This window comes from Papaver somniferum, chromosome 8 (genome assembly GCF_003573695.1).
Source record: "Papaver somniferum cultivar HN1 chromosome 8, ASM357369v1, whole genome shotgun sequence".
NCBI classification, from domain to species: Eukaryota; Viridiplantae; Streptophyta; class Magnoliopsida; order Ranunculales; family Papaveraceae; genus Papaver; species Papaver somniferum.
Window position 1 is genome coordinate 139,775,066 of NC_039365.1, and position 72,089 is coordinate 139,847,154.

The 72,089-nt window shown below is 38.1% G+C and overlaps 3 protein-coding genes across 5 annotated transcripts; 2 read left to right on the forward strand and 1 right to left on the reverse strand.

Annotated features, from left to right (window-relative positions):
- Positions 1-13,556: 13,556 nt before the first annotated feature.
- LOC113303217 lies at positions 13,557-24,521 on the forward strand. 2 transcript variants are annotated; one of them, XM_026552237.1, is made up of 11 exons: positions 13,557-13,768; positions 13,958-14,074; positions 14,711-15,151; positions 16,123-16,485; positions 17,165-17,605; positions 18,577-18,939; positions 19,619-20,059; positions 21,031-21,393; positions 22,073-22,513; positions 23,483-23,845; positions 24,103-24,521. In XM_026552237.1, exons 1-11 carry the CDS (start codon positions 13,718-13,720, stop codon positions 24,289-24,291), a joined length of 3,573 nt encoding a protein of 1,190 aa, XP_026408022.1. In that variant the 5' UTR covers positions 13,557-13,717; the 3' UTR covers positions 24,292-24,521. The 2 variants fall into 2 exon arrangements, with proteins under 2 accessions (XP_026408022.1, XP_026408023.1); XM_026552238.1 differs by lacking the exons at positions 13,557-13,768; positions 13,958-14,074; positions 14,711-15,151 and adding an exon at positions 15,505-16,011.
- A 767-nt stretch (positions 24,522-25,288) lies between these two features.
- LOC113303218 (pentatricopeptide repeat-containing protein At5g13770, chloroplastic-like) lies at positions 25,289-27,479 on the forward strand. The gene has a single exon (XM_026552239.1). It carries the CDS (start codon positions 25,296-25,298, stop codon positions 27,177-27,179), a length of 1,884 nt encoding a protein of 627 aa, XP_026408024.1. The 5' UTR covers positions 25,289-25,295; the 3' UTR covers positions 27,180-27,479.
- A 320-nt stretch (positions 27,480-27,799) lies between these two features.
- On the reverse strand, positions 27,800-28,922 carry LOC113302659. 2 transcript variants are annotated; one of them, XM_026551608.1, is made up of 2 exons: positions 28,610-28,922; positions 27,800-28,445 (listed from the first exon to the last, which is right to left on the reverse strand). In XM_026551608.1, exons 1-2 carry the CDS (start codon positions 28,814-28,816, stop codon positions 28,197-28,199), a joined length of 456 nt encoding a protein of 151 aa, XP_026407393.1. In that variant the 5' UTR covers positions 28,817-28,922; the 3' UTR covers positions 27,800-28,196. The 2 variants fall into 2 exon arrangements, with proteins under 2 accessions (XP_026407393.1, XP_026407392.1); XM_026551607.1 differs by having other exon boundaries at positions 27,800-28,460.
- Positions 28,923-72,089: the final 43,167 nt, after the last annotated feature.

The window sequence follows — 72,089 nt, forward strand, 5'->3', positions numbered from 1 at the left end:
GATTCATCAGATGAATATCTTGACAAATCGGTCTCGATGATCACAAGACAGTTTAGGGATCTTCTGTTGAAGAGAAGTAAACGGTTCTCCAGAGATAAGCCTAAAGCATCAGTCAAACCTCATAATCGTATTCCTCCTAAAAACAGGGACACAGATGAAACTGATGACGAGGTTATGCCTCAGTGCTTTAAGTGTAAAGGTTTTGGTCATTTTGAAAATGAGTGTCCAAATCAGAAGAAATACACTGGGAACAAAGGTCTTGCTGCAACTCTTGATGAAATGTATGATAGCTATGAATTTAATGAAGACGATAAATCAAGTGTTGCACTTCTTGGTGAAAATATTGATTTCGATAATTGTAGCAATACATACATCAATCTTGATACTCTTTCAGAAGAAAACTCAACCAATCTGGAAGAAAAAATTGACCCGTCTTTTGGAAACTCTATATGTAATGTTTCAGGTTCCACTATGTGTCTAGCTGCTTGCACATCTCACATGCATGAATTTCATCCAAGATTGACGTGCTCATATTGTTCTCTAAAGGGTCATGAACTATCAAAGTGTTACAAGTACAAACACAAATTGAGGCATGTCAACAAACTTCAACGAAGAGAAAATCGATTAGCAAATAAGCTTAAACTTGCTCAGAAGACCACTAAAGTATGTAAGATTTTATCTTCGTCTAAGAAGTTAGTTTCCAAGGAAAAAATAAGACCATTAGAAAAGAAAGTATGGTCAAATCGTTTTGATAGACATAGGTCTGTGGATTCCTCTCAAGAGGAACATGATGGAAAAATTGTTGTTCACTGCAACTCAACTTTATTGTGTTGATTTGTGTATCTTGTCTCATGTGCCTGATCAAAAGAGACAAGATTATGTACCTCTCAGGCTTTAGGAAAAGTTAGTTTTTTTTCTTTTCTTAGTTTTGGTTCTTTTTCCCTGTCTATCAATAAAGGAGGGTTATTCTCGACAATTCTACTCTCTTTAGGGTTCAGAATTGTGCGTGCACGAACCTGTTAAAGGTTAACCCTGCATTCTCTTTTCCTTCCTTGAAACATCTTTTATCTTAAGACCGCTTGTTGAGATTGTGATTTCCTCTCACAAACCCATACGTTTATGGATACTCCAAGTATCATGTCCTCTGATGGAAAAGATGTTAATATGATTGTCAATCCATCAATCACGAAGGAAAAAAGAGAAATCTCCGTTAGCTCCGACATTGAAAAGAAAAATAAGGAATGTGAGGAAACCTAGAGTTGTTCCTTCAAATTCTCAAAAGTTTTCTGATGTTCTTAAAGTGTTGAAGGAGACGCAAAAGGAGATTCAATAAATAAATATTTTGTGTTTAAGACTCATGAGATTCAGAAGGCCCTGGTTCGACATCAGTCAAGAAGGTTTATTGATATTAACTCCTATCTTCATGAACCTTATGTCCCAATGGCTGTTGACGACAAGGAGTTCGGGGACGATAAAGAATTCTTCAAAGGTCTTAACATCTAGTAAATCTTCTATTTTCTTGTTTTTGTTTAGAAGAATAACTAGAGTTTGGAATAGTCATTATTGTGATTACACATAGCTATGTCCAACGTTTTCATCTTCATGTTTTTAGGTTTATTTGTTTAAATTCTAAAATTGTTTGGAAGATGATTTTTGCAATATTAATCTTTATGGTTTTATATATTGCAATTTGTTATGGGATATGTGTGTTTGCGTCCGTGAACTATGATTGTCCCATACCTTTTCAAAAGTTAATTCTTTCATATGTCGATACGCATGTATTGATAAAAGAATGAATGAACTTTTGACAATACAAAAGTTAAGCCTATTATGTCACTTATTGATGGAAGATAGGTTAAAATCTTTTGTTTACGAGGATTATGTCTATTGTATGTCATTGTGCGAATAAGGATGGAAAATAGAAAGAATCATTGTGTATTCCGCAGTATTGATCTTCCCTGATCCATATTTTATGTATATACTGCGAGGCTCCGTAAGTTCTCTTATGTCGAGTATGGCCAATTAAATTCATCACTTTTTGTGGTTAATTTGATTGTATATTTTCAATTAAATTAATTATGTGTTCTCTTGTGGTTAATTTAATTGAGTATTTTTGGATTCAAATTCATATTCATATGTGATTCGTTTTGTACAAAGAAATCCTTCTATTCTTTTGAAATTAAGGTCGCTCTTGTTGTTCTTTCGGGAATGACATATTATGGGGGAGAGTTCTTAATTGAACTTCTGCTTCATTGCCAAATCTTTGTGGGGAGTGCGGCTGTGGAATATTATAGAGGTTATCTTGTATATTTATAAACTCCTTGATGAAAGCATTTAGATTCGGCTATATGATTGCATCTAAATAAGTTGATATGTGCTTTCTTTTGGTCATGAAATGTCTCTTTTGGAAATTTCATTAGGATCCCGTTTTCGTACCTTTGCCAATTTTATTGACAAAAAGGGGGAGAATTAATATGTAGTTCACACTACAAATACATATGGTTTTCAGATCATTATGTAAGGGGGAGTGGTTTCCATGTGAGATGGAGTATTGACTAAGGGGGAGTGATACATATCACCATAGTATTGTTGTCGAAGTTGTGATACAATTGAACTTTGATGATGTATAATGATACTATTACATTGTATAACAATGATTGATAATTCTTGTTTTCTCATTGTTATAGCTACGAATTTTCAACAACGATGATGCTGAACTTACAACCTTTGGGATCATTGGAGTACTTGGAAGTGACGAAGATTTCGAGTAATGTTGAAGATTAGGCATGCGGAATAGGAGCTACAAAAGTTTATTTATTTATTTTTGTATTGTATATGCATTGATAGTTTTGTCACTAAAATTGACAAAGGGGGAGATTGTTAGAGAAATGCTCGGTCGAACTCGCATGCGTTGCTATCTCAAGCATGTTTTTCAATGTTAGTGATCAAAACTATAAGTCTTGATTTCTAGTCTACTATAGCTAAGTCTCGGACTAGGATGGAAAGTGTAGTTGAGATCAAGAACTCCATGGAAATCATCATACAAGACGAAGAACTACTCAAGGAACTGGTGGAACTTCATCGACTAAAAGGTATGTGGAGACTTGAACTTATCTATCACTCAAAAGTCTATCTAATCTATCTCATATCTTGAGACAAAAGTCGTTTTGATATATAGATTTTGATTATACACATCTGCTATTTCGAGCCGAGTTTATCTCGCTTATCTATTTCTCGAAATACATGTTGGTAAGCTTTCGCTTTGGCCAAGTTCATCTTTACCTAGTGACGAAACTCATGTTATGTTTCAATCACTTTGAAAATGGCTTTGACGAAAAATGGTTTGTGAATAACAACTATATAACGTCCTCTACGAATGTTTCAATGATTGAAATGAGAGTTTAGATTATATAACCAATGTTAGATATAAACATTGTGTGGCAACACATATATGTATAAGTCCTTATTCCTTGAACCAAAGTATGCGTACTTTGTTGATCAGGAAAACCGGAACAAGGGTGTGAACCCAGTCCGCGAACAGGCGGAGGTTCTCATCCCGAGAAAATCTGCTGGAGTTTGTGAACTCCTTCCGGGAACTTAAGTCCGCGAACTAAGTCCGCGTACTTGAGTTGGTTATATCTAAAGAAGATTATTTGTGAACTTATATTTATATAAACTAAGGATTGCAATTTGCAAACCGTGGCTATAAAATTCATGAATTAATTCGAGTGAATCAAATCGTTTTTGCTTCAATTGTGTCTTGTACACTTCTATAATATTTATGCAATTGAACAACTCTCTAACTAGTTCATTTGAGTCATTTGAACTAGTTATGGTGAAGAAGAATATGGTTGATATGAATTTGCTCATATGGATAACCATTTGGTTAATTATTGTTGAACCAACAAATGTACATGTTTGGGTACGGTTCCACAAACCTAAAATCGTGCATTTCATTTGTGTGTAACAAGATAAGTTTTCGATCCAACGGTTGAAAGATATTAGCTTGAATCTAATCAGATTTTCATCTAACGGTGAATGTTGAATGCTTTGTTACTAAGCTAAGATTGATTGCAAACCCTGATTTGAAAGACTATATAAGGAAAAACTCTAGCAACTGGGAAACCTAATCCCCACACCTCTTATGTGATACTAGTTGTATAAGCTAGAGTTGGTTCTCCTTTAACCTTAGGTTTCTTCTCGAGACCCTGTAACTTAACGACTTGAAGACTTCATTGGGATTGTGAAGTCATACCGATACTACTTTCTTATAGTTGTGTGATCTGATCTTGTTGATGCTATAGCGTTGAGTACAATCGTAACGATTGGCTTGAGATTAATATCTCTAATAGGAAAAATATAAAAGTAGTCACAAACATCTTCGTCCCGTCGTTTGTGATTCCACATTATCTTCTTTCGCCGCGTCGATTAAGATTATTGTGAGGTGATTCATAATACTAGGTTGTTCTTCGGGAATTCGTCTCATCGTTTGTGATTCCACAATATCTTCTTTTGCCGCTCCGATTAAGATTATTGTGAGGTGATTGATAATACTAGGCTTTTCTTCGGGAATATAAGTATGGGTTATCAATTGGTTCATATTCACCTTGATTTATCAAAAGATGGAATAAAAACTTGTAGGTATTTATGTGGGAGACATATTTATCTATTACCACAGAATTTTCTATGTGATACAGATTTTTTTATTAAAGTCTTCGACTTTGGGTCGTAGCAACTCTTAGTTGTGGGTGAGATCAGCTAAGGGAATCAAGTGCGTAGTATCCTGCTGGGATCAAAGACGTAAGGAGCGCAACTGTACCTTGGATCAGTGAGAGATTGATTGGGGTTCAACTACAGTCCAGACCGAAGATAGTTTATAGTAGGCTAGTGTCTGTAGCGGATTAATACGGTATGTGTTCAATCTGGACTAGGTCCCGGGGTTTTTCTGCATTTGCGGTTTCCTCGTTAACAAAATTCTGGTGTTTGTGTTATTTCTTTTCTGCATTATATTTTGTTATATAATTGAAATATCACAGGTTGTGCGTTAAGATCAATCAATTAGAATATCCAACCTTTGGTTGTTGATTTACATTGATTGACACTTAAACATTGGTCTTTGGTACCGTTCAAGTTATTTCACATAATAATCAGGCTCACGGATTTCTATCTGTTCGATTTGTTGATTACATTGTGAAATAGAGATATTACAACTCTTTGATATACTTTATTAATATTGAATCTAGTTGATTCTCTTGAAAGTATATTGGAGTTAGTCCATACAGATTTCTAATCGAAATATTGGGTGTGTTTATTGTACCCCCGCTTTTTCAGTTTCCAACACAATACCATGGATGTTCACTGGCATATATGACCCACCACAACCTCAATCTATGAGGAATTTTTGGCAAGACTTCAACTCGATCATTCCTCAACATGATATCACGTGGCTACTCATGGGAGACTTTAATGAAGTTCTTAATCAACTGGAGAAAAAAGGTGGCAGACCAGTTAGCAGCAGCAAGCCAACCATTTCAAAGAAGTAATCAACATAAATGGACTAATCGACTTTGGCTTTCAGGGTGATCCTTATACATGGACAAATAAAAAAATGGGTGACAAAACGTAATGAATCGGTTAAACCGGAGCCTCATCAACCAAGCTTGGTTAGACTTGCATCCCAACATGATGTTCAAACACCTCCGAAGGATTGCATCTGATCATGCACCACTACTGCTCCAAGAAAAATTCATCTGACACCCAAAATCAAACAGAGTCAAAATGGAACATCTCTGGTTCATGCACTCTCATATGAAGGAGATAATCATGGAGGCGTGGAACCAAGGCCACCTACCATCGCCACCGGCCAACCTCGTCAACAAAATGCTCAACACAACAAATGCCTTACAACACTGGACCAAAAACACCTTTGGCCATTTACCAACACCCATCAAAGAGATGAAATATGCAATACATCAAGCCCAATCGATGTGCGCAATTTCAACATTCCCAACACTTAACTTTTGTCTACAAACTGAACATGACTACATGCATACTCACCTAATGATAACCAACTGCAATGAAGTTTATTGGAAGCAACGTTCAAGGATTTAATGGCTTCAGGAAGGGGATTTAAACATAACTTTTTTCCACACCAAGGCAACGATACAACGGCGCATTAACCATATCTTGCAACTTAAAGATGAGCGGGGTATTTGGCACACGAAACCAGGGGCCATCCTGAGAGACATACACAGATTTTACACAACTCAATATACAACCCCGACAACAATCATTGATCAATCTTTGTTTAACTTCATCTCCAACAGACTCACTCCAAACCAACGCCAGAAATTATCTCAACCGGTTTCGGAGGATGAAATTATGGTGGCAGTGCAATCTATTGGTGCCAACAGAGCCTCACGCCCAGATGGCTTCACAAATAAGTTCTACATTACCTATTGGCCTTTACTCAAAAAACAAATTATCAAATGGTGCATCACTTCTTTGTCCATTCTCATATTGAATATCCCATTAACCACACCAACATCACCCTGATCTCCAAAATCCCAAACCCAACAAAACAAAACCACTTTAGACCAATTGGCCTTTGTAACGTGGTGTACATAATAATTGCTTAGGTCCTTGTAAACAGAATCTGACCTCTATTACAATTCATGATAAGCCCATTTCAAAGTGCTTTTGTCCCCAACCATGCCACCCACGATGTAATAACCAAAGTTTTTCTTCTCAGGTTAAGTTTAACCCATTAGTCGAATTCTGCACTTTGAGTGCCTATAATGATATTCATGTATTTTATATATATGTTTATGCCTAGATAGAATGGTTTGTCTTTAACCAAACTTTGGGTGCCCAGATAAAGCTGCATGCACCAATACACCTCATATGTACACATGTTGAGTAGGGAAGGCATCAAGGGCGTTTCGGTAATTTCTCCTTGTGGTAAAATAAATATTGTTTATGGAAAAGAAGAGAGGGGACGTTTTTTTTCATTTTTGAGGGTCCTCTTTCTCTTCTTCCCCTCTCATTTTGCTTTTGTCACTAAAATTTCTCTATGAAACAAAATAATGAACTCTAGAAATTGTTCTTAAATGTTAAGAATCGAAGAGTATTATAGCTATAGAATCATCATGCTATTGTTGTTGTAGAGATCTTGAAGATGGAGATGCAATTAAGGTGGGGATTTTATAATGAAAATGTTGTTTAGCAAACTTCATGGATTTTCATCATGATCCATGTACTTTGGCTATATGAGAAAATGGGTTTTAATTATCACCTTGAATTATTGATTTATGGGTTGAATTAGGTGAAACCTTAAAGCTAGGGTTCATGTTAAAAACTTGGGGTTTTTATCTAATTCAATGTTAAATCGTTAATTCTTAATTACTATTCAAGCATAGGGGCTAGTGTCTTTAATCTCTCTAAATTCATGTTTTAATTTATACTAACGCTCTACTACTTCTCCAAATTAGATATTTGTGGATTTTGGTGTACATTGGTTTTTCATGCAGTTTAATTAGTGTATGGTTAATAATTTTAGTTGCATGTATTTACTTATGTTGATTATGTTATACATGTTTTATTCTCATATGAAATGAGAATTGGTTAATTGGTGGGTTCACCAATGGAAGTTAGTGAAGATGAGAATTGGTTTTGCTAATTCTTGAATTGTTAGTGTATCTATTCAAGTGCATAAATCATGTATTTAGCTTATGAAATGCATGCTATGAATTGTATATTTGTTGGGTTTGTGTGAGAATGGAAGGCATGTTCAAGAAGTGTGTAAAATGGTTTGATTTCAAACCAAGAAAGTCACTAGATTTTACATTTCTAATGTGTCCTATAATTGTTTGTTGAAATGTCTCAAAGAATTACTATTAGTAGCATGATTGTAGTTCCATGATGGATACCATGACATGGGTTAGCCTCGAGTTGAACTAGATAGGTATAGGTAATTATACAACGACTTTAGGAAGCTATTTCTCGTCGATTTTGGATGAATGCCTAGGAAGATATACATACTTTAGTGTATGCAATGAAAAGCAACAAAATGATAAGTTTCCTACAATTGCGCAGACAACCTTTTCGGAGGCCAATTTAAGTACATTTTTATTGGGATTTTGTCAATGCTTTCTTCACGAGAAACGTTTGTCTCGGTCTCCTCTATAATCTGTTAAAACAGAATGATGTTTGGACTTATATTTTAGAAGTTACAGCTTGAAACATACATGTAGTCGCAGCTGATTTTTCTTGAAGGCAACACCTGACACAGTCTTGTCTTGTGATTTTGAACCATTTACACTTTGGATTTGGCATGAGTTCCTTGTAGGAAGTTGTAGAGGGTTTTGAGAGATTTCGGGAAAGGTGTATCATGCTTGATTCAGTTCATTGAGTTAGGAGTTATCGCATTGCAAAAACAGCATCTTGGTGCTGAAATTTCTGGAAAATGGCTCTGTTGGGATTGTTCTCATGGTGTGTTCCCGTATTTTTGAACAACTTAGAGCATGAATTAGCTCAGGACTTAATTGAGAACTTTTCGGTGAAGAAAGTAATTAAGAGACTTTGTATTGCATTAAGGTAGATGTTTTTAACATGTAAAAGACTTTTGATATATGTTGTGCAAGTAGGGAAGATTTCCCAAAGAATTCTTATTTTGCAAGCATTTTATTTAGTATAAGAACCATGATAGAGTTTGGTTTACTTTGTGTACATGGCCTATCCATTCTGAATTTGGTATATATGTGTGTATAGTTGTCGTCTTTGGTGGCACAGCCAGGTGAAATGTTAATAATGTGGGTTTTTTAATCTGATTATTGATAATAAAATGTGTCATGAAATTATTTTTGAGTCATGAGATTGTCACTTATAGTATGCATTCATAAATTGTTGCCAAAATATAATAGTATGGATGTTGCCTTTACTGGACATATCATAACATGATTACGGATGAGGAATAGGAATATGTAATCATTTAGTGGATGGATTGCCATAATAAAGGGCAGGCAGTACCCTTGTACAACCTATCATTTTCGTAAGATTTCTTTATAAATTTGTCTGTCGTCTTCAATTCAATTCTTGAAATTGTGGTTGCAGTAATGGTAGGGAACCATGGCTTGCTAGGCTAAATGAAGAGGTTACTCCACTTATATTAGGCTATTAAATTACTTTGGTTTACATATTTAGTAGTGGGTGCGAATGTAGAATTTATTCTTGATATTCGTCCATTCATGACCTTATTTTTACGTAAATGAAATTATAAGAAAGTGTCAATCTAATGGTGCTTGTGGTAGGGATATTTTTTGATAGTTAAAGAATGGAAGTGTTGTCCAGACAACGTTAACATAGTTTTCTGTTCGGGGATACTTGCAAATTACAGGTACGGAGTTTAAGCTGCAGGTACAGGTAAGGACATGGATGTTTGGCGTCTTATCATTTATTGATGTTCTTTAACGTGATTATTCGTAAAGCAATGTGTGCAGCTGATACTATCCAATACTAGAGATAGTTTCTGTTATTCTAAGCGATTCATACAAATCTGCTTAAGAGATGATTGCTATCCAATCGGGACAGTTCAGATCATCTATTAAGAGATAATTGCTACCCTAATGAGTAGACATTCCATTCATAGCCCGAGGTCGTGCTACAACATTTAGACAGATGCTTCTGTTGTGAACTTTTTCATATTATCTTAATAAATATATGACGAACTACGGTCGTGCTTGATCCCTTCGAGCAACAGAGAGGGTACGTAGGCAGCCGCTATGCGGTTCAGCACAACTCTACAAGGTTGTTCATATCATATGAAAGTATATATCATGGGCAACTGACCAATGATGGCTGGTAACCAGAATTAACTTACTTTGGCAACTGGACGTCTATTTGGGCAATTGGCCCGTGTTAATTTGGCAACTGGTCGTATGTTATATTTGGACAATTGGCCCGTGTTAATTTGGCAACTGGCCGTCTGTTATTTTTGGGAAATTGGCCCGTGTTAATTTGGCAACTGGCCGTCTGTTGTTTTTGGGAAATTGGACCGTGTTAATATTGGCAACTGGCCGTATAAGTTATTGGGTTGGCAACTGGCCAAATTTTACTACTTTAGGCAATTGACCGACTCTTATATTTAATTCTTTTTGGAAATTGGATCCCTCGTGGAATTTTTTGGGTATTATGGTATGGGACATATGCTCATATAATTCCAACCCTGAGACCAATAATATTTTTGTTTAGCAGGACCTTAAGTTTTTTTTTTGTTCTTGGGATAGTTCAATGAACATTTTGCATGTTAAATACGAATTGGTTCCAGAAATTTGAAAGTTCGGTTTCTTGAGTGGCGTATCAGGGAGTCGAAGCTTGTCAAGCGGGCCAAAAACCGGCTCCTTGGAAGTCCAGATTCTCTGGTCCGTCACACACGACAACATTGCAATTGCAACTGAAAATTTCCACCACATCAGAGCCACCCCCAACGAAAAACCAATAGCCCTAAAATTGGACACACTAAAAGCTTATGATAGCATATATTGGGGTTTTATCAACTTGACCCTAGAGAAGATGGGTTTTCCAACAGGCTTCAAAAATATCATAATGAATTACATCACCTCAGTTTCCTATTCCATAAAATTCAATGGCTCTGCTCAGGGTAACATCAAACCATCAAGGGGCTACGTCAAGGTGACCCACTACTCCCTTATATTTTCATCTTATGTACTGAGGTGTTATCCACCAACTTAGGAACATTGGAACAAAACGGAAAGATACGAGGTACTCAGAATTGCAAAAGAAAGAATCACCGCCAATTCTGCATCTCATGTATGCAGATGATCTGCTGATCACCATGTCAGCAAATCCTGCGTCTTGTACGACGTTACAAAACGTTCTCCAAAAATACTCGATATCTGCTGGCCAATCCATTAAAAAAAAAGTCATTTATTATATGTCACCCCAAACTGGATCCGGGGACAGCTCAACAACTACAATAATACTTCAACATCAATACTACGACGGAGCCACCAACATATCTTCTTGGAATCCAATTTCGTAGAGGGCGAAAGTCATCACATTTTTTTGTTGAGCTACTTAATAGGATGGAAAGAAAAGCAAGAGACTGGATTGTTGAATGTGTTAACCAGACAGGTAGACTGGTACTGATAAAGACATCACTAACTCCAACTGCCAACCATGTTATGCAAGCACAACAACTGCCAAGTGAAGTGCTTATTAAAATGGACAGAATTCCAAGGAACCTTTTTTGGAGGCACGCAAGCCAAACAAAGAAACTACATCCAATTGGATTGGAGAAAACAACACAACAGATATCAATGAGAGGACTTGGTATTAGGAAAAGCAAAGAATACAACTTTGCACTACTGCTCAAGCGGGTTTGGCACCTTCAGCAATCTCAATCTTCGGTCTGGACCACCATATGCACACCAAAATACTTTGACACAAAAATTAGCTCAACCTCAATCCAAAAATGCTCATCAGCCAGTCATTTTTGGAAGTGTTTAGCTAACATATCTATTTTTTTTGCAGGAGTTCTGTTTTTTTACAGATTGGAGATGACAAAAATACTACAATCAACCAAAATTAGATCCCAAATTCAGCACCCAACCAACACCAATTCATAAACCCAAATCTACCCTCAACCACCACAGTGGCTCATTTCATTGACCAACAATCAAACACATGGCACTACGACCTAATCTTCTTCACCTATTCTACCCACACAACTCATGACATCATCAACATCCACCTACCAAGAGATCCACTGGCAGATACCAATATCTGGCCATTCTCAAAAACTGGCAACTACACATCCAAATCAGGGTACACCCAGCTAATCTCCTAAACAACCATAACCCAAACAAACAAAACCAATCAACAGATAGCCGTGGATTTCAAAGCAATTTGGAAGATACAATGTCCACAAAAAATCAGACTTTTCTTGTGGAAAGTCGTACACCGTGGTCTACCAACATTTGAGAAACTACATCGACTCAACTTCACCACAACCAAAACGTGCCCAAAATGCAACACTCAAGAAGAATCAGAAAACCACCTACTGTTCCCGTCCAACAATTGGAAAGAAATATGCAAACCCATCATAACACATCTATCGAGAAGCCCGAGCTTCAAAAGTCCTCCAACTCAACATGGACAACAATAACAACATCGATCACAAAGCAACCACATGTGCCCTACAAATATACAATATATCTTAAACAATAAACACTCATACCACATCAGGGTTTTACTTAGTTTCACAATATGACACATATGGATGGCAAGAAATACAACTGTGTACAAGAGGCAACAACAAACATCAAACCAGACCTACCAACTCATATTGGTAATGTTCGAGGAATATCAATGGGCACAGAAATACATGGCACCAATAATGGAGAACGACCCAACAATGGAAAGACGACAACAACAAAGAACTACGACATCAATCATCTACATAGGATGGACTGCACTAGAAAGTAGTTGGATTAAAATCAATACAAACGACGCTTTAAAAGACAATCCGGGATCGGCAGGAGCGGGAATCATATGCAGAAATACGGATGGAAACGTACTCAAGGCTATGGAAGCATCACTAGGTATAACCACATCAATTCAAGCGGAAACATGGGAATTACTCATCGCAACAAGGATAGCTATTCAACATCAATGGCCAAGGGTTTGGTTTGAATTAGACTCAATGACTTTGATAACGCTACCACAAACACAAGAATCAAAACCGTGGTACCTTCTGAATATGCTCATGCGAGACATGCTTACACATACTAAGAGAGAGGCGAACCAGGCGACGAACGAACTGGCAAATAAGGAAGTCAAAGATCAAATACAAAGTAACACACCGGCGACAACAACTAGTTGGGAACTCACCTGCCCATCCTTTTTACTTAATAGTGTATTCAATGACAAGATTGAGACAACTTATCCAAGAATTGTAACTACTATATCTTAATAATTTGGTTAACCAATTCAAATAAAAAAAATAGTTTGATGATAATTCTACCGTGCAACCAGTTTTTTTTTTTTTTTTCTGGAAAGAATATTATATTGCTGTTAATGGGGTATCATTTTGCTTGAGGGTGTACCAATTCATTATTACCAAAGTATGTTTTGTCTTATTAAGATGTACCCCCATTAGCATCATTGTACTTACAATAGCATGTTTGTTTTTACCACATAACTGAAGAACACCAGGATGTTGTAGTCTTTTTAGGTCTTTCTGCAAGCAATGACAAAACTATTAAAGCTGCTAGCCATCCCCCACTTTCGTACACCACCATTTTATATCCCTATGTGTCATTCTCATCCATCGTAGATATAATCCTCACCGTACCTCATCTGGGATAAACAGGGAATCCGCTTTAAAAGTGAGCCAATAAATCATTGACATATAGGGTGTAAATTTTTTTGGATATAAATGTGGGGGATTTCTAGCAGTTTCGCAAAACTATACTATTATGAGCATCAGTGTTGACCTTGCACAGTTACACCTATATTACCTAGTGCTTCTTCCATATGAGTGACACGAAATAAACGAGACTATGATCACATGATTACACGATCCTACTTCTTCGGTTCTGCCTGATTATAAACCAATGAAGTCGCTCTTTTTCCCCTCGTCATAGTACCGAGCTACCAGAGTACTAGTCTACCACACTCTCATATCTCTCTCTTGAAAATGGCGAAAACAGTTCTTATACTCTGTGGAGATTACATGGAAGACTACGAGGTAATTCATGAAAGGAAAAAAAAACACGCACTAGGAGATTGTTTCTTTTCAATCTTAGTTACCGTGGCTTACTTTGTTCAATTAAATCTCAAGTGAATCAATCTCTATATATTTCGTATATTCAATCTCATAATTTGGGTTTTGATTATTTGGGTATTTTGATTAATTTCTGATTGTTGATTTTTAAAGGTGATGGTTCCATTTCAAGCATTGTTGGCTTACGGGATTTCAGTGGACGCTGTATGTCCTGGAAAGAAAGCTGGTGATACTTGTCGAACTGCCGTTCATCAGCTTTCTGGTCATCAGGTCCAATTACAAACCCCCCTCTCTCTCTTTATGACAGTTTGCTTTTCAATTTTGAAGAAACTGGGTTTGGGAAATTCTTTGACATCAGCGGGAGTACATAAATAAGATGAATTTTACTAGCATATGGTGTTAATGTGAAATTGTTTGAGTAGGAGATGATGATTAGGTTTTGGATTACACATGGTTTGACTTTGGCGTTGACGTAATGCAAGTTTAGATCCACATTAGGCCTGTGATCTATATGAGGATATTCTCCCAGTTTAGCAGTCCATGAACAGACTAGGGGAGTTATGATGTAAGAATTCCTGTGCGAATGAGCCGAAAACATGTATCTTGCAGTAGTAACTCATGTAGTTTGTAACATATTTGCTGGAACATTTTCTCTTCGTGATAGATCAGGAATAATGCTCAGAGGTATTGGGTTGATGATTTTACATTGCAACCTGTGTAAGACAAATTTAAGCAAATACAGGAAATTCCCCATTTTGATAACATAATTGTCACGGTACGTTGATTCTTTGATATATCTGATATCACTAGTTGAAATTAAGATGGACTGCGTACTATCATGCTTTGACTCTTTATTATTTTTTGGTTCTTTTCTGTAATGAGTCTGATGCATTTCGGTGGTTGCAGACTTACTCAGAGTCACGGGGCCACAATTTCACCCTCAATGCTACGTTTAGTGAAATCGACGCAAGCAAATACGATGGATTGGTTATCCCTGGAGGGCGATCCCCGGAATATCTCGCTATGGATGAATCTGTTCTAGCCTTAGTAAAAAAATTCTCTGATTCAGGAAAGCCAATTGCCTCTGTTTGCCATGGACAACTGATCTTGGCAGCTGCAGGTATTGGTAAAGGAAAGAGGTGCACAGCATTTCCCGCTGTGAAGCCCACGCTACTTTCTGTAGGTTGTCATTGGGTTGAACCACAGACAATGTCAGCATGTGTTGCGGATGGTAATCTTATAACTGCAGCAACATATATAGGGCATCCCGAGTTTATCCAGCTTTTCCTTAAGGCTCTAGGAGGAGCTGTATCTGGTTCAGATAAGCGGATTTTGTTTCTTTGTGGGGTATGTGGTGTTTTTCCTTTTACATATACACCTGACTGAGTTATTCATTTCTCTAGTAAAAAGATATTCAAGCCAGCAGTTTTTTTGGTGCTGAATTGAAGCATCTGGTTTTATGCATGAATATTCTATCCTTGCCATATTGATTAGCTTTGTATGAGTAAATAATTCCTCATTTCATGTCTACTTATGAATTTTCTTGTTAGCTTACTTGATCTATTGGTCGAGTCATGATGCACAGATGTTACGTCATCAGCAGAAACCATTGTTACGTCATCAGCAGAAACCATTGATGCAGATGTAGATAACCTAACGGGGGCTTAAACTTAGAGGCAGAAAAGTGATGTACCATTTGAGTTATACAATCTTATCTGTTGAGCCAGTTGGTTTCTACCATTTGATGGTTTAATTTTTTTTTTCTGCAAGGAGTCCGAAGTCTTCTGGCTTGAAAAGAAATCTTGCTAACCACATGGTTATGATTTGTTCTATAAGGCTCATCTTTTCTTAAGATTTTGTGAGTTGCGAAGTGGCGAAGCTAGCATATTATCCTACAACCCCTATAGAGCAACTAGGATTCCCAAATTGGTTATTGAGCCTGTGTACTGTCTGCTACGACATTTTTAGCCACTAGCAATTCACATTTGTGATTTATGGGTTACGGCACTTTCTGTCTCAGACTCTAATCCACTAATTTTTGTTGTTGTAAAGCCATGTTTTTTGTCGGGGTTTCAGCAATATGCAAAGGGACCTCTTAGAAGTACAACCTAACACGGAACAGAAAAAATCAAGTATTTGGGAGAAGGAAGAGAGTAACAATTTATGCTATGTATTATACATAATACATGTTTACATAATACATAATAGTATGTGCTTACATAATACATGGATCTGTCCAAAACTCCTTTTGTTCATTTTTTTATTTAATCCTAGCCAATTATGGCGAATCACTATTCATGTGGTTGCATCTTGTGCAGGATTATATGGAAGATTACGAGGTAATGGTGCCATTCCAGGCGCTACAAGCTCTTGGATGCCATGTTGATGCAGTTTGCCCAAAAAAGAAATCAGGTGATACCTGCCCAACCGCAATCCATGACTTTGAAGGTGATCAAACATACAGTGAGAAGCCAGGTCATGATTTCAACCTGACAGAAACCTTTGAAGGTTTAAATTATTCAAGCTACGATGCACTTGTTATACCTGGAGGCCGAGCACCAGAGTACCTTGCATTGGATGAAAAAGTGCTAGTCTTGGTGAAGCACTTCATGGAGGCAGAAAAACCTGTAGCATCCATCTGCCATGGACAACAGATTCTATCAGCTGCAGATGTTCTCAAGGTAGCTGAAACTTCAAACACTTGATGCCTATACAGTTCTTGAATTTGATTCTCTCTATATGTTGCCACTTGCCACAAAATAATATTGTAGGTGTGAAGAATATATCCTAATTGAATACTAAAATGGCCCCACTTCCATCAACCGAACGATGATATGCAGTATAAGCAAAAACATGGTTTTTAATTGTTTGAGTAGGAGATGATGATTAGGTTTTGGATTACACATGGTTTGACTTTGGCGTTGACGTAATGCAAGTTTAGATCCACATTAGGCCTGTGATCTATATGAGGATATTCTCCCAGTTTAGCAGTCCATGAACAGACTAGGGGAGTTATGATGTAAGAATTCCTGTGCGAATGAGCCGAAAACATGTATCTTGCAGTAGTAACTCATGTAGTTTGTAACATATTTGCTGGAACATTTTCTCTTCGTGATAGATCAGGAATAATGCTCAGAGGTATTGGGTTGATGATTTTACATTGCAACCTGTGTAAGACAAATTTAAGCAAATACAGGAAATTCCCCATTTTGATAACATAATTGTCACGGTACGTTGATTCTTTGATATATCTGATATCACTAGTTGAAATTAAGATGGACTGCGTACTATCATGCTTTGACTCTTTATTATTTTTTGGTTCTTTTCTGTAATGAGTCTGATGCATTTCGGTGGTTGCAGACTTACTCAGAGTCACGGGGCCACAATTTCACCCTCAATGCTACGTTTAGTGAAATCGACGCAAGCAAATACGATGGATTGGTTATCCCTGGAGGGCGATCCCCGGAATATCTCGCTATGGATGAATCTGTTCTAGCCTTAGTAAAAAAATTCTCTGATTCAGGAAAGCCAATTGCCTCTGTTTGCCATGGACAACTGATCTTGGCAGCTGCAGGTATTGGTAAAGGAAAGAGGTGCACAGCATTTCCCGCTGTGAAGCCCACGCTACTTTCTGTAGGTTGTCATTGGGTTGAACCACAGACAATGTCAGCATGTGTTGCGGATGGTAATCTTATAACTGCAGCAACATATATAGGGCATCCCGAGTTTATCCAGCTTTTCCTTAAGGCTCTAGGAGGAGCTGTATCTGGTTCAGATAAGCGGATTTTGTTTCTTTGTGGGGTATGTGGTGTTTTTCCTTTTACATATACACCTGACTGAGTTATTCATTTCTCTAGTAAAAAGATATTCAAGCCAGCAGTTTTTTTGGTGCTGAATTGAAGCATCTGGTTTTATGCATGAATATTCTATCCTTGCCATATTGATTAGCTTTGTATGAGTAAATAATTCCTCATTTCATGTCTACTTATGAATTTTCTTGTTAGCTTACTTGATCTATTGGTCGAGTCATGATGCACAGATGTTACGTCATCAGCAGAAACCATTGTTACGTCATCAGCAGAAACCATTGATGCAGATGTAGATAACCTAACGGGGGCTTAAACTTAGAGGCAGAAAAGTGATGTACCATTTGAGTTATACAATCTTATCTGTTGAGCCAGTTGGTTTCTACCATTTGATGGTTTAATTTTTTTTTTCTGCAAGGAGTCCGAAGTCTTCTGGCTTGAAAAGAAATCTTGCTAACCACATGGTTATGATTTGTTCTATAAGGCTCATCTTTTCTTAAGATTTTGTGAGTTGCGAAGTGGCGAAGCTAGCATATTATCCTACAACCCCTATAGAGCAACTAGGATTCCCAAATTGGTTATTGAGCCTGTGTACTGTCTGCTACGACATTTTTAGCCACTAGCAATTCACATTTGTGATTTATGGGTTACGGCACTTTCTGTCTCAGACTCTAATCCACTAATTTTTGTTGTTGTAAAGCCATGTTTTTTGTCGGGGTTTCAGCAATATGCAAAGGGACCTCTTAGAAGTACAACCTAACACGGAACAGAAAAAATCAAGTATTTGGGAGAAGGAAGAGAGTAACAATTTATGCTATGTATTATACATAATACATGTTTACATAATACATAATAGTATGTGCTTACATAATACATGGATCTGTCCAAAACTCCTTTTGTTCATTTTTTTATTTAATCCTAGCCAATTATGGCGAATCACTATTCATGTGGTTGCATCTTGTGCAGGATTATATGGAAGATTACGAGGTAATGGTGCCATTCCAGGCGCTACAAGCTCTTGGATGCCATGTTGATGCAGTTTGCCCAAAAAAGAAATCAGGTGATACCTGCCCAACCGCAATCCATGACTTTGAAGGTGATCAAACATACAGTGAGAAGCCAGGTCATGATTTCAACCTGACAGAAACCTTTGAAGGTTTAAATTATTCAAGCTACGATGCACTTGTTATACCTGGAGGCCGAGCACCAGAGTACCTTGCATTGGATGAAAAAGTGCTAGTCTTGGTGAAGCACTTCATGGAGGCAGAAAAACCTGTAGCATCCATCTGCCATGGACAACAGATTCTATCAGCTGCAGATGTTCTCAAGGTAGCTGAAACTTCAAACACTTGATGCCTATACAGTTCTTGAATTTGATTCTCTCTATATGTTGCCACTTGCCACAAAATAATATTGTAGGTGTGAAGAATATATCCTAATTGAATACTAAAATGGCCCCACTTCCATCAACCGAACGATGATATGCAGTATAAGCAAAAACATGGTTTTTAATTGTTTGAGTAGGAGATGATGATTAGGTTTTGGATTACACATGGTTTGACTTTGGCGTTGACGTAATGCAAGTTTAGATCCACATTAGGCCTGTGATCTATATGAGGATATTCTCCCAGTTTAGCAGTCCATGAACAGACTAGGGGAGTTATGATGTAAGAATTCCTGTGCGAATGAGCCGAAAACATGTATCTTGCAGTAGTAACTCATGTAGTTTGTAACATATTTGCTGGAACATTTTCTCTTCGTGATAGATCAGGAATAATGCTCAGAGGTATTGGGTTGATGATTTTACATTGCAACCTGTGTAAGACAAATTTAAGCAAATACAGGAAATTCCCCATTTTGATAACATAATTGTCACGGTACGTTGATTCTTTGATATATCTGATATCACTAGTTGAAATTAAGATGGACTGCGTACTATCATGCTTTGACTCTTTATTATTTTTTGGTTCTTTTCTGTAATGAGTCTGATGCATTTCGGTGGTTGCAGACTTACTCAGAGTCACGGGGCCACAATTTCACCCTCAATGCTACGTTTAGTGAAATCGACGCAAGCAAATACGATGGATTGGTTATCCCTGGAGGGCGATCCCCGGAATATCTCGCTATGGATGAATCTGTTCTAGCCTTAGTAAAAAAATTCTCTGATTCAGGAAAGCCAATTGCCTCTGTTTGCCATGGACAACTGATCTTGGCAGCTGCAGGTATTGGTAAAGGAAAGAGGTGCACAGCATTTCCCGCTGTGAAGCCCACGCTACTTTCTGTAGGTTGTCATTGGGTTGAACCACAGACAATGTCAGCATGTGTTGCGGATGGTAATCTTATAACTGCAGCAACATATATAGGGCATCCCGAGTTTATCCAGCTTTTCCTTAAGGCTCTAGGAGGAGCTGTATCTGGTTCAGATAAGCGGATTTTGTTTCTTTGTGGGGTATGTGGTGTTTTTCCTTTTACATATACACCTGACTGAGTTATTCATTTCTCTAGTAAAAAGATATTCAAGCCAGCAGTTTTTTTGGTGCTGAATTGAAGCATCTGGTTTTATGCATGAATATTCTATCCTTGCCATATTGATTAGCTTTGTATGAGTAAATAATTCCTCATTTCATGTCTACTTATGAATTTTCTTGTTAGCTTACTTGATCTATTGGTCGAGTCATGATGCACAGATGTTACGTCATCAGCAGAAACCATTGTTACGTCATCAGCAGAAACCATTGATGCAGATGTAGATAACCTAACGGGGGCTTAAACTTAGAGGCAGAAAAGTGATGTACCATTTGAGTTATACAATCTTATCTGTTGAGCCAGTTGGTTTCTACCATTTGATGGTTTAATTTTTTTTTTCTGCAAGGAGTCCGAAGTCTTCTGGCTTGAAAAGAAATCTTGCTAACCACATGGTTATGATTTGTTCTATAAGGCTCATCTTTTCTTAAGATTTTGTGAGTTGCGAAGTGGCGAAGCTAGCATATTATCCTACAACCCCTATAGAGCAACTAGGATTCCCAAATTGGTTATTGAGCCTGTGTACTGTCTGCTACGACATTTTTAGCCACTAGCAATTCACATTTGTGATTTATGGGTTACGGCACTTTCTGTCTCAGACTCTAATCCACTAATTTTTGTTGTTGTAAAGCCATGTTTTTTGTCGGGGTTTCAGCAATATGCAAAGGGACCTCTTAGAAGTACAACCTAACACGGAACAGAAAAAATCAAGTATTTGGGAGAAGGAAGAGAGTAACAATTTATGCTATGTATTATACATAATACATGTTTACATAATACATAATAGTATGTGCTTACATAATACATGGATCTGTCCAAAACTCCTTTTGTTCATTTTTTTATTTAATCCTAGCCAATTATGGCGAATCACTATTCATGTGGTTGCATCTTGTGCAGGATTATATGGAAGATTACGAGGTAATGGTGCCATTCCAGGCGCTACAAGCTCTTGGATGCCATGTTGATGCAGTTTGCCCAAAAAAGAAATCAGGTGATACCTGCCCAACCGCAATCCATGACTTTGAAGGTGATCAAACATACAGTGAGAAGCCAGGTCATGATTTCAACCTGACAGAAACCTTTGAAGGTTTAAATTATTCAAGCTACGATGCACTTGTTATACCTGGAGGCCGAGCACCAGAGTACCTTGCATTGGATGAAAAAGTGCTAGTCTTGGTGAAGCACTTCATGGAGGCAGAAAAACCTGTAGCATCCATCTGCCATGGACAACAGATTCTATCAGCTGCAGATGTTCTCAAGGTAGCTGAAACTTCAAACACTTGATGCCTATACAGTTCTTGAATTTGATTCTCTCTATATGTTGCCACTTGCCACAAAATAATATTGTAGGTGTGAAGAATATATCCTAATTGAATACTAAAATGGCCCCACTTCCATCAACCGAACGATGATATGCAGTATAAGCAAAAACATGGTTTTTAATTGTTTGAGTAGGAGATGATGATTAGGTTTTGGATTACACATGGTTTGACTTTGGCGTTGACGTAATGCAAGTTTAGATCCACATTAGGCCTGTGATCTATATGAGGATATTCTCCCAGTTTAGCAGTCCATGAACAGACTAGGGGAGTTATGATGTAAGAATTCCTGTGCGAATGAGCCGAAAACATGTATCTTGCAGTAGTAACTCATGTAGTTTGTAACATATTTGCTGGAACATTTTCTCTTCGTGATAGATCAGGAATAATGCTCAGAGGTATTGGGTTGATGATTTTACATTGCAACCTGTGTAAGACAAATTTAAGCAAATACAGGAAATTCCCCATTTTGATAACATAATTGTCACGGTACGTTGATTCTTTGATATATCTGATATCACTAGTTGAAATTAAGATGGACTGCGTACTATCATGCTTTGACTCTTTATTATTTTTTGGTTCTTTTCTGTAATGAGTCTGATGCATTTCGGTGGTTGCAGACTTACTCAGAGTCACGGGGCCACAATTTCACCCTCAATGCTACGTTTAGTGAAATCGACGCAAGCAAATACGATGGATTGGTTATCCCTGGAGGGCGATCCCCGGAATATCTCGCTATGGATGAATCTGTTCTAGCCTTAGTAAAAAAATTCTCTGATTCAGGAAAGCCAATTGCCTCTGTTTGCCATGGACAACTGATCTTGGCAGCTGCAGGTATTGGTAAAGGAAAGAGGTGCACAGCATTTCCCGCTGTGAAGCCCACGCTACTTTCTGTAGGTTGTCATTGGGTTGAACCACAGACAATGTCAGCATGTGTTGCGGATGGTAATCTTATAACTGCAGCAACATATATAGGGCATCCCGAGTTTATCCAGCTTTTCCTTAAGGCTCTAGGAGGAGCTGTATCTGGTTCAGATAAGCGGATTTTGTTTCTTTGTGGGGTATGTGGTGTTTTTCCTTTTACATATACACCTGACTGAGTTATTCATTTCTCTAGTAAAAAGATATTCAAGCCAGCAGTTTTTTTGGTGCTGAATTGAAGCATCTGGTTTTATGCATGAATATTCTATCCTTGCCATATTGATTAGCTTTGTATGAGTAAATAATTCCTCATTTCATGTCTACTTATGAATTTTCTTGTTAGCTTACTTGATCTATTGGTCGAGTCATGATGCACAGATGTTACGTCATCAGCAGAAACCATTGTTACGTCATCAGCAGAAACCATTGATGCAGATGTAGATAACCTAACGGGGGCTTAAACTTAGAGGCAGAAAAGTGATGTACCATTTGAGTTATACAATCTTATCTGTTGAGCCAGTTGGTTTCTACCATTTGATGGTTTAATTTTTTTTTTCTGCAAGGAGTCCGAAGTCTTCTGGCTTGAAAAGAAATCTTGCTAACCACATGGTTATGATTTGTTCTATAAGGCTCATCTTTTCTTAAGATTTTGTGAGTTGCGAAGTGGCGAAGCTAGCATATTATCCTACAACCCCTATAGAGCAACTAGGATTCCCAAATTGGTTATTGAGCCTGTGTACTGTCTGCTACGACATTTTTAGCCACTAGCAATTCACATTTGTGATTTATGGGTTACGGCACTTTCTGTCTCAGACTCTAATCCACTAATTTTTGTTGTTGTAAAGCCATGTTTTTTGTCGGGGTTTCAGCAATATGCAAAGGGACCTCTTAGAAGTACAACCTAACACGGAACAGAAAAACAAGTATTTGGGAGAAGGAAGAGAGTAACAATTTATGCTATGTATTATACATAATACATGTTTACATAATACATAATAGTATGTGCTTACATAATACATGGATCTGTCCAAAACTCCTTTTGTTCATTTTTTTATTTAATCCTAGCCAATTATGGCGAATCACTATTCATGTGGTTGCATCTTGTGCAGGATTATATGGAAGATTACGAGGTAATGGTGCCATTCCAGGCGCTACAAGCTCTTGGATGCCATGTTGATGCAGTTTGCCCAAAAAAGAAATCAGGTGATACCTGCCCAACCGCAATCCATGACTTTGAAGGTGATCAAACATACAGTGAGAAGCCAGGTCATGATTTCAACCTGACAGAAACCTTTGAAGGTTTAAATTATTCAAGCTACGATGCACTTGTTATACCTGGAGGCCGAGCACCAGAGTACCTTGCATTGGATGAAAAAGTGCTAGTCTTGGTGAAGCACTTCATGGAGGCAGAAAAACCTGTAGCATCCATCTGCCATGGACAACAGATTCTATCAGCTGCAGATGTTCTCAAGGTAGCTGAAACTTCAAACACTTGATGCCTATACAGTTCTTGAATTTGATTCTCTCTATATGTTGCCACTTGCCACAAAATAATATTGTAGGTGTGAAGAATATATCCTAATTGAATACTAAAATGGCCCCACTTCCATCAACCGAACGATGATATGCAGTATAAGCAAAAACATGGTTTTTAATTGTTCCTGACCAGTGTCTTAACACTTTTTTCTTTGGTTCCCCCCCCCCCCCCTTGTCTGGGAATGTGGCACAGGGGAGGAAATGCACGGCATACCCTGCAGTAAAGCTCAATGTAGTTTTGGCAGGAGCAACGTGGTTAGCACCCGATCCAATAGACCGCTGCTTCACTGATGGGAATTTGGTGACTGGAGCAGCTTGGCCTGGTCATCCTCAGTTCATTTCTCAGTTGATGACATTGCTCGGTATCAAAGTATCTTTCTAAATGCTGATATGAAATACATCAAGTCTGACATTCCCTCATCGTCGTCCATGTTTGTACTTTATCTGCAGATCAAACCCTAGACAATTCTCACTTATCCATATGTTTCTCTTCTCAAATAAGAATAATGGGTTGTGTTGTTTGTTCACTAATGAATAATGATATGTTCTTATGAGTGACGCCTAGGGCCACCTGTTCGGTGTGATGAAATACACAGGACAGTGTTCTTGTTATGATGACTGTACTTTATCATCAGTCAGCAGCACCATGGTCTTGGGCCTCTAGGATAGAATTGGATCCACTCTCCCAAAACTTTTCCACTTTAGGAGCCCAAGTTAAGAACAGTACCTTGCATTATAAATGCTTTTACTTGGTTAATTTGGCACAAACCTTTCCCTGTTGTTGGACTTGGTTACACCTTCCTCTGTGTCCTTCGGCATGATCAGTAATTCATGATGATGGCTTTGTTAATTAGACTAGATTCTGGAGGGAATTTATGGTGTACATCTATCTATTATCTATTATTACTATTATAAAGGGAACTACCCTTAACTGTTCATCTACAGTATTTTGAAGCTGCAAGTTTTCCTCGACTGTTCATCTACGGTATTTTGAAGCTCAAGTTTTAGATTTTCAAATTTACCCATAGCTTCATAAATGTATTAAGTACACTATCTAAATTAAAAGAGTCCAAAAAGGTAAAAATGAAAAAACAAATCAGGAGAGAATAGAGGGAGTGGGTCAGGTGCACAAGGGTCGCATAAGAGGGCAGAAAACAAAGCACGTGCGAAGCGCGTGCAAATATTCTAATAACGGACAAAAAGTAGTGGTACCAGAAGGGGTGTTACTGAAGGAGTATTACCCAGCTCCACATCTCAATCTCTTTGCATTTTTGCGTACGTGTTAGTTATTTATTGGATCCTCTGATACACGGCTACAAAAGAGATTCAAAAAGGATAAGGTATATATAGATTCCAACGTCCCAAGACTCCCCCTCTCATCATCTCATGGCGATTTGGAAGACCATTGATTGGTCCCTAACTTCCACTAACAAGGAACCCCAAATTTCACCGCCATCTTCTTCGAAAATCATCATTTCCGTCATCTCTCTTTCAAATCGTCGATTCCTCTTCGTAAATTCCTCTACAAATTCACCAATATCATATCCTTCATTAGAAGACACGACCAAAAATGACCTCTTAACACTCCAATTCGACTCTCAAAACCAGCAGAATCTCTTCTTAGATGAAGGAAACGTGAATGAATTTCTATGTAAACTTTGTAAGGATCCTCAAACAGAATCTCTAGCTTTCCAATACTATGAAAAGGCGAAAGATCGACCGGAATATCGACCTAATCAGTTGATATTCAAGCTGTTGCTCAGGTACTTGATTAAACACAAACAATGGAATTCAGTTTCATCACTTGTTAAAGATTTTAAGGATTTTCAAATCTTTCCTGATGTGGTTACTTGTAGTAAGTTGGTAAGTGGTTGTATGAAAGCAAGAAAATTCAAGATTGCAGAGAATTTGCTTGAAACTTTTGAATCTATTCAAGATATTGCTGTTTCTGCGTTTAATTCAGCCATGAAAGGTTATAATAAGCTGCATATGTATAGCAGTACAATTTTAGTTTACAATCGAATCAAATCGGCGAAAATTTCGTTAGATTTAGATTCTTATTATCAGACATTGGAAGCATTTTACAGAACAGGGAATACAGAGAAAGTTCTGTTCTTATTCAAAGAATTACAGAGCCAAAATTTTGATACAAACAAGATTTATACACAGATTTACTTGGTATTATGCAATTCTTTAGGGAAGTCCGGTCGTGCATTCGAAGCTCTTGATTTCTTTAATGAAATGAAAGGGAAAGGTGTTGTTGAAGATTCATTGATTTACTCATCTCTGATTTCTTCTTTCGCTAGTATCCGTGAAGTTAAAATTGCTGAAGAAATTTTCGAAGAAGCCAAAGAGAAAAAATTAGTAAGAGATCCAGCTTTGTTTTTGAGACTTGTTTTGATGTATGTTGAAGAAGGATTAGTAGAGAAAACATTACAAGTTGTTGAAACAATGAAGGAGTTAGATATAAGGGTTTCTGATTGTATCTTTTGTGCAATCATTAATGGATATTCGAGAAAACGAGGACTCAATGATGCAATCGAAGTGTACGGCGAACTAATTTCTCAAGGATATGAACCAGGTCAAGTTACTTATGCTTCGATCATAAACGTTTACTGTCGATTAGGATTATACGAAAAGGCTGAAGTGATATTCGCGGAGATGGAAAGTAAGGGTTTTGTTAAATGTGTAGTTGCTTATTCCAGTATGGTATCAATGTATGGTAAAATTGGAAGATTAAGAGAAGCAATGAAAATGGTGGCCAAAATGAAAGAAAGAGGTTGTGAACCAAATGTTTGGATATATAATTCTCTACTGGATATGCATGGAAAAGTTCCGAACTTAAGACAAGTTGAGAAGATTTGGAAAGAAATGAAACGCAGGAAAGTTATGCCAGATAAAGTTAGTTATACGAGTGTCATATATGCATATAGCAAAGCCAGAGAATTCGACGAATCTTTGAAGTTTTACGAAGAGTATCGGTTTAATGGAGGTTCGATTGATCGAGCTATGGCGGGAATTATGGTTGGAATTTTTTCCAAGAATAATAGAATTGATGAATTGGTTAAGCTTTTACAAGATATGAAAGCAGATGGAGCTGGTCTGGATTTGAGACTTTATAGATCAGCTATGAATGCTTTAAGAGATGCTGGTCTTGAAGATCAAGCAAAACGGTTTGAAGAAAGTTTTGATTCCATAAATACTCCGAACAGGGAACCAAATCGTCCTGTTCAAAATATTTGGGTTCGCAAACTGCCTGTTGAACCATGAGAGCAGTTTCCAGTAGCTGTGTTAGCTGGTACAAATTGTGCAGCGTGTATGGAAACAGATCATATACTCCACAATGTCCACATCCTGTTTTTTAACTGATTCTTTTCTTTACTCAAGTATTTGTGTCTAAGTCGACATTGCTAATTTGGGATCAACATGGTGTCCTATCCCCATTATCCTTGCTCCTCCCTCCTTTTTCCTGTTTGGTTCTCCCTATGCCTTTTAATAAAGATATCTCATATCTGTAATACACGAAAAATTTAATGAACAAAATCGCTATAGAAAATTGGATTTATTGCACTTCTGTCACTAAAAATGATGGAGACCCCAGGATGCACTTGGATTTTATTTATTTTTGTCACTCATACAAGCACTTCTTACAGAAACAAGTTATAGTCTTCAGATTTTATTTTTTGTTTCCAAATTTTGCAAGAGCTAAGTTACGGCCTTCTTCTATTGATCGGCTCAAAGACCTAAAAACATCTTTGAATTTTGCAGGATTTGTTGGAATTATGATCTCAGACAAGACAAGTGACGAAATTCTTGTTCAAAAATGTCGAAAAGAGGAATTCATCAAAGTTCAATTGTAGTGTTGGATAGAATTCCTTTCCCATGTTAAACTTAAACCCAAAGCCTGCAGCAATTTTTTTAGATGTACTGTCCTTCTCAACAGAAATTTATTAGTAGCCTTTATATATAAGGTAGTAGACAGTAACATATTAAGTCGATATTATCCATATTGAACAAAAACGGCAATAAGGACACCAAAAACTTGAATGTTGCACAACTAGATGAAATGAAAGTTTACCCATTAATCATCATCCAACCCATATACTTATTAATTGTTCACATCATAATAAAAATAAAACTCTCTAAATCATGATTAAAATCTATTACAACTCTGAAGTAATTTGATTCGAACTTGCATATCTATTACAACTACTTCTCATCCCACGAGTGTTAATTGATGCCGAAGATAATGATGATGCACTTTCTAAATCATCAAAGAAATCATACTCATTGCAAGTTCCTCATCTTGTAATAGTTGTTGTATGGATTTTCAGGCTTTGGAAGATCTTCTAAACATCTCACATTTGACAATGATCTGAATGACTGTGATTTTCCTTGGTAATACTTTGATAAACCTCCCCTACAGTAGTACTTCATCTTGTAAAACTTGTTATATGGATTGTCAGGCTTCGGAAGATCTTTTAAACATTTCACATTAGATAATGATCTGAATGATTGTGATTTCCCTTGGTAATACTTTGATAAGCCTCTCTTACAATAATAACAAGAATAATCAGTTACTTTTCATAATTTGAATTTAGTTAGAAACAACAAACTTTGAGAAACCCAAACAAAACTAAAATTTATGGAAATTCTTGGAGTTCACATTTCAAAGAGATGGAGGGGAAAAAAAAACTTACGTAATTGGTGGGAAGTCGTTGGATGCTATATGCATTGTGACCGGCTTGATGTTGATGAACAGATGAGTCTTCCGCACCATCTGAAGATAAGTGCCAATTAACATTGTGATTCTTAAATAGGTGGCGTTTATCTTCTTGATGATCATCTATGATGAACACAACATTCCCATTCTGTTGTTGTTTGTCATTTTCACAGCTTGAATCCATGATCAAATTTCACCTCAACAAAAGCCTACAAATTAAGATATATGAGGATGTGTAGTAGGAGATATGAGGATATGTAGCTAATGCATGATACACGGATAATTATCACTGTGGGATAAGTAGGGGCGATATTTAGAAACTTAAGCTCTTTCTTAATTATCAATTTAATAGATTTCTTAGTTCCAGATGAGGAAATAAAAAAAGAAAGTGTTGATGGTAATTTGGGTGTACACTCGTAAAAGGAAAGATAGAACTTAGCTATTTGCAGATGTAAACCAAAGAAAAAAGTCAGTGTATACTGTTTCTTTGTTTCAATTTTTTTTTGATGCAAACTAACATATATTAATACGAAACAAGCTACACATATCCTAGACTGGCTTTACTTTTGTCATTCCTGATTTCTTCCATAAAAACGTCCGGAATGTTACAATGATAATCAAAAGATGATCTGCCAGTTCTAGCTTTGTTAGCAATTACATGCGTCACGTTGTTTGCCTGTCTTTTAACATATTTAACATCAGACCAAGAAAAACAAGATAGAAGTTGCCTTATTTCATATACAATACTTTCATTCGTCCAACGGACTGAAGATTTGGCTTGCTTCACAGAGTTTATTAGATTTGCACAGTCACCTTCAAACACAACCTTTGTCAGATTTTTCTCTCTAGCCCAGTTGATAGCTTCTTTAAAGGCTAGACACTCTGCCTTCTCTGGGTCTATTCCTCCATCAATGATCCTCCCTCTGATGCCTTCACAGTTTCCTGCAGAATTGCGCAAGGTTAAACCAATGCCAATGTAAGAGGTATTGCTATCAAATGACGCATCCATATTGATTTTAAGGATACCTTATGTCGGTGGAGACCAGTAAACAACAGTCTGCTCCTTATTGTGGTGTTTCTCAGCTGCACATTGATTAACCATATGCTTAATAGAATAAACCGTAGAGTGCAGATTTGGTGTTTTATTTTCAAACTCCTTGAGACATCTATTTTTCCAAATAAACCAGGCAGTTATCATAACTGTAGAAATCCAAACAGAAACATTATCTTCTATTTTAGAGAACCAAGAAATTAACCAATTTCTAACCTGAGTTTGATTTTGTTGCAAGGAAGAAACATTAATGTTCATACTCAGCCACACTGATCTTGAGTAATCACAATCAATTAGAAGATGCTTTAAAGTTTCCTCATGTTGCGAACATCTTGAACACATTGGATTTATATTTTGGTTTACCTTGTGCAGTTTTTCTTTTGTCGGAACAATATCTCTAAAGCACTTCCAAATGAATAGCTTTACCTTGTGTGGAACATTCACTTTCCACAGACTTTTCCATACTGAACTAGGGATTTCAGAATTTCTTTGAGTATTAAAATCTCGTGACTGTTTTACTAATTCTTTATAGGTTGACTTGATGGTGAATTCACATGTTCTATTCAATTCACATATTATCTTGTCTGTACCATGCTGAACTAACGGCATTTTAAGAATTCAGGAATCAATTCAGGTCAAAGTTAAATATGATAAAATGAGGGAAATATTTTGATTTTTTTTACCCAATAATATGAAAAGAAACATGTATAGATTACAAAAGCTACAAATATTCATCTTGTGCCTTACTTCAAAATACAATTAATGAATTTTAATGAATTAAAAAGCAAACAAGTTTCCATCTATTTTTTTAGACACCAGATTAGTAAGACGAAGAATAAGATGAGATTTCCCTGGAGTATTAATACTCAGTATATAGATTTTAAACAGTTGTGGGTAGGAATTTTAAAACAATACTTATGATTTCGATGTTAATTAGGCAATTTGTCTAGCTAGTACTTAAATTTTCACGGAGCAATGGAAATTAAACTTTCACTTTCTCTCTGTAAGATAAAAAGACAAATCGTTAAATGTCGTTGCTCAGATCTACTTCTCCAGAAGGACCCGAGCGACCCAAATCCTCGATGTTATCTTTTTTCGTTTAATCTTTCAAGCATCTTTTAATATTTCTAGATTTAAATCTTTGTTTGTATATAGATATCATTGAGTATTAATACGAAGTATATAGACTTTAAACAGTTGCGAGTATAAATTTTATAACAATACTTATAATTTTGATGTTAATTAGGCGATTTGTCTAGCTAATACTTAAAACTTCACGGAGCCACGAAAAATAAATTTTCAGTAACTTTCTCTCTCTAAGATAAAAAGACAAATTCTTAAATGTCATTGCTCAGATCTGTGTTATGATTCAACAAGTTGGTATAGAAAACAGGCTGAAATTGAACACTAGAAGTAACAAAACCCTAACCAAAAACTCACTGACTCATTCCTGAGAGTTCAGTTTATTCTCATCTTCTTATTTCCTACCAACAAAGCGTACAACTTATGCTTAAATAGTGACAAACATAAACCCTAATCTGGCCGACAAGATGCATAGTTCTTGGTCGTTCATCACTAAAGCTTCTTACTCAATTAAATGTTAATTAAATACTTTACTCCCTAATTAATAAGTAGCCCTAACCATGCAGATGAGTACACCCATCATTAATTTCTGGGTCTAGCCCGTTACATGAAAATACCTCCTCCTCAAGGATAGAACTTTGGAAAGCTTTCCCTGATGTTGGCTGTATCTTCCCAAGTAGAATCTTCCGAATTTGAGTTAACCCACTGTATCAAAAGTTGTGGGACTGAGACGTTGTTGATCAATGTAACTCTTTCTCCTAATATGGCTGCTGGCTCGACTTTAAACTTTCCTTGTTGATCCACCAGAGGTAGTAGAGGAGAAGGAACAACTGTGGCACGTATCTTCTTCTTAAGTTGCGATACATGGAAGACAGGGTGTACCTTGGAGTCTGGTGGCAGCTGAAGTCGGTAAGCCATTGCAGCAATCTTCTCTACTACTCAGTGGTGAGTCTTTTTTCAAATTTCTTAAAAACAACACACCTACCATTATTGGTCAATTTTTCTCTATTTCATCTACCCCATTTCTCCTACACCTCCAGAGATTACATCTCTTCTACACCAGCTATGATGATGTCTTTAACTCACCATCCACACTTCCTCCTACCAGAGATATTGACCACAAAATTCTTTTAAATCCTAACTCAATACTTACCTCTTAATGGCCTTATAGATGTCCCTACATTCAAAAGACAGTGGTAGCACAATTAGTTCAAGAGATGTTAGATGTTGGACTTATTCAAGACAGTACCAGTCCATTTGCTGCACCCATTTTATTATTCAAGAAAAATGATGGCTCATGGAGATTCTGTATAGACTACAAAAACTGAATGATATGACAGTTAAGGATAAGTTTCTCATTCCTCTTATTGAAGAATTACTTGATGAATTAAATGGAGCTACCATTTTCACCAAATTGGATCTTAAAGCAGGCTATCGTCAAATTAGAATGCACACTGAGGACATATTCAAAAATGCTTTAAGAACTCATCATGGACATTGTGAGTTCAAGGTGATGCCATTTGGCCTTACAAATGCACATGTTACATTTCAATCTCTCATGAATAAGGTGTTTCAACCATTCCTCAGGAAGTTTGTGTTAGTGTTTTTTGATGACATTCTTATTTACAGCAAGTCCCTTGAAGAACACTTGTTGCATCTTTCCCAAGTGTTGGACTTATTAAGACAACACTGTCTTTTTTCTAATATCAAGAAATGTTGCTTAACCTTAGTTGAACTACTTGGGTCATCTTATACCTTTTAGTGGAGTTGTTTTTGATCCTGAGAAGTTGGCATCCATGCAAACTAGGCCTCAACCCAAAAATTTGAAGCAATTGAGGGGTTTTTTGGGCCTCACTGTTTATTATAGAAGATTCATACAAGGATATGGCAATATTAGCAAGCCACTTACTGACATGCTTAAGAAGAACTCCTTTGTTTGGTCTCCCACTGCACTACAAGCTTTCCAAGACCTCAAAAAGGCTAAGACAACTGCTCTAGTACTAGCATTGCCTGATTTCTCTTTTCCATTTGTCTTGGAAACTGATGCATGCACTAGAGGGGTTGTTGCTGTATTTATGCAACATGGCAGACCTATTGCACTTTTCACTAAGCCTCTTGGTCCCAAGGCTACTAGCTGTTTTGGGGTAAAAACGCTACTAGCTGTTTTGGGGTAAAAATTGTTTCTGCCGGTTTTGGTAAATTTGGGTGTGTTGACGAGAAACGAATTTATACCTAAACAAATGCACTGCACATGAGTAATTTATATTCGAGAAATCAATCTATACAATCCTGGCCTAAACCAAGAAATGGCCATTCCAGTCTTGTTTCGGTCACAAAGTGAAGGAGAAGGGTTGGTCTTAGGGAGGGAAGCGAAGAAGGTGTTGAGACCAGAATGGTTAATTCTGAAGGTGTGACTGTTTTATGACTTGTATCAGAATGTGGAACTGGCTTGCGGAATATAAGCTATCAGTTCTTTGGTGTTTTTCTGGACACTTGTGTTGTTGTTAACCAAAACTATTGTTCTGGTTGAAATAGGTAGAAACCTATTTATACAAGTCATAATTGAACACACCCTGATCTCATAAAAAGTGGGAATGATTGAGTGATGGAGAAGTGGGGTAATGTGTAAATGCCAGAAACCACGTTTCCACAGTGAAGGAAACGGGTTAGTTTACACCAACTACTTCTTGACGCCACTAACTGCCATGCTTTCTGACACTTTCTTATAATGGGAGTGTTGCACGCCGCACGCTGTAAACCGCCAGACCAATACCCTGATGAGTATCCCCCAGTTTGTCACATGTTTGATGTCTCGAGTATTTTCGTGGAAAATGTGTAGCAGATTGCTGAGTGGGTCTTGTATGCAAGACCTAGATATTATAACCATATGTGGAAAATCAAAGTCAGAAGAATTACAGCAGGAGAATAGCGTGTGATGCTATTAGGTTAGTCTTGGTTGGTCGCCTAAGACTTACTATAGGCCGATCAATTCTGTGGAGAATTTGGACGGCTGAGATTTGTAATTCAGGAGAGAGGGTGGTCGTTGATTATGGCCACATTCCGTTGGCACCTGTTAATGGTATAATGGTATAGTGGCATAGCCGCGCCTGTGGCATGGCGGCATGGACAAAGCTCGGATTTGGCGTCGTGGCCAAAGTTAGGGCTTGGCGGCATGGCCAAGGCTAGGATTTGGCGCAGTGGCCAAAGTTAGGGTTGCCAAGGCTAGGATTTGGCGTAGTTGCCAAAGTTAGGGTTTCCAAGGCTAAGATTTGGCGTCGTGGCCAAAGTTAATGCCCTATGTAGCATTACTTGGCTTGGTTGGTGTAACAATCTTTCCTAAATTAGGGTTTGGCATACCGAAACCCTAATTGGCGCGTGTGGCATGTGTCCGCGACACGGTGAAATTTTTTGTGCAAACGGCGCCATGGCCATTCCAAAGGAATTATGGCAGGGCCATAACGTGGGACGTCCATAGGAGCAAGGGCAGCTGTGAGTGGATATAGCATGGCACCATTTTTAGGGTTTCTTGGGTCCCGCATGGCTCATGACATGTTGTGAGGCAGAATGGCACGTTTGGCATGCCGATTAGCATGGTGGTGCGGCATGGAACGTTTGGCATGCCAGTTAGAATGGTGGCGTGGCAGGGCGCGTTTGGCATGCCAATTAACATGGTGGTGCGGCAGGGTACGTTTGGCCTTTAATGCATGAGGCGCGTTTAAAGCGACTTGATTGGGCAAGAAAAGGGGTCGGCCAAACATAGGGCGCGACCACACCTCTAGTGCTCGTGGCGCATTTAAAGTGACCTGATTGGTCGATAGGAAAGAGAAGGGCCGGTCAAGCAGCATGGTGGCGTAGCCATTTGCAAGAGGCGCCGGCTGGCCTATGCAACGGCCACGCCTTCCTTTCTACTTCTCCTATTTCCTGTGGCCCCTCTTTTTTTCCTTGTTTTCTGATTTTGGGTAGGACTTTGTACCTACTAATCCATGGCGGATCAATTGCCTAGTTTGCGTAGGTTTAGTTTCGACCAACATGGTCTGATATACTGCGCGGGACGCAAAACCATAAAATTAATTAGGTTGAGATTTGATTTTCGTGAGTCATCACAAAATTGATTGAACTTTGTATGTTGACACAGAGTTCTTCGAATTTAATTCCAGAGAGCAGTATGCTTTCCGATTGAGTACTTTTATGCAAAGACCTTAACCGTGATACTTCGGGAAATTCATGTTATTCTGCTGCGAGTGAACACTAATTGTCATGTCATATCAATATTAAGGTTTTAGCCATGGAACATAGCACAGAAAGCATTCAAATAAACTTATATCAATTGGATAATACAGGCATGGTGCCGACATTTACAGAATATCTGTGATTGTTGCGACATGCACCATTCTGGATAAATTTCATGTGAATATGTCGAATTGCTCAATAAATGCGTCAGTGAAGAGGTTGGACACTCATCACTTTTACACGGCTCCGTTTCTTTGCAGAGTGACGGCACATTAAATGCAAGGTTTTACAAATTTAGCTCTAAACTAAAAACCACCATCAACATTAATCCCCCTGCTTAGCACGTAACAGTGACATTGTTGCGGGGTAAGCATTAGATGGTGACAGTCAAGCGGCAAAATGGTCAAGCCATAGTAATCAAACATTACCAGGAAAGTGGCCGCCTCATATCTTTAGGATGTGTTGACGCCAGAGCTCCAAGCTAGGAAAACGCATCATTCCTTTGACTATCTAGCCTTTTTCTCCCGGTTTTCATTACGGTTTCAATGAGAAACATTACTCGGTTGAAGTTGAATACTTGGCTATCGGATAAGCCCGTTGCGATTGCTCAACATCAGTTTTTTCTTAGGGTTTTCGTAAAATATATGCAGGTGAAACTAGATTGTTCCTCTCAGTTTAGAATAAAGACTCTTCTTGTTGAATTCATATCTCTTCATAATGTCGAACAGAAGTGAATCATCCTCGAGCCAGCCATATTCCTCGGCCAAACGCAGGCGGCTTGCTTCCAGAGTATGACTCTAATTACCTCCTGATTTTGGAGTGATAATTCTTCTTTTCCTCATAACACTGTTGCTTTTTTTTTAGAATGGGCAAACTCCTGGGTCTTGTGACAACTCCCTCGTTCGGATCATCCGAGTCAAGAAGATCATACGGGTATGCTTTTCACTGACAAATAGATATTTGCTTGCCACCATCAGTAGGTAACAAAAAGAGATTTATTTATTTTTTGGTGTAGAGGTACCCAGTTGGAACATGCGTGACCGTGGTTGATAACGACGATCTCGATGCACCTCTTCCTTCAAACTCGAGTACGCCAACTGCTGCAGACCTGGAATATGCTGATTTGGGTATTTCCTGCTATCCCAATGCAGGTTTGCCATTCAATATCCACATGAAGTGTTTATCTTCTAGCTACCGAAGTGTAGGTAGATTCTTAGTGCGGAAGGAGTTCGTGGATTTGTAAACGAAAATATGGAGAAGATACGACCACATTGCAACCATAAATGTGGTGCAGCATTGCTCATATGCGTTAGTCACCATAGTGAACTGCCTCCTGCCCATAATTGTCTAAATGGAAGGCACATCCATTCGCGACTTCACTGAATCAACTGTTGAAAATTGGGAGAACATGGTATCTAGCTGCGAATCCCTGGAGTTTAACGTAAGTTGGATGCGACACCGTCTTGACATTGTCAAAATTGATTGAGCCGACATCTTTGCCAACGTTGTTCCCGCTACAAAGGCCATTTTGGAAGAGGAGAAGGCTATGACTGCTGAATCTCAAAAAGTGGAACAGACAATCCAGGATTTGAAGAGTAGTACTGAAAGGTACCAAAACAGGTTGAAGGTGATGATTTCAAGGAACTACAATTTATTGTATGGACTTTTCTGAGTTGTTATTTTAAACATGCAGCCATGAGAACATCTGATTTTTTGAATAATTTTTTTTTGAATTGTACTGGTTTTTGGAAAAGGCAAATGTAATTTTCGTTAATACATTCTGACTTAATGAAAATTTGATAACTCAAATATGAGGGAAACGAAAAAAAATGCCTGATTGGCCATGTTATGAAACGGCGAGAGATGGAGTAATGGTCAGGCATAGTATGCCTTGAGCCATTTTCCATTAATGACCGCTTCCAATTTACCTATGTCTTTTTTGACAATCGTGTAGTTACCACTGGTATATGCTTTGGTGACCACATAAGGTCCTTCCCATTTCGGAGAGAATTTCGGTGCAGACATGTCTTGTTGAATGTGCTTAGCAGTCTTCAATACCAGATCTCCTATTTGAAAAATTCGAGGTTTTACAGCTTTATCATATGCTCTGGAAACCCTATTTTTGTATACCTGAGCATGTTCTTCCGCCTTAGTTATCTTGAAGTCCAGAGTATCTAGCTCCTATATCCTGGCACTCGATGCTTCAGCCTCATTCCACTGGACTCCACTTGCTGCTGCAATCTTAGCCGACGGAATTTTAACCTCTGCTGAGAGAATTGCATCTGCGCCATAGACAAGTGAATAGGGAGAGACGCCAGTAGAGCTTTTAGGTGCCGCCCGATATGCCCATAGTGCTATAGAAAGTTGTTCGTGCCATGTGAAAAAGCGGGGGTCTAAGAACACCACCCAATATTTCTCTTAGCAATCTGTATGGACAAACTCGAATATAATTTTAAGAGAATCAACAAGACTCAATCAATTAAAAATATATCAACGAGTTTACATCTCTCACATGATTTGATTTCCTCAAACAGAAACTGCGAGTACTAATCAAATACAAGGAATAACTTGGACGGTACCAAAGACCAATGTCCAAGGATCAATCAATATCAATCAACAACCAAATGTCGGATTTCCAATTGATTGGATCAAACGCACAACTTGTATTATTTCAAATTATAAAGATAAAACAATATAATGTGGAAAGTGAAATAACACAGACACCAGAAGTTTTGTTAACGAGGAAACTGCAAATGCATAAAAACCCCGGGACCTAGTCCAGATTGAACACACAATGTATTAATCCGCTACAGACACTAGCCTACTCCAAGCTAACTTCGGACTGGACTGTAGTTGAACCTCAATCAGTCTCCCACTGATCCAAGGTACAGTTGCACCCCTACGCCTCTGATCCCAGCAGGATATTGTGCACTTGATTCCCTTAGCTAATCTCACCCACAACTAAGAGTTGCTACGACCCAAAATCGCAGGCTTTGACAATAAACAAATTTGTCTCATACATACAAGTCTATCAAAGGATCAATCTGTCTTCCACAGAAAAACCTTAAAGTTTTTGTTCCGTCTTTTGATATATAATCAAGGTGAACAGGAACCAATTGATAATCTGGTCTTATATTCCCGAAGAACAACCTAGAGTTATCAATCACCTCACAACAATCTTAATCGTATGGTAGTGAAACAAGATGTTGCGAAATCACAAACAATGAGACGAAGATGTTTGTGATTAATTTTTATATCTTGCCTATTGGAGATTTCAATCTCAAGCCAATCAATATGATTGTACTCGTACGATAGAAGATGCAAGATCAGATCACACAACTACGATAAAAGTAGTATCGGTATGGCTTCACAATCCCAATGAAATCTTTAAGTCGTTAACCTAGTTTTAGAAGAAGAAAACCAAAGGTTAAAGGAGAACCTACTCTAGCACGCAAACTAGTATCACACGTAAGGTGTGGGGATTAGTTTTCCAGAGTTGCTAGATGCCCCCTTAAATAGTCTTTCAAATCAGGGTTTCTCCTTGGTCACAAAGCAAACAATATCCACCGTTAGATGAAAACCTAATTTAGATTCAAGCTAATATTTCTCAACCGTTAGATCGAAAACTTATCTTGTTATACATAAATGAAATGTACGCTTCTAGGTTTGTTAACCGCCCCAACGTGTACATTGTTGGTTCAACAATAGTCAACCAAAAGGTTAGCCATATGAGCATTTCATACCAACCATATTCTTCTTCACCATAACTAGTTCAAATGACTCAAATGAACTAGTTAGAGAGTTTTTCAATTGTAAAGAAAACTCATGTACTATACAAGACATAATTGAAGCAAAGATGATTTGATTCACATGAATCGGTTCATGAACTTTATAGCCATGGTTTGCAAAAGCATTCCTTAGTCTTTTAAGTTTAAGTTCAGAAATCGTCTTTAGATATATAACTTTCTCAAGTTCGCAGACTAGGGGACTTAAGATACCGTAAAGAGTTTACAAACTCCAGCAGAAATTCTCGGGATAAGAAAATCGCGGTTCGCGGAATGGGTTCGCGGACTTAGCTCACGCAAGTAGTTTGTCAACTCTAGCAGAAATTCTCAGGTTTGAGAACTTCGGCAGCTCGCGGACTGAGTTCACGGACTTGGCACTTGCCATACTTCCGGTTCTCTTGATCAACAAAGTTCGAAACTTTGGTTCAAGAAATAAGACTTATGCACATATGTGTTTCCACAACAATACTTATGTCCATCATTGATTATGTAATCTAAACTCTCATTCCAATCATTGAAACATTCTTAGAGGACGTTATATGGTTGTTACACCATTTCTCGTCAAAGCAATTTTCAAAGTGATTGAAACATATCATGACTTTCTTCATTAGGTAAAGATAAACACGGTCGAAGCGAAACGCTTACCAACACATATTTCGAGATATAGATAGGCGAGATATACTCGGATCGATCCTACCAAATGTGTATAATCTAAGTCTATATATATATCATACGACTTTTGTCTCAAGAAGTAGGAGATAGAATAGATAGACTTTTGAGTGACAGATAAGTTCAAATCTTCACATACCTTTTTGTCGAGAAGTTCCACTGGTTCCTTGAGTAGTTGTTCTACTTGTATGATGAATCGCCATGAAGTTCTTGAGCTCAACTACACTTACTATCCTAGTCCGAGACTTAGATATAATAGACTAGAAATCAAGACTTTTAGTTTTGATCACTAGCATTGACAAACATGCTTGATATAGCAACGCATGCGAGTTCGACCGAGCAGTGCTCTAACAATCTCCCCCTTTGTCAATTTTAATGACAAAACTATCAATACATATGGAATACAAAAAAGATAATGAAACTTTAGTAGCTCCTATTCCATAAGTATAATCTTCAACATTCCTCGAAATCTTCGTCCTTCCAAATACTCCAATGATCCCAAAGGTTGTAAGTTTAGCATCACCGTTGTTGAAGATCCGTAGCTATAATAATGAGAAAGCATCGGTCTCGATCATTTTTCTACAGTGTCATAGTATTATTACATAGTGTCAAAGTCTAATTGTATCACAACTTCAACAATAATACTATGGTGATATGTATCACTCCCCCTTAGTCAATACTCCATCTCACATGGAAACCACTCCCCCTTACACAATGATCCGAAAACCATATATATACATAGTGTTAACTACATATTAATTCTCCCCCCTTTTGTCAATAAAATTGGCAAAGGTACAAGAACGGGATCATAATGAAATTTCCGTAAGAGACATTTCATGACTAAAAGAAAGGACACACATCATCTTATTTAGATGAAATCATATAACCGAAGCTAATAGAATTCATCAAGGAGTTTAAAAATATAAGATAACCCCTCTAAAATTCCACATCCGCACACCCCTCAAGATATGACCATTAAGCACGAGTTCAAGAGAACTCTCCCCCATTTGATGTCATTCCCAAGGGAACAACAAGAGAGACCTTAATTTCGAAGAAAAGAAGGATTTTTATTGGACACCAAAACCATAATAATGATTTTTATATCCAAAAACTCAATCAAATTAATCACAAGTAAACCCATGATTAATTTAATCGGAATACGCAATCAAATTAAACACGAAAGTGGTCAACTTAATTGATTGTGCTCAACATAAGTAAACTTACGGAGACACGAAAAAACTCAACTAGATTAATCACAAGAGATCCCATAATTAATCTAATTGGAACACACAACCAAACTAATCACAAAAGTAATCAATTTAATTGTCAATTGTTTTGCTCGACAAAAGAAGACTTTCGGAGCAATAACTAAATAACCAAACAAGATGATTAATTTAGTTCAAAATGTTCAACATAAAGTACCTTACGGAAAAACCAACAAAGCTAATCAAAAATTAATCAACTTAGTTGTATCGTGCTCAACATAAGACACATTACGGATCCTCTCAGTAATACATAAAACATGGATCAATGAAGATCAATACTGTGGAATACACAAGGATTCATTCTATCTTCCATCACTATTTGCATAACAATATTTAATAGACATAATCCTTAAACACAAAATATTTTAACCTATCTTCCATCAAAGAATTGACAATATAGGCTTAACTTTTGTATTTGTCAAAAGTCTATTCATCCTGAAATCAATACATGAATACCGATCATGAACGCCTTTACTTTTGATAAAATATGGGACAACATAGTTCACGGACGTAAACCCCAACATCCCATAACAAATTGCAATATAACAAATCATAAAGAATAAATACTGCAAACCATCATCCTCCAAATATTTTTAGAATTTAAAACCAATAAACCTAAAAACATGAAGATGAAAACATTGGACATAGCTATGTGTAATCACAATAATGAATATTCGAAACTCTAGTTATTCTTCTCAAAAATAAGAATAAATTCTCATAAGAAGTTTCCTAGGCATTAAGACAAACTCGTAATGCACATATAAGATGATTTGTCGTCACAGGGTAGAATCAATCTTTTTCGCATTGATTTACACCAATAATAGGTACCAAAGGCATATAAAAAGATTTTCTTAAAAAGAAGAACATACAAAGTCATTAACGACTATGCACCACAGTTCACAAAGGATGATTGTGAACATTCAAGAATCCCATAGCAAGGCGTACTACTGCCCATTATTGAACTTCCTTCTTTGTGATTCACCAACAACATTCTTGTAAAAGCTACAAATTATATTAAAAGAGTAGTACTCCAAGAATCTAAGTGACCAAACAAGTGCAACGAAACAGAGCAAAATACTCAAAAACAAGATACGGGACAAATACCAAGCTTAAATCATCCAAATTCAAGATTTCTCATCTCCATTTTGAATAGAATTCAAATAGGAAGAGAGTGCAAAAATAATGAGGTCAATCCGAGTTTGGACGAAGAAGTTACGGCCAAAACAAGTTTACCGAATATCGATGTCAAGTATGCATACGGGTTTGCAAACGAATTTTCGTATCCTGAAGCAGTTTGCAGACTGGGTTTGCGAACTTAAACCCCTGGATTTAAGTTTTAAATGATGTTATACATACTTGGTATGTTTACCATGAATTCCAAACATCCCGAACTAATGTTTTCAAACCTAAACATTTAAGAACCTTAAATAGATATCAAGTTAGGTAGAAATGAACGATAATCAAGGTACATGGATCATTATAAGTACTCAAACAAGTAATAAAAACATAAAACTTGCTCAAGTTTATAGACATACCTTTTGAAAATTCCAATTGAATTATACAGCCTTACCGAATATAATTTGTGCCCTAGTTGTTGTGCTTCCCTCACCGTATACATAGAAGGGCATTTCTTGGTGAGGATGCACTTTCAATACAAACAAGTTTTATTGAGGTGAACAATGTCTTTCTCACCATGGCTCCAAGAAAGAGTTTCTTTCCAACAACTCTTAAATCTTGTAGTGTTGAGAAATACCCAAGGAACTGTTCTTATAAGTCTATCAAAGAACTTCAAGAGAACCCAAAAAGATTTGTGTTTCTGATTTCTTGTTTTCCAACTTATAAAAAACAGTTTTTGCAGATAGTTTTTTGTACATCGAAGGGAAACTCTTTTGATAAAAAGAGACGTCCTACATCTTCATAAAAGAAGACAATACTACTATCTTGATAGGAAGTATCAGGACTTGAGCAACGAATCAATTCATGCTTTGAGGTGATATACTCAGATGACTGAGATTTAAAATCCTCTTGTAATTCGTTTAGTTTATCACAACTAATTGGATTACGCAGAGGATGAGCATTTCTCTCACTGATTAGTAAATCAATATCAACCTCAATATGAATATTATTCATCATAACTTGATTTAGCATATCAAGAGATTCTTTCTCTTTCTGAAGGTATAACTCAACATCAAGAGATAAGCTCTCAAGCTTCTTTTCAAGCCCTGAAAACACTTCAAGGGATTTTAAACCTGGTGGAGGTTTAGATAGAATTTATTCTACAGATTTTATTAAATCAGTCATGGAAGAGAATTCTGAAATCCCTGGATCCGGTGGTGCATTTATTGAGATAGCTCTACTGTCCATAAAGTCAGATCGCTACAAACACAGACTTATAAGGTCTTGAACGTGTTTGCCTGCTCTGATACCAATTGAAAAAGCGAGGGTCTAACAACACTACCTAATATTTCACTTAGCAATATGTATGGACAAACTCGAATATACTTTTAATAGAATCAACAAGACTCAATCAATTAAAATTATATCAACGAGTTTATATCTCTCACTTGATTTGATTTCCTCAAACAGAAACTGCGAGTACTAATCAAATACAAGGAATAACTTGGACGTTACCAAAGACCAATGTGACTACTCGTTTTCCCGTAGTCTACGTAATGTATACATCTATGAGGATCTGATACTAAGTAGTATCGATACCTCTGTTAAACAGACAATGCTAAGTAATAAAAGATGTGTAGGATCACAATAATAACGAAGAACACAAATATAATGTAAAAGCTTCTAAGTTATCATGAGACACAAGAGATTACGTGGTTCGACATTTGTCTACGTCCACGGGGTAATGAGTGATTGTTTTGTATTAAGTTGTGGTGGTTACAAAGATCTTAAATGATTCCCAAAGTAATAGAGAAAACTCAAATTGAAGTAAATACTTAAGTTCTAAACATTAAATAGGTATATGCTTAAGACTAGATCTTCTCTCCTAGATATTGAATGCCCTTAATTTGTTGGTGAGTCTTAGTATTTATAGCCCCTTCTGCTCCAGGTATATCTTTGCTGCCTCTGGGTCTATCGTTCGCTGATATACCTTTCGTACCAATGGTACCTTTGTCCACCGCGTACTTTCTCCAGTCGTATTCCGCCACCTCGGATGGCTCACGTTCCTTCGGGAACTACCCAACCTTAGTAAAGGTTGTACCTTCGTTCACCGCCAGCTTCTGCCAATTGGGTTCTGCCACGCCTTCTCTCTCACGTGCCTTGATTCATGCCTCAGATAAGAGATTTGTGCATTTAATGCTGATTAGATGCGTCATCTACCTATGTCCCTTCGCCAGCTGCCCCCGTGTAGACTAGGATTTTACTCTTCTCATCTTAACCGTTTATGCCTTCTTTCTTGGGATGAGATAAAGTAGATCTCCGGAGGTATCCTTTGCTACTCAGGCTTCCCTGTCTAGCGAAGGCTTCACAGTTGAATTTGTATGCGGCCACTAAAATCGTGACACGTGCTCCACAGAATATTGGTATTCACAGTTTGCCCCTTTTTTTCATATTCTACTGTTTTGTAGATGTGGAAGAAAACTTTCGTTACGCCGCCATTTATGTACGTACCGATTGGGTGGTCCCTACATGTCCTTTCATGCAATAACTTCCCCTTGAATTTCGGGACATCCAATATTTTTGGATTCTCCAGCCGCCTATTAAGAAGGGAATAAAGAGAAGGAATTTCTATTAACTCCTTTTCTTCTTCTTCGAACTGTCGCTCTCCATCTCTTTCATGAGATTCTCTTTCTGCTACTAACCGCTCCTTCTTCCTTTTGATTCTTCGAGTGCTTTGGCTCCACAGTTGATCGTACAAGTAAGTGATACTCGTTTTTTAGTTTTGATTTTCTTCATGTTAGGCCCTGTGTCTCCTTCTCTGACTAGGGCACTACTGATGTTGATGTTATAATTGCATGTGAGAATTCTTGTTCTCTTTTACTTGCTTGCGCTGTATGGGAACTTGGGTTTTGTTCCATTTTGATCTTTGATGATGATTTCGCCATGATCATTCCTTGTCTGCAATTTTGCTTTTCGTGATGTATGATATTCATTTTCTCCTTATGATGTGTTCGAACCGTTCCCTTTGGTTGGTTTGGTAAAACCCATGCCCAAAGTATGTCGGTTTTTTCCCCTTTCTACTTTTGGAATGAACTGTGATTTTCTTCTGCCATTGTTGATGGAGATGTTCTTCCTGTTGATGTTAGGTATCATGAGGCTCCCGAAGAAGCCTACGCGGAAAGGTCCGAAGATATTTGCGTCGACTGATCCTCCTCCGTGAATGGATCGTCCTGATGCTACGCCATCCCCTCCTCCTGAGGACTCTGAGGTGCTTGCTTGTACTGAGGTTGCTACGGTCCCTGAGGATGTTGTGGACCCTGAGATTGAAGAAGTTTTTGTTGAGGATCTTCCACCTCATCCTCCCCACTATGAGATTCAGAGGCTTCAATTGCGTGACAAGTATAGCTTTGCTCATCTGTCCATTGCTGAGATCACCAAGTCTTTTCGTCTCCATAAATTCGAGATCTCCTTCGTTGATGGCCCGGATGTTCTTACTGAGTCTATGATCCGGAGCTTTCCTTATGATGAGAATAAACTTTTGATTAGCGTTGGCCAATTGGCCGCAGGTTTGCTCTTCCCTTTGTTTAGTAGAAATGATCCTTTCTATTATGACGTCTTGTCTACCAGGGATGACCCGGTGAACAAGACTCAGGTCCGAGGAGTTATGAAGTATATCGAAAACTACTGGTGTGCCCTTCGTGAGATTTGGTATCGTAGCAAAGGCATGACTACTTTGAAGTATTATGACCCCTTCGCTGAGGGAAGGTCTAAGCAAGAGGATTATACCCCTGCCAACTTCAATGCTACGTATGTTGATGTTATTCAGAAGAGTAATCTTCTTCCTTGGAGTGTTGTCTCTCGTCGTATTCCTGTTACTGATAGGAAGATTAGAGAAGGAAATACCCTTCGCTTGCTGGAGGAGATTGATAAGGCTGGTTTGACTATCATCCCTTATTCTGCTAGGCTGCCTTTGCCGAAGTATGACCACATCCATCTTGATCATGATGATCGTTGGGATCGTACGCCTATTCATGTGGTTGGTCCTTGGGCTTATGGTTTCACCACTGCGGATCCCTCGTTCAGATCGTTCTTTGACCGAGAAGTATGATGGGTATCGGCCTTGGATTTTTAATCCTGCTGCTTCTCATGAGGTACCTTTGCTTTTAATATCTTCGTTTGTTTTGATATCTTTGTCTGCTTTGATATCTTTTTCTGCTTTGGTGTCTTTGTCTTCTTTGATACCTTTGTCTGATTTTCTGGTGGTTTTCTTTTGCATTCTGCCCCTGCCTCTTCTGACGGAACTGCTCCAGGCTCTGCTGGTAACTCTGTGGCCACAAGGACTAGGAAGAGAAAGGCTTTGGTTGAAACACCTGCGGAGGTAAGGATCATTATCATACCTTTGTGCTTATAAGTTCCTTAGTTCCTTGCCCCTGATTCTTAGCTGACGCATGTGTTCCCTTACAGTCTTCCCAGAGGAAGGGTAAGTTGAAGACTGTTATTGATCTTGATGCTTTAGATGAGGATCCTAAGGTTGCTGGCGAGGTATCGGGTGATGAAGACATGGAGGATATCGAGGATACTGACCTCAGCCCTCATTTTGATGATATTGAGGAGGATTTTTCCAAAGATAACCCTAGTCCCGTCCGAGCTGGCTCTGTGGAAGGTGAGAATATTTCAGCTGGTGGTGATGCTCCATTGATCGAGCCCGTTAGTGCTCAAGCTACAACTCCTACTTTGTCTTCAAAGGTGCCTTCATTGTCTGCCCCTGCTGGAGCATTGCATGTTGTTTCTACGGCTACTGAGGCTGCCATCGTAGCTTCTAAGAGTCTTCCTTCATCTCCTTCTACCTCCCTTCAATCACGTGGTTCGTTTTCTAAGGTTGTTACTCCCACGGTGAGGGCTGGTAGCTCAGATTCGCAGCCGTAGAAGAAGGTTGTGATTTCACTAGATAGATTCTCCTTCAATGTTGCTCCTGCTTCACTAGGGAGTGCTCAGTATGTCTCTCCTTCCCCCGTTAGCAAAGTTATAGGACCCCCACCTTCGTCACCAGACTGGACCGTACTGGGTAATCTTCCTTCTGCCGGTGACATGGATTTGGGCGGTTCTCAAGCTCTTCTTTCTGTTTCTAGCTCATCCACCATGTCGTATCTTCGTCGTGGTGAAGGTTCAGCAGTTGTGCCCATGTTTGTGCTCAAACGAACGAGGGAGTTGTCGCTGAATCTAGCCAAGGTAAGATGTCGGAGAGCTTGAGCTTAGGTAGTTCTGATGATGTTATTATTGAAGCCATTCTGTGGGACTCCAAGGGTCCTTTTTCTGTTAGAGTTGATCATCATCATCTTGGTAGTTCTTTCGAGATAGATTCGCAGCTGGATGTGCTATCTGCCTAGTATCGTGCAGCTAAAGACTTATTTTTTGACCCTGATTGTCTTCGCTCTATTCAGATCTTTGGTGAGATCCGCAGGGGTAGCATCCAAGAGATGGAGGCTTTCATGGATACCTACGCCAATTTCCTCCCTCGTCTTTCAGCATTCTCAGTAAGTGATTCTCACCTTATTGTTCTTCTTCTTAATTTGATCCCCGACCACTCTTACATTCCTTCGTTTACAGCTTTGCAAGCAGATCGATGTTGGCTACACCTTATTCAATAAAACCTTCATGAGAAACCTTCTCACTGGTGGAACCAATAAAGAAAATCAACATCGGAATGGAGACAGAACCAAAAATGCTCAACATTGGAACCTTACTCGAAGAGGAAGAGGAGATGCAACTACAAAGGTTACTAAGAGAATACGCAGACGTGTTCGCATGGTCAATGGAAGATATGCCAGGAATTGACCCGAATTTGGTCTCCCACCACCTTCGTCTCAAACCGGAAATGCCACCATTCAAGCAACTCATCCGCAAGGTGGAAGATATCTACCATGAAGCGATAGAAAAAGAGTTGCAAAAGCTACTTGCAACAGGATTCATACGAGAAGTCAAATATCCCACGTGGATATCTAACATGGTCATCGTACCAAAGAAGAACAGAGACGCGCGCATTTGCATCGACTTTAGCAATCTCAACAAAGCGTGCCCCAAAGACAGCTACCTGCTACCAAACATTGACCAGCTGGTCAATGCAACCGAAGGGCACCAAAGACTATCCTTCATGGATGGATACTCAGGCTACAATCAAATAGCCCTTGAAGAAGAAGATCAGGAGCATACTGCGTTCTTTACCCCACGAGGCTTGTATTATTATACAAGGATGCCTTTTGGACTAAAGAACGCGGGGGCAACATACCAACGATTAGTAGACAAAATCTTTAAGCCATGGATATGCAATATACTAGAGGTCTACGTGGACGATATGCTCGTCAAGAGCAAAGAAGAAAAAAACCACCTGTCAGACCTAAGGGAAATATTCGAAGCCATGAGAAATTTCCACATGAAGGTAAACCCCGAGAAATGCACATTTGGAGTAACCTCAGGTGAAAAGGTGAGGGTACCCAAATATACCTCAAGCTAAAACTTTTCCTACCTATAAGTCCTTTCTCCAAAAATGATTGTCTATGGACTGAGTCGAGACAATACAACTAATCGGTTCACACTTCGTGTGATCGTCTATGGATACGAGATCGAGACAATAAAACAACGAAGTATGTTTACTTGATACAAAGGTTCGGACTTAACCAAACACAATAGGATTGCTTATCAAGTAAATATGAATTAACGTTCATGTAACTTACTTTAATTATAATAAAACAATTATAATGTGGAATATAAAAATAAATGACACAACAAGATTTTGTTAACGAGGAAACCACAAATGCAGAAAAACCCCGGGACCTAGTCCATAATTGAATACTCTCAGGATTAAGCCGCTACACAAAATTACACTTGACTTCGTATAGTTGAGACCAAGTAACTAACCCTATAGTTCACCTAGTTCTGTATGTATTCCCACGCCTCCAACTTATAAATAAGTCACGTACTTGGAACAATCCATTTGGTTCGTATTCCAAACAGTAAAGGAACAAGAAATATGTTTGGTAACAACTATATTCAACCAAGTGATATGAGTCGGACAAAGGCTCTTCCGTTTATCTTAACATAAACTCTTTCATCGGGTCCAGATCTATCTTGTGTTCAGTTACCCAAAGGTAATCGGTTAAGATTAAGCCAACAACACCTTTAATCACAAGGAAACATGTTGATGCCGATCCACTCAATTAATCAATCCAATCTATCATAGGATAAACCGATTATTAATTGGATCATCTTTTCCCAAACAAGTATTGTGCACACCAAAGATTATAAAACCCAAGTCAGATCTTCAATATCTTCTTTTTCTTCAAATCTTCTTAAATCTTCAATAAACACCTGCACACAATCATTTGAATCTCTTGTGATCAATCATGCACAGAATGGAGTCTGTTAACAATGGATTATCACAAGATCGTCTTTAGAACTCACAACAGTCTAAAGATCCATGTCGAAACTCTGATCTAGTTTGAGTGAAGCTTATATCAGAAGAGAAGATTCTCAAGCATAAACAAACTAGGTGCAATCAGATTTCAACCACCGTTAGTCAATCAAATCAATCGAAAACTAGGTGCATAAACCGCAATTATCTAGTTTCCCACCGACGTGTCGCGCTAGAGCTTCTCAATCCCAAACAAGACTTTAAAACGAGTGGTCGTAAGAGATTTCACCTAATTATATTACTCTCCTCTCCGATAGGCGGCTTCACCAGTAACAAAGACAAAAGAGGAAGTCAATTGTTACGAAGGATTAGTTTGCTAGAAAAGACAAACATCGGTATTTATAGACAAGGAAGTTTGGACACCAAGGAATTTCCAAAACCGAAAATATTCTCAAGATATTCATTAAATCACAAATTAGGTTTCCATAATTCCTGGAAATGCTCCGTCCAAAAATAACGATCGAAATCTCTCGGAAAATCTAATTAGTAAATGCACATTACTAATTCTGGAATTTCCGTACAAAATGAAATTAATAACCTTAATTAAAATATTCTTAACTTACTTATGTTTGGATCCTGGGATTCTCTTCCCTTAACCGTTAAGGAATATCTTTGAACAATTATAGAAATAAACATTCACAGCACGTGTTCAAAGTTTGTCGACATCTTTACTTTGTAAGTTCTCATTCACACTTACAACCTTGAAACTGATTTGCCACACTTCTAAACAAGTTTATAATTGGTTCATCTAACTTTCAAGAACTATGTGATTGATCAAACCAACATTCAATCACAATCATGGGTTTAACGGTTCTACCAAAACAAGTTTCGGTTCTACCTCCATGTGAGTACTACGCATAGTCACACTAGCTTACCAAAGATTGGTTGACTAGGTACTAGGATCGCTTCCCCACATATATATGGTATCTAACTTATATGTGTTGCACATGTCCATAGGATCGATTCCCCTTTCTTCTATAAACCTTGTTGCACCTCATACAAGGATCGGTTCCCTTTGATGTACTGCACCCCTTAGGTTCAGTTCCCTTTACCTTAAAATAATCTGTTCCCTTTCCCTTACAAGGATCGGTTCCCTTTCCCTTACATGGTCAGACATACAAAATCCGATCATACCTCAGGTGATTACTTAAGATTGGTTTTACTAATAAAAGTTCTACCAATACATAAGTCAGGCCTTTGTGAATAGTTCTACCAAGAACACAACAAGTTGTGAGCGGTTATACTCTATCACACATATTGGTTGTTCATAAGATATGCAATGAATAAAAAAACCAATAACACCTGGAAATTTCTTTTTCGGTTCACAAAACGAGTTTATGAACTTACTTCCTTAGAACATATGTAAACATTGTTCCCTAAGATGAAATCCTCACCTCATACCCATACATAATCACAATAGCATTCAATTGATTATGGCGAAGTCTTATCTAGAAAGTTTAATGGTTAAGCAATAAACCTCGTATTGTATTCCTTAATACTATGTCTATATAGATTTCAAATATGCTTCGCAGTTATGTTTTCAATATGCACGATTTGAAAGATACGTTAGGGAATGAAACGGTTCAAGTCAAATATCACTAACCCCGAGTGGAAGGATAATTGTTGTTGTTGTAGCTCCGTACTTCTTCACATTTTCAAGTCTTCGCAATACTTGTAATGTCTCATATCCTAATGCTTTCAAGCTAACCTATACGAAGTTTACTCTAGTACATAATCAAGCGACTCTTAACATGAGTTTTGATTCACTAAAATATGACAACCAAACTTAACATACCAACGCTTGGTGGGTTCAACTGAGAAATGCTCTAACAATCTCCCCCTTTGTCAATTTTAGTGACAAAACTCTTACATCATATGGATAAACAAATTACAAGAATTCATTACATTCCGCTCGATTCCTGATTCAACAGCACAGTAAAACTTCTTACATTCAATCCTTGAAAATGCCGCTGTTGACATTATAATAACAAAGCTAATACCCCCCAAGGAAGATAGGTAGATATTCAATCCGCGCGTCTTTGTTATACCACTTTATATGACATGTTACTCCCCCTTAGTCTGCGCTTTCACTCTTTCGTTAGATATAACATTCAAGTACCAATTTTCTTTTCCCTAGCGATGCCAATCAATAAAAAATATCAATGCCAGGATCACCTGTTTACTCCATATATTTCTCCCTCTTTTTGTCACAAAAATGACAAAGAAACGAAAAAATAAAGGACAACACGAAAAGAATCTTACAAATCTCAGCATAGACTTGCAAACCTATAGAGTTAGGCACGAGGGTTCCACACATCACATTCTGATAACCAATATCAAAACCAAAACTACAAGTAGTCTCATTTTTATATGTTATCAAGGAAACAATTTCCCGAAACAATTTTTCCCATTTAGTTTAGCAAACCAAAAACAACTAATCACTTAGTCCCTTTGCTAAACTGATTGTTCAAAAACAACCGCTTAATTCGATAAGACCAAAATAAATATAAACTTCATCTTTCTCATCAGGTTCTAATTATCCATAAACTTAGACCTTTCATTTTTAAACAAGCTAAATACTAGGTTAGTTAACTAGCATTTCCTTGTTTAGGCATTCGATTAGACTTGAATAACCGAAACCTCACTTCGATAAGACAAACTAAGATCAGAATTAACTTAGTTTCTTATCCGGAATCGAATTGGACTAAACAACTCATCCCGTACACATATATTATTTCGTTAAGCCATAAATAATTCATACAAACCAAAATAAATCAACTTGCATAATTATTCACTTCAACCGGAAGCAATTGAATCAACATAGACATTATAAGCACCGCAATTGCACCGTAATTTTGTAAGACTAAACCATCAATACCATACAAAAGAAAGATAACAATAGTTTTTCTTAATCGGAACCAATTGAATCACACACACACATCAATTGTACCGAAATTTTGTAAGCCTAAACGATTGATACCAAACAATAAAGCAAGATAACAATTGTTTTTCTTAATAGGAACCAATTGAAACACACATCCACACACACATCATGGAATAAATATCAATTGAACCTAAATTTTTTTAAGCAAAAGCAAAAATATATAATATAAACTCAGGCTTTTCTTAAACAGGAAAACAATTAACTAACAAGATTGTTACCTCAAATTTCGCATCTATTTCTCCAATATGATAGCATCTTCGTCCAGGGAGAATTGATATCGAAATATCACCACGTTGTCATCCTTATGCGCAAACAAAAGAATAACAACACACCTCAACCTTTACCAGAGAAAGGTTGAAAACCGGTTTTAATAATTGCAAGCAAAAGTTTAAAACCGTTGAAACACATATGCTTTTATGCTAAACCAAAACCGATTCAACATATTGTGACTTTTTCACATACTGTTTCTATCAAAACCCCTCATAATCCTTTAATAAAGCCTACCTACAAGGGCTAGAACTTAATCCCGCTAAATCAAAAGTCACCCAAACCATGAGGGTTCATAATATATAATATCGAATATTAAGGTAGTAAAACCAAAATCAAACATCTCATAAACATACATAGCAATAAGATAAAAGCAATTAAGCGCAGGCTATGTAAACTGAAAACTATCACAAGAAAATTACTAAAATCAAATAATTTTATTCATAATAGTTTTATTCATAATAGACCAATACAATCAATGAAAGAAATCAAAAATTGATGTCTATTATACTACTCTGTCTTTTAATTCTTGTAAAGATTGCTTTCAAACTCTGGATTCAAATTCCTCCGAGTACTTTCTTTTTCAGTAGATATGTTCATCTCCAGCAGTTGAGAATGAAGATTTTCTAGTACTTCTTTTGATTCCTTTAACATCAGTTCATGATTCTTAATGCAACCTTTGAAAGAGTTAATCTGTTTCCTTAGAGCGCCTTAAGAATTATCATGAAGAGGAACATCATGAGTTTCAGTCATAACTGTTGCACAGAGTGCAAGATCACCAAGAGATGATTTTTCTTCTACTGATTTCTCCATTGAAATATGGAAGTCTTCTTTCGGGCAAGAAGAAGATTTATAAGATGGGAGAAAATTTGGGGATATATAAAAAAATATTTGGCTTAAAGAAACCGAAACTATTTTTTCCAAAAATAATAAATATTCAATATTTTTTCTTAAAAAACTATCATGAATAACTTGCCCTGATTTATGCTTCCTCACAATTAGATTTTTGGGCAACAAGTGAGGATGCAAAACTCAACACAATCAGTGTGTGTTGAGGTGAGGAATATTCTCACCACTCCTAGCAAAAACATCCTTAGGATGACTTATCAACACAGTGTACTGTGTTTCCTTATGTTCTTCTTCTCTCTTGTTATTGCCAGAGTCTGCACTTAGTTTTTGAAACCCCAAAAACTTACTTGTCTTCCTTATCCCTCTTCGAAGGGCTCGAAAGAGTTTGATTTCGCAAATTGTAGCGAGATCATCTTCTTCACATGAAGAACTTCTTGTGTCATCAGAGAAACTGGTTTCTGATTTTCTTGGTATTTCACCAAATATTTTTGGTTCAGATTCTACCGTACCGGTTTTATCTGAGATGGACTTCAAAAGGTTTTCAAGATCTAAGCTTAACCTTTTAGTGTCCTTAATTTCCAACTCGAGTTTCTCTAGAAGTTCATTAGACTTTCTTAAAGCATCAATATTTGAGTTGGAAAGAAGTGCATTGCAATTAGATATTTCTTCATTGGATTCTTCCTCCGGAATATCATCAAGAGTGGAGACATACGCTATATTGCACTTTCTAGTTTTTCTGCTGGGACAGTGTTTTGCCATATGTCCGAATTTACGGCACTTGAAGCATTGAACTTCATCATTACCCTTTTTATGGCAAACTGATAATATATCAGGAACATGTTCATCATAGGATAATATGTTCTTAATTTGTTGCGCAAGAAGCACAATAGTTGAGTCAAGCTCTTTTTCAACAGGTGCCATTACCTTTTGGCAACGATTCTTAGTTTGATTCTTCAGCAGAATTTCTTTATCAAAGATCTTTATCTTTCCCACAAGAGAGCTTCGAGAAAGTGTAGAAAGATCATTTCCTTCTATTATGGCATGTTTCTTAGACTCGTATTTGGATGGTAACGATCTGAGAATTTTGCATACTATTTCCTTTTCAGGTATAGCCTTTCCAAGGAGAAAAGATGCGTTAACAATATCAGAAAGTTTAGAATTAAACTCCTCAAAGGTGTCGTTATCATCCATATGGATATGTTCCCATTCAAATGAAAGGGTGAGAAGTCTACCTTCTTTCTCAGATTCATATCCTTCGAATTCAGTCTCAAGAATATCCCATGCTTCTTTAGAAGTTATACACGATAGCACATGATGAAGAAGATCATCACTAACAGCATGTATAATGGCGTTTAAACCATCAGAATTCTGTTTTACAAGAATCCTTTCTTCAAGAGTATACGACGCTAGTTGTTTGAACTCTGATTCCGAATAGTCTATCGGATGCTGGTATCCGTCTTCGATTAATAGCCATGTATTAAAATCTCGGAATTGAAGAAAGTCCTTCATAACTGATTTCCAAAAAGGATAATTGGTTCCATTAAATCTTGGCGGAACGTTAACTGAATCATACATGGATTCAATTTTTATAGGTTGGATCGCACCAAAGACAGATTGTTAGATCTTTTCGTGTTTGCCTGCTCTGATACCAATTGAAAAGGCGAGGGTACCCAAATATACCTCAATCTAAAACTTTTCCTACCTATAAGTCCTTTCTCCGAAAATGATTGTCTATGGACTGAGTCGAAACAATACAACTAATATGTTCACACTTCGTGTGATCGTCTATGGATACGAGATCGAGACAATACAACAACGAAGTATGTTTACTTGATACAAAGGTTCGGACTTAACCAAACATAATAGGATTGCTTATCAAGTAAATAGGAATCAACGTTTGTGTAATTTACTTTAATTATAATAAAACAATTATAATACGGAATATAAAAGTAAATGACACAGCAATATTTTGTTAACGAGGAAACCGCAAATGCAGAAAAACCCCGGGACCTAGTCCAGAATTGAATACTCTCAGGATTAAGCCGCTACACAAAATTACACTTAACTTCGTATAGTTGAGACCAAGTAACTAACCTTATAGTTCACCTAGTTCCGTCTGTATTCCCAAGCCTCCAACTTATAAATAAGTCACGTACTTGGAACAATCCCTTTGGTTCGTATTCCAAACAGTAAAGGAACAAGAAATCTGTTTGGTAACAACTCTATTCAACTAAGTGATATGATTCGGACAAAGGCTCTTCCGTTTATCTTAACATAAACTCCTTCGTCGGGTCTAGATCTATCTAATGTTCAATTACCCAAAGGTAATCGGTTAATATTAAGCCAACAACACCTTTAATCACAAGAAAACGTGTTAATGTCGATCTACTCAATTAATCAATCCAATCTATCACAAGGATAAACCGATTATTAATGGGATCCTCTTTTCCCAAACAAGTATTGTGCACCCCAAAGATTATAAAACCCAAGTCAGATCTTCAATATCTTCTTTGTCTTAAAATCTTCTTAAATCTTTAATAAACACCTGCACACAATCACTTGAATCTCTTGTGATCAATCACGCACATAACGGAGTCTATTAACAATGGATTATCACAAGATCGTCTTTAGAACTCACAATAGTCTAAAGATCCCTGTCGAAACTCTGATCTAGTTTGAGTGAATCTTATATCAGAAGAGAAGATTATCAACCATAAACAAACTAGGTGCAATCAGATTTCAACCACCGTTAGTCTATAAATTCAATCGAAAACAAAGATAAACCGTAATTATCTAGTTTCCCAACAACGCGTCGCGCTAGAGCTTCTCAATCCCAAAGAAAACTTTAAAACAAGAGGCCGTAAGAGATTTCACCTAATTAGATTACTCTCCTCTCCGATAGGCGGCTTCACCAGTAACAAAGACAAAAGAGGAAGTCAATTGTTACGAAGGATTAGTTTGCTAGAAAAGACAAACATCGGTATTTATAGACAAGGAAGTTTGGACACCAAGGAATTTCCAAAACCGAAAATATTCTCAAGATATTCATTAAATCACAAATTAGGTTTCCATAATTCCTGGAAATGCTCCGTCCAAAAATAACGATCGAAATCTCTCGGAAAATCTAATTAGTAAATGTACATTACTAATTCTGGAGTTTCCCTACAAAATGAAATTAATAACCTTAATTAAAAGATTATTAACTTACTTATGTTTCGATCCTGGGATTCTCTTCCCTTAGCCGTTAAGGAATATCTTTGAACAATTATAGAAATAAACATTCACAACACGTGTTCAAAGTTTGTCGACATCTTTACTTTGTAAGTTCTCTTTCACACTTACAACCTTGAAACCGATTTTTCACACTTCTAAACAAGTTTATAATTGGTTCATCTGACTTTCAAGAACTATGTGATTGATCAAACCAACATTCAATCACAATCATGGGTTTAACGGTTCTACCAAAACAAGTTTCGGTTCTACCTCCATGTGAGTACTACGCATAGTCACACTAGCTTACCGAATATTGGTTGACTAGGTACTAGGATCGGTTTCCCACATATATATGGTATCTAAATTATATGTGTTGCACATGTCCATAGGATCGTTCCCCTTTCTTCTATAAACCTTGTTTCACCTCATACAAGGATCGGTTCCCTTTGATGTATTGCACCCTTTATGATCGGTTCCCTTTCCCTTACATGGTCAGACATACAAAATCCGATCATACCTCAGGTGATTACTTAAGATTGGTTTTACTAATAAAATTTCTACCAATACATAAGTCAGGCCTTTGTGAATAGTTCTACCAAGAATACAACAAGTTGTGAGCGGTTATACTCTATCACACATATTGGTTGTTCATAAGATATGCAATGAATAACAAAACAAATAACACCTGGCAATTTCTTTTTCGGTTCACAAAACTAGTTTATGAACTTACTTCCTTAGAACACATGTAAACATTGTTCCCTAAGATGAAATCCTCACCTCATGCCCATACATAATCATAATAGCATTCAATTGATTATGGAGATGTCTTATATACAAAGTTTAATGGTTAAGCAATAAACCTCGTATTGTATTCCTTAATACTATGTCTATATAGAGTTTAAATATGCTTCGCAGTTATGTTTTCAGTATGCACGACTTGAAAGATACGTTAGGGAATGAAACAGTTCAAGTAAAATATCACTAACCTCGAGTGGAAGGATGATTGTTGTTGGTGTAGCTCCGTACTTCTTCACATCTTCAAGTCTTCGCAATACTTGTAATATCTCATATCCTAATGCTTTCAAGCTAACCTATACGAAGTTCACTCTAGTACATAATCAAGCGAATCTTAACATGAGTTTTTATTCACTAAAATATGACAACCAAACTTGACATACCATTGCTTGGTGGGTTCAACCGAGCCATGCTCTAACATCAGGACAATTCTTGGGATACTTGGTAACTAAGCGAGGAATAGAAGTAGACCCCGAAAGGGTCAGAGCAATAATGGAGATGCCGTCTCCACAAAATTTAAAAGGAGTACAAAAGCTAAATGGAATCTTAGCTTCCATGTGAAGATTCATAGCAAGGTCGTCGGATAAATGCAAAGAATTTTTCGATATGCTAAGGAAAGGAAACTGGTTTACATGGACCAAAGAATGTGAACAAGACTTTCACAAGATCAAAGAGTACTTAGAATCAATACCCATCCTACAGAAACCGGAGCCAGGTGAGATACTCACCTTATAATTAGAAGCAACAAGCTACGTTGTGAGTGCAGTATTGGTACTAGACCAGGGGCAGGGAGAAAAGCCCGTGTACTACATCAGCAAGACACTCAGTTCAGCGGAGCGTAACTTTACCAAGGTGGAGCAGCTCATATATGCCTTAGTAGTGGAAACACAGAAACTAAGGATATATTTCGATGCACACACCATCCGAGTCTTTACAAAATCTCATATAAGTCAAATCCTCGACAACACGGAGAAAATTGGAAGGGTGGCGAAATGGAAAGCCATGATCAAACAATTTCACATAATCTTTGAAACAAGGAAAGCTGAGAAATCACAAATCTTAGCAGACTTCCTAGCGGACCTACCTCTCAAAGACGAAGCATAAATAGACGACATCCCAGGAATGAAGGAAGATAAATCGGAACCAGAAGATCTCTTGGAACCACAAAATTCACGAAGGTGGGAGATATTCGTAGTTAGCTCCTCCAACAGAGAAGGCGCAAGCATAGGGATTGTAATAACAACACCCACTGGAGACCGACTCATCTATGCATTCAGGTTAGAATTCGAACAATACACTAATAACATCATGGAGTATGAGGAGGTCATACATGGTCTACGCTTGGCACAAGAGCTAGGCTTAACATATGTTCACTTAACTAGTGACTCACATTTGTCCATTAGACAAATTGAACTCAAATATCAAACTCTGGATCCAATACTGTCTTCGTACCTAAGATTAATACAGGAGCGTGCATCAAAGATCGAAAAAGTCACATTCAGACACGTCTGCCAGAAAACAACAGACACGCAGATGCCTTAGCATTTATATCATCAATGCTGAGGGACAGAAATACCACCTCCGTGCAAATTGGGAGAATATATGAACCTTCGATAGAAGGTCCAATCTCAGGTGTTGAGGAAACCTTGGCCGTCCAAACTCGAGCCATGAAGTAAGCAGAAAAGGAGAAAGAAGAGGAGGAGGTAAAAGAACCAGATAACGAAGCTGAGGAAGACCAGTCCATGTCGGACGAAAGCAACGAAGAGGAAGCAGAAGATGATTGTAGAATCCCAATTCACCAGTACCTTGACAAAGGTACCTTACCAGTAAATGTCAAAGAAGTTCGGAAACTCGAGTCAAAGGCAGCAATGTATAGCCTACGTGATGGGACACTGTACAGAAGGTCATTTCTCGGACCTCTGACGTGGTGCCTCCAAACCTAAGGTAGAAAAATACTACATGATATACACAGCGGAGAAGCTGGCAACCATAGCGGAAGAAGGTCATTGGCGATCAAATCCAAGATGCAAGGATATTATTGGCTAAGCATGGACGGAGACTCTAAAAACGTGGCTAAGCGCTGCGAAAGGTGCCAACGCTTTACAAGGAAGATTAAAGCACCAGCAACGGAGCTCAACTCAGTTATCATCCTATGGACATTCGTCAAATGGGGGGTTGATATTATTGTACCTTTGATAGAAGGGACATCGAAAAGAAAATACCTTATCGTGGATACGGATTACTTCACCAAGTGGGTGGAAGCAAGGGCTTTGGCAAGAATAAGAGACACGGACGTCTTTAAATTTTTGTTTGAGCAAATCATCTGCACTCGGGGTACCAGCCGCCATAGTCTCTGACAATGGCAAATAATTAAAGGGAAAGAACATAGACATGTTGTTCAACACTTTCAACATTCAGAAAAACTAGTCCACTCCGATATACCCTAAGAGCAATGGACAAGAGGAGGCGACTAACAAGACGATAGCAATGAACTTGAAAAAGAAGTTGGGAGCATACAAGAAAAGATTGTGCGAACAACTAAACAATGTCCTATGGGCCTACCGAACTACAAGAAGAGCGGCTACGGGAGAAACTCCGTTTTTACTAACCTACGGAGCCGAAGCAGTCATCCCAACGGAGATAATACTACCAACAACAAAAACAGAGGCATGGGAAAAGAACCTGACAACAGACCTAATGCTGGAAAAGCTTGATGATCTTGAAGAAAGAAGAGAAGTGGCTTTGCAAAAGATGGTAAACTATCAACGAAGGATAGCATGTGAGTACAACTAAAGGGTTATCCCAAGAAAATTTGTGGTCGAAGAATACGTGCTACGACAGATACCGCCATATCAAAGAAAGAAGGAGTGGGTCAAGCTAGCTCCAACATGGGACGAGCCCTACATCATACACGACGTTGCCGGGAAAGGATCATACTACCTAAGGAACCTCAAAGGTGAAGTATTACGACACCACTGGAATGCAATGTACCTAAAGAAGTACTTCCCGTAAGTGAATGGTTATTACTCAGGAGAAGAAGGGAAGGGGCAACGACCCACCATGTTCTATCCCTGATCAAATGTATTATAAACCTTACTAATCAATGAAAGAAACTTTTTTCTAAGAAAAAAGTATATTTTGATTAACAAACCGGGTTAGAATAGACTCCCTCCGTCATAATTGACGATGAGACAAGGCAAGGTACAAATACGCATGTGCCAATACTCAGATCCTCGGAGTGATAGCTCCGTTCATGAGGCAATAAGAAAAAGTAAGACATCCCCTATATAGATACCTTGTCGAAGTAAAGCATCCATCGCGCTGAACGCGTAGGGTTACAGGAAAATTATTACCCACGTAGGAGCCCTCTCCACCACGGTACCTTCTGGCCAAAGGATACTTGGGAAGGATGATGAATGTTCCACCAAAGGTTAAAAAGACCTTAGCACCTTGTGATGACTCGAATGTGCAAATAATTAGACATGATACGTCTACATATATATATATATATATATATATATATTCATGCAATACTAAGGGTACCATAATAATATTACCAAAATACGACTAACATGTCTTAAGGGTTGCATATGAAAAAGGTTCAAACCATAACAAAGCATTGTTTCAAGGAAAGGAGACAACAAAGGCCCCTCAACTGGGGCATAACACAACAAAGAATTCAGTTAAGGAGAAACGGAACACATCAAGGGTAAGGAAGACGAGGAAAGACAACTCCTTCATCTTGGAGCTCAGCCTCTGCAAAGGCATTTTTAATATAATCAATGGTTGAACGCTCGAAGTGCACCTTCATCTGGGAAGCCTGAACTTCAATATCCAAAGCCGACTTCTGGCGAAGCTCCATCATCTGAGCGCTAAGCTGATCATTAGCTTGCTGAAGCGCCTCAACCTTAAACTTAGCAGCAATATCAGATTGGCGAGAGATCTCCAACGAGGATATATGGTCTTCAATACGAGTAATCTTGGCGTTTGCACCCACTAGTTGCTCGTGGAAACCTGCGGGAGCAAAGGGTATCAGCAATAAGAGAAAAGAAGTTAAAGACACAAAGGAGACTACAGAGAAATAAGGACCCTAATCTACCTCCTATGTGGCTAAAGGATTCTTCTAAACTATGTTGAGCCTCAGCAAGATACACCTCAACGGCGTCGAGATCTTCCACAAGGGTATCTTGTTCCGTCCGGAGATCATCAACATCAATCCGGAGCGAAGCATTCTCAGATGATAAAGCTTGGTAAACATTTTCTAACTCTTCCTACCTTTTAAATAAATATGCATGAGACATGGAAGAATACACAGAACCAACCTCGATAAGTTTGTTCTTAAGAGAACAGACCTCAGAAGATAAGACATTTCGTTCTGCAGTAACCTTAGCTAAGGAAGCACATGCATCTTCGAAATCTGCATGATACTTATTACGGATAACTTCTTGGGCTGAGAGACGTCTCTCGACTAAGGCAATATCCTCCTTTTTATTTAAAATGATACTCTCCTTCCAATTAAGGGCTTCGTCACACTCCTTACAAAGCAAAGCCATCTGCTTCATTAAATCCGCATTATGAGCAGACTCAAGGGAAAGTTGGGCCTCATTATGGACGGTTACGTTCATCATCCTATCAGATTTCTTATGATAATATCATACATCGGAGGTTAACTTGGCTACCTGATCCCGGAGGCATCTAAGTTCACTAGAACTACCAGCTGGCAGGCGAAGGATATCTTAGAACTATGAAGCCAAGCAACAATGAAGAAAAAAATAAGGTAAAGAAAAAACGAACCTATGGCTTTAGAAGATTCAGCAGCTAAGGCAGAGTCGGAAGCTTTACGCCCATCCTCAAAAACTTTGGCAGCATTATTGGCTTTTCAAGAGCCAACAAACAAGCCTTCAGAGATCTCTGAGTCTTTCTCAGATCGTCCTCCAACAAAGATATCTTAGCAGCAGTAGCAGCATTACTAGAAGAAGGTTGCTGTGAGACAACAAGGGCATGTTCTTGACGGGTACGTTCCAACAGAGCACTCAAATTAGTGCACTTAGCTCTATAAACCTTGAATAAGGTATATATAGCCAACATCTATCTGCTTACAAAGTTGCTGAAGAAAGAAGTATAAGGGCAGATGAAGGACAAAAACGAGAAGCAAGACAATAAGGAAAGAATTACTTACTGAGAATGCTGAGAGACGAGGGGGGAAATCGGCGTAGGTGTCCATGAAAGCCTCCATCTCTTGGATGCTACCCCTACGGATCTCACCAAAGCTCTGACTAGAGCGAAGGCAATCCAGGTCAAAGAATAACTCTTTAGCCGCACGATACTGAGCAGATAAAACATATAGCTGTGAATCCACCTCAAAAGAACTACCAAGACGATGGTGATCAAATCCAACATAAAAAGGACCCTTAGATTCCCGCAAGATGGCTTCGAGGATAGGATCATCAGAGCTACTAAGGCTCAAGTTCTCGGACAGCTTACCCTGGCTAGGCTCAGCAACAACTCCCTCAACCGCTTGAGAACGAACAAGGGGCACGACTTCTGAGCCCTTACAACGACGAAGAGACGGCATGGTGGATGAGCTAGGAACCGAACGGAAAGCATGAGCACCGCCTAAGTCCATACTACCAGCAGAAGGAAGATTACCCAGTCTAGTCCAATCTGGTGACGAAGGCGGAGGCCCAACAACTTTGCTAACAAGGGAAGTAGAAACAGACTGAGCGCTCCGCAATGAAGTTGGCGTAGCATTGAAGGAGAATATAGTAAGTGAAATCACAACCTTCTTCTTCGGCTGAGAGTATGAACTACTAACTCTCACAATGGGGGTAACGACCTTTGCAAATGAACCACTGTGGATGGGGAAAAACGATTTGCTGGTTTTTACGGAATTGACGGAGGAAACTCCTTGAACCGATAAAATGATCAACCTCACACAGATGCACTGCAAGAAGGGAGTGCTTTAAGTTCGAGAGATCAATCTGTAGGACTCCGGCCTAAACCAAGACAATGGCCGTTCCAGAGTCAATTCGGTCACAAGAGAGGATGGGTTGATCTGTAGGAGGGAAGCTGAGAAATGTGTGAGATCAATGGTGATAGAGATTGTAGGTGCATTGTGTATTCTACGTAAGAAAGTTCTGAATGATTGAATTTACTCAGTTGAGAGTGATTACTCAGACGATGAGTTCGTGTAGACGAAATATTGTGTGTATGAACTTGTCGATAAATTCTTGTCTCTCTCAATCATGATTCAGAGGCCTTTTATATTGCTGAATTGAAAACACCATGATCCCATGAAGTGTGACAGTTGCTGGAGTCAAAGAGTGGGGAAGTGGAAAATCGTGTTGAAACCAGTTGCTCATCGTGCGGAGACTTGGTTAACTTTCCACCCACTACTTTACTAACTCCTCCAACTGATTGCACGACTTGCTCACAGTCTCATCATGTGTATGAACACACGTGTCGTAGACCGCCAGACCAAAACCCTAGTTAATATCCCCCCATGTGACATGATTGATATCTCGTGAATATGGAGTCTGCAAGGCAGGCGTGTATTTAGGTATCCAGTTGCTGACTCTATGGGACGATTTGTCCTTCTATTGCTGAGTTGAACATAATTTGCAAATATTCTGAGACTCATGAATTGAACATGTCTGCTGAAACAAAAAAATATCATTATCGAATAAATGTTGATAACCTGAGCAAACTGTGCTACTGAATCGTTGAATATTGATAGTTGAACCAATATTCCTTAGTCTGAGCAAATATTGCTAGTCTGAGCAAATGTTGCTCATCTGATGAATTATTGAATATTGATAGTTGAACCAATATTCTTTGGTGTGAGAAAATGTTGCTCGTTTGAGGAATCATGGGCAACAGGACCAAGATAAATATTAATTTAAAATACTGGTTGTTTAGCCGAAGATAATTAATTAGGGTGTTGATCATGGGATCAGCATAAAAATTATTAGCGTTTGAATCTACTCAGAATTGCATTTTTGCAGAGCTCTGGATTCGAAACCCTAATTTTGATCAATTGATGATTCGTTGAAAATCAATCACAAAGTGAAGGAGGGACCGGCTACATGGGATGACGAGTCGACCATGTAACGCCCAGATGCTCGGATGAGCAAAATACCAAAGTCTCCTGAAGACCAGTTGGTGAAAGGATGATTAAATGTTGGTTTAATCATTTATTAAAATAATGCCTGTGTGGGTGTTGGGTGATGAAACCTGATTATTAAGAGATGAGGGACTGACCAAGAGGGTATGAGACCGACTCTTGGTGACCAAAACCCTAGTTAATATCCCCCCATGTGACACGATTGATATCTCGTGAATGTGGAGTCTGCAAGGCAGACGTGTATTTAGGTAGTCAGTTGATGACTTTATGGGACGATGAGTCCTTGTATTGCTGAGTTGAACATAATTTGCAAATATTCTGAGACTCATGAATTGAACATGTCTGCTGAGACAAAAAAAAAATATCATTGTCGAATAAAAGTTGATAACCTAAGAAAACTGTGATGCTAAATCGTTGACTATTGATAGTTGAACCAATATTCCTTAGTCTGAGAAAAAATTGCTAGTCTGAGCTAATATTGCTCATCTGATGAATTATTGAATATTGATAGTTGAACCAATATTCTTTGGTGTGAGAAAATGTTGCTCGTTTGAGGAATCATGGATAACATGACCAAGATAAATATTAATTTAAAATACTGGCAGTTGAGTCGAGTATAATTAATTAGGGTGCTGATCATGGGATCAACATAAAAATTATTAACGTTTGAATCTACTCAGAATTGCGTTTTTACAGAGCTCTGGATTCGAAACCCTAATTTTAATCAATTGATGATTCGTTGAAAATCAATCACAGAGTGAAGGAGAGACCGGATACATGGGATGACGAGTCGACCATGTAACGCCTAGATGCTCGGATGAGCAAAATACCAAAGTCTCCTGAAGATCAGTTGGTGAAAGGATGATTAAATGTTGGTTTAATCATTTATTAAAATAATGCCTGTGTGGGTGTTGGGTGATGAAACCTGATTATTCAGAGATGAGGGACTGACCAAGAGGGTATGAGACCGACTCTTGGTGACCGTGGGACCAGCTGATGGTCGTTTGAGCAAACTCCTAGTTGTTTGAAGAGAGTTTGGACCTAATATGAGCAATTGAGCAAATTAGGTTAAAATGGTTAAAACATGTGGGACCGTCTATTTGCAAGCCTTAGGGCCAGCCTTGGTCGGTCAAGGGGACATACCCGTGTCACCATAATTTCCGTGTCTCAGTCCTGAGAGTTCCGATATTTTCCGATGCACGTTTGAGCAACATTTTGAGAAAATTTGAAGGATTCAGGGTTTTGCTGAAACTATGAAAAATTCATGAGATAATGAAAATAATTAATAAAATAAGGGATTCATGAAGTGTGGGACCGGTTATGGCCAGGGCATGGCCATCCGGCCAATGTGCACGGTCCCAAGGCACTTTTCCCAATTTTATGTATTTTCCCTGATATGAGGGAAATATCATGAAACTGAGGAATTTCATGAAGTTAGGGAATTTCCATGAGATCATGGAAATAATAAAAAAATAATAGGGAGTCATGAAGTGTGGGACCGGCTATGGCCAAGGTATGGCCGGCCGGCTAAAGGTCTCGTCCAAAAGCACTTTTCCCAATTTTATAATATTTTTCATGATTTTAGGGAAATATCATAAAACCAAGAAGTTTGTTGAAACCAAGGAATTTTTTGAAATCAAGTAGTTTCCATGAGATGAGGGAAACATAAAAAATAATAATAATAAAGTAAGGGACGTGGGACCGGTTAGGGCATGACCGGCCGGCTAGGGCCCGGTCCCACGAGTTTTCCCTAATTTTATATAATTTTTCATGGGTTTAGGGAAATATCATGAAATCAGGGAGTTTTCATGAAACGAATGATATTTGCTCAAATGAAGAGATTTTCATGAGATCAAGGAAAATATGATAAAATGTAAAATTGGACGTGGGACTAGCCGCGGCACGCCCGGCCGGCCGGTGGGCCCAGTCTCCTGGCGCCTCAATTAATATTTTATTATTTATTATTTTCTTCCTATTTTGCATAGGTTCATGGTTCCTTCGTGTTTTTGGAATACTCGTCCGTGCATTCAGGTACTCGTTTGTGCATTATTGTTAAGTACACTTGTACCATTTTGGTCGGGGCTTACTCGATAGCTGCTCAGATGCCCGTAAGTTGAATATTTATCACTAACCCATGGATTTCTGCTGGGAAGAACCACAAAGTGATGAAATATTACGAAGAATCGTAGAATATTGTTGAATATTCAGTTAACAATTATAGATAATTAACTAATGGTTCTATACTAGCAGGCATGCTGTCTAGGAGCATTAGTTATCCGAGAATTGAGAGATGTGATCTTGTTGAAACGTCATATCTCTCCTATATAGTCAGGTAAAACGTTGTTGCATCCTGAAGACGTTGTTGCTCTATACTAGCAGGCATGCTGTCTAGGAGCCGTCCAATCTTTCGATTCTACATAGAAATAATTACTGATATTGCTCAGTATTCATGAGATATGTCGTTGCCTCATCTGAGAGACTACACATCTACATGTACTCTGAGAGACAGCCTTTTCAGTCAGAGATTTTATGGCATGAGCTTTCATGCTTCAATGAGAGACATGAGCCTCGATACTCATCTGATTTCCGGATCAGGAGAATGTATAATTATGGTTTTATGATTTTAACCCTTGTCGAAAATACACTATCTACATTAAGTCCCCTGCTTAGTGAGGGACAGTCATTCTCCTTTGTCAGCACTAAATTGTGATTTTCAGTTACTGACAAAATAAGTAATTGAACTTAGTCGTAAGATAAGATGTTACCGGATTTTTGACTAAATGAGCAAACCATGGTTTGAATGGAAACCCCAGTGGCATAATAGAGAGTCATCCAACGAGCATAAATTGGTGTAGAACCGCTGATTTGATGGTGGAACCTTGGTCAATTTAGGAGTCATGGGCCCGGCCCGAAAAGGAAATCCTAGTGAAATTAGGTTTTGGAAATAAAAATTGATATAAAAGGGAATTAATCATTTTTTATTATTTCTTCTCACACGTCCGAACACCACCTTCATCTTCTTCTTCCCTTCACGTCAGCAGCAAAAGAGAGCAGGAAAATTCGCCGGAAATCACCGTCGTCGGCCGTCCGATCACCGTCCGGCCAATTTCCGTCCGACACCGACAGGTACGCAATTTATTTATTTTTCAAAAGTTTCATGATTTATTCATGATTTTTTCATGCCTTGATCATATTAAAATTTTATACACGTGTATATGAGTGTGAGTTTTGTTGAAAACCCTTGTTTTTAGAAAACGTATGTTCGTTCGATCGTTAGTTCAAGAGACTAGCCATAATCCCTAACTTGAGCGAGATTTTATTTTGAAATAAACCTGTGTCCAGTGATAAAAAAAATTTTATGAACTTTCATGGAAACCAAAACTTTATTTTAAAAGGTGTGAACTTTTCACAAAACCGAGATAAACCTTCATTTCAAAGAAAATGCTCACACTAAGGAAAAGATTTTTTTTACTATGAAACCGTGACATATTATATAAAATATAATGCTATATATTTATTTACGTGAGTTTGCTCACGTTAGATAAAAAAATTGAAAATTTACGTGAGTTATTCACGTTAATTACTATTTCGTAAAATCAAAACATGGGTTTTGAGTAACCTTCGAATTTAGACAACTTATTTATGATGAAATATTGTCTTGGTGTAAGTTTCATAACTCAGTTGTAATTGTTTATACTATGAAAATTATGTTCATGATTTTATGAAAAATCAGTTTCGATTTTCAAATGATAATGCTTTGTTCGTTATTGCGGGTTTCAAATAACGAACTAATTTGAAGTGTTAACTCTCATATCACAATTATTGTGTTAGTGAAATTGTAAAGAGGTAAGAGTTAATAATTACCATTTTTGTGGATGCCTGCATGAATATTTTGTTGTCATATTGTATAGCTTCATCATATTGTCGAAGTTTGCGTCTTATATGACAATATTCTGAAATAATGTTTGCGCACATTACAGCTACTTCGCAAGGATGTCTGACTCCCAGGAAAATGATGCCTCCAGAGACGATACATGTATGGATGAGACTTCTGCTGGTGAAGAAGAAGAAGAAGAAACTTCTGGGCTCAAAAACATTCCAAATGTAGATGATGCATTTTTCGCAGTTCAGCAGGAAACTGAAAAACGTCTTCAATCTCCAGCATTTCGCCTTCTGATAAATCCCAGAGAGGTTGTTCAGAAGAAATTAGTGACTCCTCGAGCATCCATTCGATTTTGCCTTGAACAAGGACTCTTTCTTGCGTCCATTATAGAATTCAAGCTTTCTCGACGACCATTAGAGAAATTCTCTGGATGGGCGAGACAAATGCTGGGTTTTCCCCGCGCTAGAGCCATGTTGGATAGAGCACAGGTAACCAGGGATATCCAAGCATCTGGAGATTTGTTCATTTTCCATGATGCGCGAGGTATTGTAGCTCTTCTTGCTCGCTGGTGTGTTCCAACCCACACTTTCTTATGCAGATGGGGATAATTTACCATTACTTTGGAGGATGTAGTTGCCTTGTTGCATCTCCCAATCACAAGTAATTTTCCTGGAGAGCTTTCAGCGGAGGAGACAGCAGTTTCCACATCTTGACAGTTGATATGGAGAGAATTAATAAGGCGACTGGAAAAGGTTGTTATGCCCACTGGTTAACACACTGGTGGCCACGAGATGCCCCTCTTGACGGACCTGACGGTATGTTATCTATTGATGCTTTCTTGTGTTTATGGCTGTCCAGGGACGTGTTTGAAGACACGGGTGTCATTTGCTAAAGCCATTTGTAATCCCTTTTTCCATTAAGATGGCTCAAGGTGAACAGCTCCCCATTGGTAGTCTATTCTTGGGATCTTTGTACTCTAACCTGGACTCTTTGGTTATAGACTCCAGTGTTTCGAACGACTTTATGAAGATTGAATGCTACGCCAATACGATGTTTCTCCAGGCTTTGATGTGGGAACGCTTCAAGAATTATGAACCTATTCCCCGTAGTATCTTGCAAGGACCTAATGCTGCTGATTCCCGCCGTATTTTTCCTGAGAAGGATAATGTCAGGATTATGCGCTAGTCTACAAAGCAACCTCAATGCAAGACACGTCTCATTGATATGTTAGACGATGAATCTGAGTTTGATTTCCACCCCTGGGTGCTGATTCCTTCTTATGTTTCTCAATTGAAAACTTTCAATACTGAATAAAGTATGACTTTGAAATCTGGTGTTGACTTGAGCAATGGCGAGAGATCCTTCATGTTGAGTTGTACTCTGGGTCATTTGATATCAGCAATATATGGAGACTTTTCAGTAGAAGAATACAACATCGATAGATCAGCTCGTTAGATGGGTATGGATCAATGTGTTCCAACTTTTCGAAGGAGAAAACCATCAGTGGAACAACTTAAAACCTGTTTAGATCATACACCTGTGGAAGGGAGTTCTTACTGGTTCCCTTGTTCTAAACGAATTACGTATGTAACTCCAGGTTACATGGATTTCTGGGATCAACAGATTGAGCGTTTACACGACTTCGTAATGGTTGACCAACCTTTGGTGAAAGAGCCTCCTTCTGCTGAGATGATTGCTTCTCGACCAAGATTGAAACATATTTCTGGTAGCGACAAGCGAAAGACATCTCCAGGGTATTCACCGGTATGTACCCTTTGCGTAATCTTCATAAGATCGAAAATAATTGCCTTTAATTATTGCATCAATTTCTTTTCTATAGGATGGTCGTGCTGTGAGACCTCGAATTGAAGTAAACTTCTCAGAAGCAGAAACAGTCATTTACGGTGGAGAGGGCAGGAACAAAAATTGCAAGTTTTTGCCTAACACCATAAAGTCCCCAGTGGTGTCCTTGGTGAGTTACCAATACTTTTTCCGCCGTGACTTTTCTTATCCATATTACTAGGATCGTAAACCAACATTTGTTATTTGGTTACAGAACATTGCCCCGTCAAATATTGATGGTCTTCAATTCTCTGCTGCTGGGCAGACGGTTCCTGACTTAAGTGATGAAGAAGATCCTGTGAGTATCTCTTTATATAACCAATCATGATGCTTTATAGATAAAATGCTAATTGTTAATAATATCTCCAGGAGGATGTCGCCATAGAAGTGGAGAGTGCTGATGATGCTCGTTCTCCTTCGGAAAATGGTGATAGAGAAAACTCCCAGAGCTCAAAACCGAATGAAAGTAATGGTGTTCTTGATGTTGATACGGGCAATTCAGGGTCCTTGAACACTTCGGATACCACCCAAGTAAGTATTTCTCTTTCATCTTATCCATAGAAGCATATATTTCTTGGTTTATTAATGAATAAGTGAGAATTCATGTGAATATACGAAAAGTTTTGTCGAAATACGTCACCAGAAATTTCAGAACTCGGCCCTTTAGCAAAAACGCTGTAGAATCTTCATACGATGTCAGATTTTTGCGATATACCCATGTATCCTTATGCCCAGGAAATTTCCAAGCTTTTGAAAAGAATCTTTCATAGTTTTGAGCACGTTTAGGGTCTGAAATCAGCGAAATAATAAACTTACAGGAGATTTTCAGAAAATTTTCAGCTGTCACGTAATCCGATGTTTTGACCACATATTTTTTATCATTCATCGGATTGTTATGAAATTTTGATATGTTGTAGAGAATATCCATACGAAGATAATGGTATATAACTAATCTTCATATTCCTTGTATATTGCTCCCAGTTCGTCATCTTGTGCAGGGCAGAGTAAAATCTCTTCAGATGAGCTTGCCGCAAAATGTGTTTTTATGACTTTCACACTATTTGTTCGTGTCTTGAGTTAACAATGATGAAAATTAATGATGTTGGACTGTTTATATGCTGTAGTTCATGATCCCATTTTGTTTTCATGTTTATATTACTCTAACCTCATGTAATCTTAGTATTAGGTGCTAAATACCGAAGTTGAGGATACTGAAATCAATAAGGATAATTCGAGCATCCCTGGAGTTATCAATGAAGAGAAAACCATCCCTGCACTTCAAATCCATGAGAGGGTTGTCTCTGAAGTCATGGAGACCTCGATTGTTGCTATTCCAGTAGTAGAAGAAACCGAGCCACAAGTACAGGATACTGAAGGAACTGTTGCCATGACCGTGGAAGTTGCTCCAGTAATTGAGAACCGTATATTGGTGCATTAATATCCGAGTGCAGGGGTTGATTTTGATCCTCCATTCGATGCATCACTCCCATATATTGAACTAGTTGGTGGATTCGGTGTTCCTATTGGATATGTCGGCTTGTATGAGAAGATATGGAGGAAGTTCGGTCACATCATTGTTACCAGAGACCCAAAGCGTGCTTATTCTTTAACAATGAAAGTAAGTGTTATCTTGCGTGTCGTAAGTGATATATGCGCGAGAGCCATAAATATTGTGACTCCGGATGTACTCTTCGATTGAGAGTTCAACTTGGAGAATACTAAGAGACTTGGCTTTAACGTGAAGTGGCTTCGTAAGAAGATAAATGCTATTAAGGACTCACATGAGAAGAACATACCCCTTCCAAATGACGCGGTGATGGAGAAGGAAGATAAAATTGCTAGGCTGACTGAAGAGCTGAACATGGAGAAGGCTG

Coding starts and splice junctions, on each gene's coding strand:
- LOC113303217 (XM_026552237.1), top strand. CDS start 13,718: ATGGCGAAAACAGTTCTTATACTCTGTGGAGATTACATGGAAGACTAC. Junction 17,606..18,576: donor GGATTTTGTTTCTTTGTGGG/GTATGTGGTGTT, acceptor CATCTTGTGCAG/GATTATATGGAAGATTACGA. Junction 21,394..22,072: donor CAGCTGCAGATGTTCTCAAG/GTAGCTGAAACT, acceptor CGGTGGTTGCAG/ACTTACTCAGAGTCACGGGG.
- LOC113303218 (XM_026552239.1), top strand. CDS start 25,296: ATGGCGATTTGGAAGACCATTGATTGGTCCCTAACTTCCACTAACAAG.
- LOC113302659 (XM_026551607.1), bottom strand. CDS start 28,816: ATGGATTCAAGCTGTGAAAATGACAAACAACAACAGAATGGGAATGTT. Junction 28,461..28,609: donor AACGACTTCCCACCAATTAC/GTAAGTTTTTTT, acceptor TATTATTGTAAG/AGAGGCTTATCAAAGTATTA.